At 40.3% G+C, this 72,089-nt stretch overlaps 1 long non-coding RNA gene across 1 annotated transcript; it reads left to right on the forward strand.

Moving 5' to 3' along the window:
* The first annotated feature begins 4,700 nt into the window (after positions 1-4,700).
* LOC140469987 (uncharacterized) lies at positions 4,701-28,063 on the forward strand. The gene is made up of 5 exons (XR_011956257.1): positions 4,701-4,783; positions 5,421-5,527; positions 15,308-15,414; positions 21,364-21,553; positions 25,253-28,063. It is a non-coding gene; the product is annotated as an uncharacterized lncRNA (long non-coding RNA).
* The last annotated feature ends 44,026 nt before the right edge of the window (positions 28,064-72,089 follow it).

The raw sequence follows: 72,089 nt of genomic DNA on the forward strand, positions 1-72,089 counted from the left end.
GTATGCAGCCTTGCACTTAGCTTAATTGCATTTCTTATTGACAGTCGTGTTTTGCAAAGAATAAAGAACCAGTTTGTTTTCCGTGGGTGGGGAGTTTTATCCTCGTTGATCACAGTTGCTGCCTCTCACTCCCCAAGTCAAATCATAGGATCGATAACAAAACAATAAACCGCAGGTGCTGGAGAAAAAAATGTTAAATTTCAAGTTCACTGACTCTTTGTCTGTACGGACAAAAGGTCATAAGACTTGGAACTTACAATGTTTTATTCCCCTCAGAAATGCTGCTGGACCTGCGGTTCCCCAGCACTGTGCTTTCGAAAGTGAGCTGTAGCATTTTTCCGATCTGTTTTGTAAATAATCTCCAAAAGTGAAGGTTCATTGCAAACATGAGCATAGTTTCCACACTTGAGTTACACAGCACGTCTCAGTTTTAAAACAAGATTTAACTCAAAGTAACATTCCATCTCAAAATTAGCCAAGTTACACCAGTAATAAAGCTCATCCACCCAATCAGGCACTTCAGTACAACATCCTGCAGTGTTGCACACAGCCAACTTTACCAAAGAATGATCACACGTCACAAAATTGAACGCCGAGAGCATGTCTCTTTCAAGGAACTGAAGTCAAACTCAATTTTTGGGAGGATTTTTATTTAACCTGATTGAACGTTGAAATCTCAGAGCATAATCTTCGCTTTTTTAAACAAAGTGTGTGGGAAACATCCCACATCTTGCTAAAGGTTCAGTTCGGTCGGATACATAGAGCTAAAGGTCAAGCAAACATCACACTTTCCATTCACTTCTACAAAGGGCTGACATCACATTTCTTCAGGATTTAAAGAATTTTATAAATTGTTTGTAAAATCATTTGTCACGTTAAAGAACTGGACAATAAATGTCATTGTATGCAATAAGAGTGAAGTCCGTGACAGCAGATTTAGCATTGGAGGGCAGTGCGTGCACTTTCTAAATTCTGGGAGCACTTTGGGAGATTGCTCCCAGATGGTGATAGTGAGCATATCTGGAATGCACTGTTTAGATTTGGGAATCCATGGGAGACAATCTGTGGTTTCAATAGTGCTTGGCTTGTGTTGTTGGTGTACAGTAAGCAATTCATAAAGTTACTTATGTATTATTGTTGACTACCTGAATGGTATTCAAATCTGCCAGGTTGCCTTCAATAGTGTAAATGCATCTATTGTAAATATTTGGAATATTCCAGAACTGCCCAGTGCTTGGCAAATTCAGGGGGGACAAAAAATCACATTGAGTAATTTGAAATTAAGAATCCAAGAAGACGTAACCACTGAAGTATTCAATTCAAATAGTTAAATGGAGTGCTCACATTTAAAATACCTCTTATCCATAGGAATGGATGGACGGACAGAATTGGGACCAAATTCCTAGCTGGGGCATGTGAAATGTGCTTTGATCAAGTCACCTGCATTTACCAACAATAATTTGGTAAGCTCAGAAATTTAAGAAACAATACATACTTCATTGCTACTCCAGTTGGGTCCCAAGCTCTGTGAAAAAATAACAATGTTCAGGTTTATTGCATACACTCTGAAACACGTGTTTCTTCTACAGATCTTGCAAGTTTCCCCAATGAGCATAGTCCATCCAAATGATGTTGCTAACTTTGGCCAACTCATTTCTTTCCGAGCCTCTATAGCCTGAAGAGAGATCAGAAGCAATTACTCCATTACCGACGAGGATTCTTTCCTTCAGAATTGACTTCCATATATTCAGTGTCCAGAAAAGATAAAAAGCTTGTTATCTTTTATAGAGCAATGATTCAGTGGGAGTAAACTGCTAACCTTTTCTTGCTTAACAATCAAGCTGTCTAAATTTTAAAAAATGAACACATCTTAATAGTTCACTAGATCCTAACGAAATATTTTGTGCGAAACAAATCACATGATACATAGTTATTCAGATAATAAAACAAGTTTGTTCATTGAAGAACCCAGAGGAAAAGGCCATGAAATAATGTGAGTTTGATATACCTCAATCATCATTTCAAGTGCATTCTCTGCATAAATTCTCCTTTTCTATCTCGAAGTATTCAACTTCTTGAATAATTGAGGGAATTAAGTCACAATTGTACAACACAAAATCAGACCCTTCAGTCCAACTTGCCCATGCTGACCAGATATCAAAAGTTAATCTAATCCCATTTGCCAGCATTTGTTCCATATCAATCTTAAACCTTTTCTACTGATTATCAGTTTATTTTACTTTCTCAGCACTTGAAATACTGACTTTTTTTTTCTCCCAACACTGGTTAAAGAAATCATAAGTTCATTCATCTAAGTTAATTTTGTAATCTTGCACAAAGAAACAAGTGAGAACAACATATAGCTGAGTGCAAAACAAAATACCGCAGCTGCGCGATATCTGGGAACACTCTAAAGGTGAGGCACTAATACTGCACAAGTTTGTCAGCATGGTTTCAATTACTGACAATAATTTAGTAATGTCTTAGCCTTCACATAGTTAAGGTAAATGTGAGATATCTGAATTTCATGAATTGGTTCCTATTGCACTTTGATCAACAACAATTATTCTTGGTTAAATCTAGTCAAAGGAGAAAGTGACGACCAAAGAAGCTGGACATCAGAGTCGAAAAGTGTCATGCTGGAAAAGCACAGCATGTCAGGCAGCATCCGAGAAGCAGGAGAGTTGATGGTTCGGGCATAAGCCCTTCATCAGCAATCACAGGCTTCAGAAAAATAACTGGCATAGACTTATGCCAATACATGCGGAGAAGGGTCAAAGCACGTTACTATCAGATCAGAGACTAATTTCAGATTTGGTACCATTCAGTGCAACATTTCAGTATGATATTTACATATGTACCTAAAAGAGAAGTTGTCAAAAATTACAATCTCTAGAATGATTATAGAATTAAATCTGGAAATAAAGCTGGTGAACAAGAAGGGCAAAGTGAAGTCCCATCAGTATCGACTTGGGCAGTGTCAAGTAAGAATTTGAGACCAGCGTTGCCACTTTGGTGTAACCTGCAGTCTGGCCAAATTGCAGCAATTTTATCTGCAAACTATTGAATAAAAAATCCTCCTTGCACAATAATGAGGCAGCATTTTGGGATGTTATTTTTAAAATATATTATTTTCAAAGTTACTCACAATTAAGAGTGAGCACTTGGTGCTGTCTGCATAACAGTATGAAAAGGAATTAACAGAAAGAAACATTATAACCCAAATGCAGAGTCACTAATTTTTTGATATTGCATGGGTCCATCATTGATAAGTAATCAATTTTTAAAAATAAATACAGATACATTTACTAACTACATTGGAGTACAGTCAAGTTTTTAACTGAACAGTGACAGGATTGGACAGAGTCCGCATGGATTTAAGAGAGGGGGATCATACTTAGCAAATCTATTGAAAGAATCTACAGAGTCGAATGTTAAAGTAAGAAATTGCAGGACATTTAGAAAAGCTTATCATTAAACATGGTAGACTGGGTTTTGTGAAAGAGAAACTATATTTGACAGATTTGCGACAGTTCATTGTGGAGATAACAAGCAGGGTGATAAAGGGCAATCCAATGATGTTCTGTATTTGGATTTTAAAAATGCAAATGATAAGGTGCTACATAAAAGTTAATTGCACAAGGAGTTCATTGTATCGGGGTAATGTATTAGAATGGATTGAGGATTGGTTAACCATACTGGCTGTTGCTGAGTCCTCACTTGCAGTGCTGTATACAATGTTAGCTCCCATATTTAATAAAGGATAAACCAACATCGGAGACCATTTAAAAAAGATTCACTTAGGTGCTTTGAGGCCGAAAGGGTTGACCTATCAAGAATAGATAAGCAGGGGTGATTTTATGGAAACAAGATTCTGAGGAACTTGACAAAGTAGATGTTGACTAGATCTTCTAGCACCAGTGAAGTCTCAAACCAGGGGACATGACATAAGGGAACATTCATTTTAGAAAAAGTAAAGATTTTTTTCTCTCAGTGAATGGCTAGAATTTTCTCACACAAACAATTGTGAAAGTTAAATGTGGGAGTGTAATGCCTGGGTTACTCTTCGGAGGGTTGTTCTGGCTTGTTGGGCTGAAGGGCCTGTTTCCACATAGTAGGGAATCTATAATTCTATCTCAAATTATTTTAAAAGAGGGCAGATAGATTTTTGAAATATTGAGCAGTTGAGGGCTATGCGGATGAAGCATAAAAGAGGTGTTGAGGTCTGGGTTGGCCCAGCCATGCTCTGATAGAATGGGGGAACAAGCTGAAGGCGATGAATGACCTACTCCTGCTCCGATTCCTTGAGGCTCCGTTTCATGTTTTTTTTGTTTCCAAAGAAGACCGTGATACAATGTGCTAAAGATCTCAGATGTTGTGAAAGGAATGAAAATGGGGTGTTTATGTACTGATTCAGATGGCATTGATTCATCAATCACAGCTATACAGTCATGAGTAGGAAGGCAATTCCCTCCATGAATAAAGGAAATCTACTGCAGAGCTCACACAAAGGGAATTCTTCCCCTCAGCAAACTCTCCTATCACATTACCCAACATAGCAGCTCAAGCAGAACACACTGCGCATGCTTTAGTCATCAAAGGCGACCCTGGGTGATTGATGTCAGCACCGGACCAATGAAAGGTCGGTGGGCGGAACTGGAGGACCGATCGGGAGGTTGATCCTCCAACCAATCAAAATCAAACTAAACCATGTGATCACCCTCGCGCGCGGAGCAGAGTCGCTGTAATGAATGCTCGGGAAGTTATGGAGAGAAAGGATACGGTAAGGAAAGAAATAAACTGGGAAACGGGAGAAAAACTGTGTTGCTATGAGCGGAGAGGTTTTACAAACAAATTGTGCACGTTGGAAAACACAAATTTGAACGTCCCAGTCCCGTGTTTGCAGTAAATGGGGAATAGCCTCAGTGCGGCTGCAGGTCTGAGTGAGCGCCGCCATCTTTATTCAGGACAACGATTCACTGGACACGTTCGGAGCCGCCATCTTTGTAGGGGGCAAGGTGCAGCCAGGCGCATGTGCAGCCTTTCTCTCGTAGAGTCATTGTGATCATATCAGTCAATACTGCTCTGATTCACCTCTGGGCTCCCTCATGACCACTTTGTCAATATCAAGCTTCCTCAGTCTCGAACCATGGGTGTATTTTTGGTCTGTTTACTACTGTATTATTACTTTTATAGACCCTTTGTAAATGAGTTTTTCACTGTGGCCCAGCCCCTGACCATGTACTGCTCTATTATCAGATTACTTTTTTCTTGAATATTTTTGACAGTCAAGAATTCTTTTTTTCCAACAAGCAAGTGTATTTTCCTTCCATTTCTGTTTATCAAATTCTGCACCATTTTCATTCCCTGTAATCCGTTTTGCACTCCCTGAAACATCAACTGTGTTTCTCCTTCCACAGATACCAGTGATTAATGCCAAAGCCCTGTTGCTTGTGGAGAGGATGATGTTTGACTTTCTTGTACAGCTGCAGTTTGTGTGGTGAAGGTGCTCCCACAATGTGGTTGGGTAAGAGACATTACAGATTATTCATTACAGCAACAGTGATGATTTGAAAATAATGTCTAAATCAACAACACTTTGTATTTTTATTGTCATGCTTATAATTTCACAAAAATAATGTTGAGAACTTTAGACATAAGGCCAGAGATGGAGATATTAGGTCAGGTGACCAAAAGCATTGCCAAAAAGCAGGTTTTGAGGAATGTCTTAAAGGTGGAAAGCAGACCTGTGAGGTTTTGGCTGCAAAGTTCAGACCAAGCTGCTTCAGCAACTGTAGAAACAGCCACACAGGTGAAGTAATGAATTAACAAATGGTTGGGAGTCTCGATGAAAATGGGTTTTCGAGGTCTCAAAGTGTGTGTGGTGCAGGGAGCTAGGGATTATCACAGCCAGGAATTAAATCAAGTGTGAGAATTTTAAATTGAGGGATATTGGCCAGGTGCTGGCAGGTGAGACTAGATTGGGTTGGGGTATGTGGTCGGCATGGACGGGTTGGACCGAAGGGTCTATTTCCTTGCTGTACATCTCTATGGCTGTATGCTGTTGATTATAATTAGGAGCCTTTTGATGAATCAACAAGCAGAGATTTAGACTTTCATGAGATTACAGGGAGGTTGAATGTGGGAAGCTGGCCCTGAGTGTGTTTAGAAAATGAAGTCTGGAGATAACATAAAGTGGATGAGATGACATGAGCTGAGACAAGGGTGGAATCAGCTAGAAATAGTGATCTTGTAGTGGGACTGGGCTGTCACCTCACCTCACCTCTGGGATTCAGTTAGGTGTCAGGTTGTGAATCAGGGCGGTAACACAATCGGGAGCTGAGTGGCCCTGGTGGAGCCTAAAATTAGTGTCACTGAGCTGACTGTTGCTGAGCAGCTGCTGCTTGGTAGCCCTGTTGATGACATCTTCCATCACTTTACTGCGGATCGAATGTGGACTGATAGATGGAACTTGCCTGGGTTGGATTATCCTGTGTTTTTGTGTTGAACATCCCTGGGCAATGTTCCACATTGTCGGTAGATGCCAGTGCTGGAGCGGTACTTGGCTTGGTGGGTGGCAAGTTCTGGAGCACAAGCTATCAGTGTTATTGCCAGAATATTTGCCGGGCCCGTAGCCTTTGCACTACTTAACCATTTCTTGATGTTATTCAAACTGAATCGAACTGGCTAAAAACTCACATCTGTGATGTTGGAAACCACTGGAGAAGGCTGAGATGGATCATCCACTTGACACGTGTGGCTGCAGATTGCTGCAAATGCTGTCATCTTATCTGGTGCATGGATGTGTGAGACCCCTCCATCAGTAAGGGTGGGGATATCTGTGATGTTTCCTGCAGTGAGTTGTTTAACTGTCCATCACCATTCACAACTTGGTGTGGCAGAACTGCAGAGCTCTGATCTGTTCCACTGGATATGGGATCACTTAACTCTGTTGCTTGCTGCTGATGCTGTTTGAAATGCAGATAATCCTGTTTGGTAGCTTCACCAGGTTGGCACTTCATTTTTAGTTATGCCTGGTGCTGCTCTTGGCATGCCCTCCTTTACTGTACATTGTGATGGTTGAGAGTGGAATTTACAATCCCATGAGATTATAGATTGCGCTGGAGTACAGTTCTGCTGCTGTTGATGTCCCACAGTGCCTCAGAGATACCCAGTTTGAGATCCTACATCTCTTCAAAGTCTATCCCATTTAGAACGGTGATAGTGTCACTCAACACAATGGCGGTTTTTCTCAACTTTAAGGCAAGACTTTGTCTCCAAAAGGAATTTGTGATGGTCGCTCTTACCGATACTGTCATGGAGAGATATATCTGCAGCTAGTCAATTCATAACAATGAGATCAAGTATGTTTTTCCCTCTTGTTCGTTCCCTCACCACCCACTGCAGACTCAGTTGAGCAGCTATGTCCTTTAGGACCTGACCAGCTCAGTCAGTAATTCTGTTGCAGAGCTCGTCTCGATTGTGGATATCGAAATCCTGTACCCAGAGTATGTTTGATACCATTTTACTTCCTCAGTGCTTCCTCCATATATTGTTCAACATGAAGGAGAACTGATTCATCAGCCGAGGGAGGATGGTACGTGGTTACCAGCAGGAGCCGTGAGACTTCCTGGTGTCCGGAGTCAATGCTGAGTACTCCCAGGGCAAATCCTCCCTGTCTGTACACCACTGGGCCACCACCTCTGCCTGGTCTGTCCTGCCGGTGGGACAGGACATATCCAGAGATTTTAGGAGAAAGTGAAGACTGCAGATGCTGGAGATCAGAGTCGAGAGTGTGGTGCTGGAAAAGCACAGCAGGTCAGGGTGATGAAGGGCTTAGGCTCGAAACGTTGATTCTCCTGCTCCTCGGACGCTGCCTGACCTGTTGTGCTTTTCCTGCACCACACTCTCTATCTAGGGATGGTGATGATGGTGTCTGGTCATTGTCTGTAAGGGTTGATTTTGTGAGTATGACTGTGTCAGGCTCTTCCTTGATTGGTCGGTGAGACAGCTCTGCACATTTTGGTCCCAAAATCCAGATGTTAGTCTGGAGGACGTTGCACCATCGAGAGGGCTGATTCTGTGGTTGTATTTTCTGGTGCCTTGATAGATACCAAGCGGTCTATCCAGTTTCATTCCTTTGTTGAGACTTTGCAGTGATTAATACAGAGAGTAGCTGGCTGGGTCACTGTCAGGTTGGCAGGATGTTTTCCGCCATTGACAATGATTCCATGGAGATCAGGAGATTCCTAATTCCAGTTTTTTTTTCTTGAATTCAGACTCCACCATCTGTCAAGATGGGATTCGAACCAGGACTTCAGTCGTTTGTTTTAATATTTTGGATAAACGTTAAATACATTAGGTTTGTTCACTCACTTTAAATATCACTTACCCAGGTTTTGTTTCTTTGTGAAACACTGTTCATCATCCTGTCTCCTCCAACATTCTCTCCAACAACAAGAGTTTGGAGCACATGGAGTTTCTCTGTCACTCAGACTGAGATAATCCGATCTGCTGTTTCCCTCCCTCCCACTAGCCCACGGAGCCAAACTGCGTCACGTAGTGTTCCTGGTTTTTGTCCTTAACTGACATCTTTCTCCAATCTCATGTCAAGCCTTATCAGAGCTCATCTTGACCCTTTACCCTAATCTCACTAAACTACAGACTTTCCAACTCTCTTTCCTCCTCCTCTTCATCAGTCCCCCTCACCGATTCACAGATATTGTTCCTTGTTCTGTCTTTTCTGGTTATGGTCCTTCTCTCCCAAAATCCTGCTCCATCTCCACTCTCCCTTTCCTTTCTGAATTTCTTGCATTTGGTGTCCTTGGTCTCTCCTGTATCTCACGTACAATGCCAGGAGGTGACATCGTGCAAAAGCACCATGTTGGGTTTCACATGTGCACTGACGATGCCCAACTCTTCCTCCCCATCATCCCTCTCCATTACTCCAATGTTACTCAGTTATCAAACTGCTAACCACACTCCCACTACTCGATTAGGTGCAGTTTCCTCTAATGAAACATTGTAATGGTTAAACCCATTGCCTTACAAATTCCTTTCCCTTATTGCTGAGCCCCTCCCTCTCCCTGGGAACTGTCTGAGGCAGAACTACACTCTTCACAATATTGCTGTCATATCTGACCCCAAGCTGACCTTCTGATCAGACACCTACGCAATCACAACACCAGGAATTCCAATCTCTTAAACGTTGTTTGTCTCCTCCTCACCCCAGCTCCATTGCTACTGAAACCCCTTACGCGCGTCTGTGTCGCCTTAAACTTGATGAATCTGAAATGGAACCCTTTATTGCGTGACTGACACAGAATCTGGTTTCGGACTCCCTCGTGATGGGAAACATTCTCTCACTATTTATCCTGTCAAACGCCTTAGGAATCTGGTGGTGGGGTATGATTGTAGGTGGTGGAAATGGCAGAGGATGATGTGTTGTATCTGGATGGATGGTAAGGACTTGGGGAGGGTTCTATCCTTGCAGTTGGAGGTGTGGATTTCAAAGACAGAGGTGCGGGAAGTGGAGGAGACACATTCGATGGTATTGACTATGTGGGAGGGGAAATTGCAGTCCTTGGAAAAACTGGCTTTACTGGAACACTGCAGTAAGCGTGAGACAGAGATGTTGGCCAGGGAACAGGCTCGTGTGTTAAAGTGGCAGGCAGCTGGAAGCTCGGGGTCTGTTTTTGCAGCAGAACGTAGATCATCAGTCGCCATTTCCGCCACCTCCACTGAGATGCTGCCAGACACAGGTTCCTGTCCCCTCCATTAACAGATATGCACCCTCCCAGCCAGATCATAATCCACTCCTTTGTCTTTCCAAATGTTCCAGTCTCTCTTTGGGTTCTGTCCCTGCCTATTATTTACTCTTTAACCCCTATCTCCTGCAATACAAAGATCTGCAGGTTAGTTGAATTGGCCAAGCTAAATTTCCCATAATGTTCTGGGATGTGTAGGTTAGGTGCATTAGTCAGGAGAAATGTAGAGTAATAGGGTAGGGGAATGGGTCTGGGTGGGATACTCTTCGGAGGAACGCTGTGGAACCTTTGGGCCGAATGGCTTGTTTCCACAGTGTCAGAATTCTAATTTTCCCAGCTCCCATCGGTTCTGAGGAAGGGCCACTGGACAGATTTCGGTTCCCAGATGCTGCCAGACCTGCTGAGCTTTCCCAGCACCTTCTGCTTGTTGTTCCTGATTGACACCATCCATACACCTTCTGGGTTTGATTCAGACAGGGGGAGGATCCCACCACTGACCTCACAATGGGGTCCAGCTGATTGATGGAAGCTTCGGACCAATAGGAAAGATTGGTGGGACCGGTGGACGAAGTGGAACCAGCTGGTCATCCAAACAATGGGAGTGAATGAGGGGCGTGGCCAGTGGGATGACACATCACCAGTAACTCTGCCTGTGCAGCGCCACGTGACACGGCCGTCGGTGAATGTGGGAGACGCAAACAGGGAAGGGGAGAGTGGCCTCGGAGACGGAGATGATGAATCACTTTTTTTTTCTAGTATGGCCATATGCAATCTCATGTTTATATCTTTTTTTCTTTTTTTTTATTATCACCCAATCTCCTGTTATTTTTTTTTAAACTGCGGTAGTACTTATTTTTTCCCCAGCACCCATGGTGTGTGTGTGCAGGTGTGAGACACAGTGAGAGACACAAAGTGCACGAATCTTTATTCAATTTCCACCACCAGGAAGATAGGAAAACGCCCCAGTGGCCAGTGACAAGCACTGCCCTTCACATCAAAGGGCAATGCTGTGTGATCAAAACAGTGAAGGGGAGGGTAGGGACTAAATCAAAATAGAGTTGGACGGGGAAATAATGCACTCCACTCCCTGTGGCGCCCACCTCTCCCTGAACAACTCCAGGGTGTTGGTGGACACCGCGTGCTGCTTCTTCAAGGACACCCGGACTCTAACGTAACCCTGGAAGAGGGGCAGGCAGTCGGCCCTAACGACCCCCTCCACGGCCCGCTGCCTGGACCTGTTGATGGCCAGTTTGGCCAGGCCCAGGAGCAGACCCACGAGGAGGTCTTCAGATCTGCCCTCCCTCCTCTGTACCGGGTGCCCAAAGATCAGGAGCGTGGGACTGAAGTGCAACCAATAGCAGAGGAGGAGGTTTTTAAGAAAATCAAAAATGGAGGGCAAATGCCCACACCCAATATATACATGGTCCACGGACTCCACAGCGCCACAGAACAAGCAGTTGGGCTGGGAGTCCGTGAACCACCGCAATCTGCGGTTGCAGGAGACTGCTGCGTGCAACACCCTCCACCCCAGATCCCCGAGAGAAAGGGGGAGGACTCCCGCGTAGAGAGCCCTCCACTGGGGATCCCCACCGGCCGGTGGCAAGTGGGCATGCCAAGGTGTGTCCGGACGGTGGATGAGGGAGAAGAGGTGGACGGTGTGCAGCAGCAGTCTATACAGGGCCCTTCTTTTCACATCTTTGAAAGAAACAAAATTAAAATTCCGGAGGCGGCTCAGGTTGTGGGGCACAGGCTCCCGCGGGAAGTATGGGACCTTGGGGCCAAATGAATCACTTTAGACTGGGAAGTTTCAATTACCCTCTGTGCGGGTCGTTAGTCTGAATTAGAAACTCTCGGTCCCGCGTTTGCAGCAGATGGGAAAATGGCTGCGGCCCTTAGGCGGTGATAGGTCCTGGGATATGGTCGCCATCTTTATTAGGGGCAAGGTCCAGGTGAGGCACATGTGCATGTCCTCTTCCTAGGATTGGGGGTGCGATTTGAAGAGAGGCATTTACACATCAAGCACATACCAAGCGAAAAGTGTGTCTTTATATTCTTCCTGCACTGACTGAGAGTTTTGTTTTGTAAATTCATTTCATAGGATATTAAATCAGAATAATTGAGGCTCGGATCTCAAAAGCAAGTTTTTACAGTCAATGGAGTCATCAGGATCTGAATATCATTGGCTTTTAACTGTGGAAGGAGAAAGTATTGTCTGTTCTGTTTGTGGTAAAATATCTCCAATATTTTTGTTAAGCAGAAAGATGTACAAATTCATGGTTGGGTCACACTTTGGGTTTGTGCTCTGTTCTGGGCCCTGCAGCAGAGGAAGGAGATATTGGCCTGAGAGGGAGCACAGATTTATCCAGATGGCACCTCGTCTCTTTGTAAGAACTGTCAGATTTAGACCCAATCACCCACTTCATGATGTTAACCTGTAAACTTCATATTTTCAGTTACCTGCAAACTTCCCATTAAAAGTCCTTTTGGACTCAAATTCCAGCACCTTTCCAGGTGGAATGTTCCAGCTTCTGACAACGGTCTGTTCATTCAGAAACTGCTGAGGTCCATGTTGACTCTGGGGTTACAAAGGGCTGAGCTGAAAGGTGAGGTGCTGTCCCTGAGCTCCCATTGAGATGCATTGGAACAGTACAGGAGGCTGAGGGCAGTGTAGGTGTGAGCAGACAATGAAAATGATGGCTGCACTGTGAGGGCTGCTTGGCTCAATGAGAGTGTTTTGGAGTTGGGTGTAAATAGTGAGGTGAGACAGGGAGAAGGTGAAGCTGAAACTCCGTTTTAGTTCAGGCCGTTCAGAAATTCACATGGTCCCAATGGGAACAGTCAGTTTTTAAGTGATACCTGTGGAATATTTGTTAACAGTTTTTAAATTATTTTTCCTGAGGGCACTTGAGAGTTAACCATATTGCTGTGGGTCTGGAGTCGCATGTAGGCCAGACCAGGTGAGGATGACCGTTTCCTTCTCTACAGGACATTAGTGAACCAGATGGGTTTTCTAACAATCAACAATAGTTTCATGGTCATCATTCTCCTTTCCATTCTAGTTTGTATTGAATTCCGATGCTGCCATCAGCCATGTTGGGACTCTAACCCTAATCCTCGGAACACTGTACATGTCACTCATCTGGCAGGAATGCCATTAAGCCATTGCCTCCCTCTTTAACAATGTTTAAAAGAAAGTTCCATCATTCTACGTGTACAATTTGAGATAAAACACTGCAATGTCCATGTGTCAGGTCAGCCTCTCCAAAAGGTCAATCAACAGAAATTTGTTTGGGGGTGAAATATTTCTCTTTTTTTGGGCCAGTTTATGAAACACAAATGAATCTAAATAAAAATCTTATGCCACGGCCATGTAATTTCTGAAGCTGGAGGGGGATTACAGAGACAGGGAGGGTTGTGGGGCCAGAGGGGGATTGTTGTCCAAACATCACTGTGGTGTACATGGACTGCAGCATTTCAGGGAGGCGGTTAACCACCACTTTCTCCAAGACAAGTAAAGGTGGCCAATAAATACTGGTCTGGGCAGCAAAGGCAACCCCCAGGGAATAAAACCAAGCAGTGACCTCTCTGAGCTGACTGGCTGTGAAGTTACAAACCTCTCTGGAAATGGAGTGGGCAGAGAAGAGAAACACTGATATTTCACAGCTGGCCTCAGAGAGACCTCACCCTTGGAAGTCCTCAGAGCCGGGGATCAGCTCAGTGAGGTTCAGTCTCTTCAAATATCAATCTTAGTCGGTTTTATTTTATTAAATCTACAATAGTGAGTAAGGTGAGGATTTCTTTTTAATGTCTTAGGGTCTCTTGATGAAATGTTTAAGGTATAAAACGTAAGCATTAAGTTATTCTCGGGCAGTATTTTCCGAGCAGTAAGACTGTGCCTTTGTCTTGGTCTGTAGATTGTTAAGGCGGAGAGATGGCCTGTTGTAGAGTGGCGTGCTGTTCCTGTCGGATGTGGGAGATTAGGGAGAGTTTCGATGACCCTGATGATTATGTCTGCAGCAAGTGTGTTTGCAAGTCCTATTGGAACGCATGGATTGGTGGAGGAGTGATGAAAGGCAGTGAGGAATTGAGAGGAGCTGGGGGGTGTGATAGGTCGCAGTCTCAGGATTGCAGGATACTGCAAATACAGATGGGTTACCTCCAGGAAAGGTAGGAGGGGTAGGTCAGTACTGCAGGAGTCTCCTGTGGCTATCCCCATCTCGGACAAGTATACTGTTTTGGAAAATGTAGGTGGTAATAGACTTTCAGGGGAATGTAGCACTGACTGCCAAGTTACTGTGACTGAGACTGGCTTCGAACATAATGTGAGATATATCCAGTTCCACACGATCGATGGTGAGAGGGGACTCTCTAGTCAGAGGCACAGTCTGCCGTTTCTGCAGCCGACAGTGAGAGATCAGAATGGGGTGGTGCTGCCCTGGTGCCAGTGTCAAGGATGTCTCACAGAGGGAGAATAATATTCTCAAAAGGGAAAATAACTAGTGGGAGGACATTATACATTGGTACCAATGGCATAGGAAGGGGAAAGCATGGGGTCCTGACGAGCAGGGAGATTTTCTCGTGCCACTCGGGAGGCATTAAACCTGTGAGGGATTCAGGGTAAACCGAAAGAGATAGTGAGAAAAGAGGGGAGTAAAGGACAGGTGGGGATAGAGTGAGAAGAACAGTTGGATAAAGCATAATGACCTGGCTGGGGGAGGGTGATCCGCTGTTAATGGAGATTGTTAGTGGCTAACCATAGGTAGTGTGTAAGGGCAGGCTATGAGAACGAGGCCTGGTGTGTGGGGTAGTGGGGCTAGGACATGAGGTTGTTAACTTATGGTTAGCCACTAACTGTCTCCATTGTAAGCTGTTGCCCACCTATATCACTCCATGATTGGAGCTGCCGAGGACACAAACCTTTGGAATATCCTCCTGAACCCCCTCTGTCTGCCTTAAAGATGTTTCTAAAAATCGTTCTCTTTAATCATCGTTTCCATCATTCCTGAAGCATTTTAGGAGATTTGTCAATGTGAAAGGCTCCATACAATGCAGGTAGTTGTTGTTATTGTCTGACATCAGGAGAAACAGGAATGAGCCCCCTCTCTCTTACACCTGATGAACAGCAGCAAAATCAGGAAGCACTGAGCATGCTCCAGCCCACAATGGGTCTCGGATTATTGATGTCAGCGCAGGACCAATAAGAGTGGGGGAACGGGGACTTAGAGGTGCTAGTTGGTCCTTCAACCAATCGGAGTGAATGAGGGGCGGGACAATACTCAACCACGTGATAAAATTCACTGACAGCACAGTGTTGTTGTGACCAAGGCATTGGAAATGTGTGAAGGTGAAGGGCAGGGGAAAGGAAAGACATATTGACCAGGAAGAGGAGGAAATTTTCATGGTATGGGATGAGAGATTTTACAGAACTTAGTGCACATTGTAAAACACAAAATTGAAAATCCAAATTCTTCACCATTTTCCCTCCCTATAATGCATTTTGCACTCCCTGAAATATCAACTGTGTGGTTCTCTCTCCACAGATACCAGTGATCAGTGCCAAAGCCCGATTGCCTGTGGAGAGGGTGATGTTTGACTTCCTTGTGCAGCTGCAATTTGTGTGGTGAAGGTGTTCCCACAATGTGGTTGGGTAAGAGCTGTTATAGCTTATTCACTCAGCAACATTGAAGAGTTGACAATGTATGTGCAAATCAACAACAGTTTTTTTTTATCATGTTTATAATTCCATAGAAATACTATTGAGACCTTCTGACATAAGGCCACAGATGGGGATATTAGGTCAGGTGATCAAAAGAATTGCCAAATAAGCAGGTTTTCAGGAGTACCTTAAAGGAGGAAAGCAGGTCTGAGGGCGTTAGGGTGGGAATTCCAGACCGTGTTGCCTTGGCAACAGTAGAAACAGCTAGACAGGTGAAGCAATGAATAATACTGGATTAGTGGTGCTGGAAGAGCACAGCAGTTCAGGCAGCATCCCAACGAGCAGCGAAATCGACGTTTCGGGCAAAAGCCCTTCATCAGGAAAAAAGCTTTATTCCTAATGAAAGGCTTTTGCCCGAAACGTCGATTTCGCTGCTCGTTGGATGCTGCCTGAACTGCTGTGCGCTTCCAGCACCACTAATCCAGTATTTGGTTTTCAGCATCTGCAGTCATTGTTTTTTACCCCGAAGCAATGAATAAACACATCGTTGGGAGTCTGAAAGAAAATGAGTTGTCGGGGTCTCACAGGTTGTGTGGTGCAGGGAGACAGGGATGTTCACAGCCAGGAATTACATCAAGGGTAAGAATTTTAAATTGTTGCTTGTTAATGGGAGCCTTTTGATGGATCAACAAGTTTTGGTACAAGTGAGCATTTAGGCAGTAGGGTTTTAGATACTCTTGAGATTACATGGAAATTGAATGTGGGAGGCTGGCCCGGAGTGTGTTTGGATAATGAAGTCTGGAGATAAAACAGGGATGGACGAGTATTTCAGTAAATGAGCTGAGACTAGGGTGGAGTTGGGTGATGTCACTATTGTAGGAATAGTGCTTTTGGAGTTGGGCTGCTCCTCCTCCTCCTCACTCCCCCTCCCCAATTCACAGATATTGTTCCTTGTTCTACCTGTCTGTCTTTTCTGGTTATGTCCTTCTCTCCCATTCTGCTACAAACTAATATTTGACCCCACTGTTGTTGGAAAAACCTACTCCATCCTGACTCTCCCTTTCCTTTCTGAATTCCTTGTATTTGGTGTCCCTTAAGGATCTATCCTTGGTCCCTCCTGTTTCTCACCTACATACTGCCAGGAGGTGACATCGTCCAAAAGCACCGTGTTAGGTTTCACATGTACACTGACAATGCCCATCATCCCTCTCCATTACTCAGTTATCAAACTGCTCATCACACTCCCACTACGCGATTGGCTGCAATTTCCTGCAATGGAACATTGCAATGGTTAAACCCATTGCCTTCAGTTGCTATTACAAATCACTTTCCCTTACTGCTGAGCCCTTCCCTCTCCCTGGGAACTGTCTGAGACAGGAACCACACTCTTGACAATATTGCTCTCATATCTGACCCCAAGGTGACCTTCTGATCAGACATCTACACAATCACAAACACCAGGAATTACAATCTCTTAAAATGTTGCTTGTCTCCACCTCACCCCAGCTCCATTGCTACTGAAACCCCTGACCCGTGTCGGTGTTGCCTTAAACTTGACGAATCAAAAACAGAACCCGTGATTCCGTGACTGACCCAGAATCTGGTTCCAGACTCCCTCATGATGGGAAACATCCTCTCAGTATTTACCCTGCCAAACTCCTTAAGAATCCTACATGTTACAATGAGATCCCCTCTCATTCTTCCCAAATCCAGTGAGTAGAGTCCCAACTTCTTCAGTCTTTTAAAAGATAATCCCTGCAAACCAGGGTTCATCCCAGTCAATCTTCTGTGAAATGCCTCTGATGAAATGACGTATTTCCTTAAATAAAGGGACCAAACCTTCTGTCATTACTCCAGATGTGGTCTCACTCGCATTTTATAAAGTTACTCTCAGGTATATACTCCAAACAACTCCCTTTAAACTTGCACAGATGTTGTTGGAAATGCTCAGCAGGTCATGCAGCATCTGTGAAGAAAAATCAGTTAAAGTTTCAGGTCTGGTCACCCTTCCTCAGATACGTTAACTCTAATTTCTTTTCACAGATGCTGCTAGACCTGCTGAGCTTTACCAGAAACTTCTGTTTCTCTTCCTGGTTTACAGCATCTTCAGTTGGTTTGGTTTTCATATCCTTTAAACTTGCCATCTCTCTTCTAGAATTTGTCATTTCCACCTTGGAAAAAAGATTCACATTTGTTTGGACTCCCCAACCCTGGGGAAAAAAGAAACCATGACTAGTCACACTATCATTGAACTTTATAAAATTGCGAGAAGCAATAAAGCCACCTAAAGTGTCCAGTGCAGCAAGGAAACAGCCGCAGCCTATTCAGCCCCTCCCTATAGTTCAAATGTTCCAATACTGGCAACACCCTACTAAAACTTTTCTGAACTCTTGCAAGTTTCCCAACATCTTTCCAATAGCAGGGAGACTGGAATTGAAAGCAGTCTGGGGATTCCAAAAGTGGCCGAGCCAATAAACTGTACACATGATCCCCCAACTCTTATCATCAATGCACTGCCCAATAAGCCAGCATACCGCACACCACCTTCACCGACCTGTCTACCTTCAACCACACTTTCAATGACCTATCAACCCACACTGCACGGTCTGTTTGTCTGTCAACACTTCCCAGGAACTTGTCATTAAGAGGTTGAGTCCTATTCTGGTAACATCTTTCTGAAATCAGGGAGACCACAATTGAATACAGTATTCTAAAACTGTCCTCCCCAATGCCCTACTCAACCACAACGTGCCCTCCTAATCCCTATACTCAGTGACAGAATCCCTACAGTGTGGAAGCAGGCCTTTTGGCTCATGAGACCATACCAACCATCGGAACAGTATTCCACCCTAACTCTGTAACCTGCCATTACCCAAAGCTCATCCAGCTAACCTGCATGGCTTTGGATTTGTGGGAGGAAATTGAGAGCACCCAGAGGAAGCCCCCGCAGACACACAGGGAGAATGTGCAAATACCACACGGACAGTGGAATCGAATCGAATCAGCGCATTCTATTCAATGTTAGTGTCCGAAATGCCACGTTCAGCAGCTGATCTCCCTGAAACTCTACTTTCCAAGAACTATGCAGTTGTTCTGAGCCCTTCAGAGGGGATAAAGGTGAGGAGGAGAAAACAGGAACAGGATGGAGTTGTAAATCTATAAAATAACTGTCCGTCTCCCCCACACTGTCTGCTCCCCCCAGTCTCCCCCTACTCTGTCTGTCCCCCCTCCCTCTGTCAGCCTGTTTTCCCCCCGTCGGTCTGTTCCACCTCTTCCCCACCCCCACCCCCATCGGCCTGTTCCCCTCCCCCCTCCGCCAGCCTGTTTCCCCCACTCCCCCCGTCTCCCGTCTCTTCCCCCCATTTGTTGGTTGCCTGCCCCCCCCCCAGGTCTTTTCCCCCTTTCTGTCAGTAGCACCCCACTGTTCCCCTCCTCTCTAATCCAACTTTTTGTCCCCACCCGTCTCTGTGACAACCCTCGCTATCCCCCCTCTCTTTCCCCACCCATTTCTGTCCCACCCCCCTCGATCTACCCACGCCCTGTCTGCCTACCCTCCCTCCCAGTCCCCCAGTTCTGTACTCCCCCACTGCAGGGCAAATATCTTGTCTATTTATCCTATCCATGCCCAGCCTGAATTTAAAAATCTGTTTCAGGTCACCATTCAGCCTCTGACGCTCCAGGGAAAACAGCCTATCCAGCCCTGGCAACATGCTATAATTCTTTTCTGATCTATTTAAAGTTTAAGAACATCCATCTGATCGGAAGGAGAACAGAATTCTATGGAATATTGATTCGGCAACTTTTGCAATGTCCTGTACAGCCGCACTATGACCTCCCAACCCCTATACTCAATACTCTGACCAGTAAAGACAAGCAGGCCAACTGCCGCCTTCACTATCCTATCTACTTGCTACTCTACTTTCAAGGAACTATGAACCTGCACTTCAAGGACTCTTTGTTTAGCAGCACTCCCCAGGAACTTACTATTAACTGTATAAGTCCTGCTAAAGTTTGCTTTTCCAAAATGCAGCTGCTTGCATTTTTCTAAACTGAACTCCTCAGCTCATTCACCCATCTGATCCAGATCCTCTTGTACTCTGAGGTAATCTTTTTCACTGTCTACTACACCTCCCATTTTGGTGTCATCTGCAAACTTACTTACAATACCTCTTATGTTCACATCCAAATCATGGATATAAATGACGAAAAGTAGTGGATCCAGCACCGATCCTTGTGAGACTCCACTGGTCACAGGCCTCCAGCCTGAAAAGCACCCTCTTCCTTCTACCTTCGGGCCAGTTCTGTACTCCATGCGATCTAACCTTGCTGAGCAGTCTCCCATGAGGAACCTTGTCAAACACGTTACTGAAGTCCATGTATATCATGTCCATGCTCTGACCTCAGCAATCCTCTTTGTTACTTCTTCAGAAAAACTGAGTCAAATTCATGAGATATGATTTCCCATGCACAAAGCTGTTATTAGTATCCAGGATTTAACTCTGTACATTGGGGTCTGCGTTGCCCAGTTATAGATGTTAATATTCTGGATGAAGTTCAAGTACCCCAGCATTTTGTCAGTGACTCTGTATTGAGTCTTGTTTATGTAACCAACACAGGTGAGTTCCTTTTGAAAGGTAGTCCCTGTATCCCTTGCCCACCAGGAAATAGTGTAAATGTCCTTACCTCTGGATGAGGAGGATCAGGCTCAGAGTTGAGTAACAGCATCTTTGAAGAGGCTGATTAGTAAACCTGCCCAAGCCACCAGTCCATACTGTCTCCCAGCTGTCCCTGCCTGATTCTCCAAACAGAACCATCCTGTAGTTTCTCTCCTGTCAGACTCTCCCATTGCTCAGTTTGTCCAGGATCCCCTCCTGCTGCTGCACTGCTCCTGTCCCTCACTGACCTGTCCATCCCCCAGTGTCCTCGACATTCATTCATTGTTTACAATCCCATTGTCCCAGTCCTCCAGCCCCGCCCCCTCCACTCTATAGAGACGGCTGAGTGGTTGGCACTGCTGCCTCACAGCACCAGGTACCCAGGTTCGACTCCGGCCACGGGCGACTGTGTGGGGTTTGCGCATTCTCCCAGTGTCTGAGGGGGTTTCCTACGTGTGCTCTGGTTTCCTCCCACAATCCAAAGATGTGCAGGGCAAGTGAATTGGCCATGCTAAATTGCCCATAGTATTAGTTACATTAGTTAGGGGGAATGGGTCTGTGTAAGTTACTGTTTGGAGGGTCAGTAAGGACTTGTTTGGCCGAAGGGCCTGTTTCCATACTGGAGGGATTCTGATATATTGGGCAGCAGCTGCTGTCAATCACCTGGACTCCTGTATGATCGGGAGCACGTGCTGTAGGAGGGGAGACCAGTGCACGGGCGCAGTGCTGGCCAATTGTGGGAGTATGCGCAGTATCGGTCAGTGCCTGGGAAGGAGGCTGTGGGTGTGAGGGATTAATCTATCATTAGCAGCTTCATCCCTCTGGGAGCAGGACCCTGGGGAATGGCCCTTCTCTTGCTACCCTGACATGTGATCAGACTGTCAGTGGTGCAGCGTTTTGCAGAAAGTTATCAGAACACTTTTGTGAAGATTCAGGGTTGTTATGGAAAGGGACAAGGATGGGCCTGCAGTTAGAATTCTAATTTGGCTCATTTTAGTAAGATGGGTCTTGGCCAGAGTGTGCAGGAAGCAGTGTATGCAGGATGGTTCTCATCAGGAGCTAGGAAACTGAATTCAAAGAGAGAGTGTGTGTGAGAACTGGGTGTGGAGGAAAGGAGTGGGGGGATTGGTTTGGATTTCAGTTCACAGAAGAGAGAAATTGTGAGACTGAGGTTTAAAACTTTGGGGGAACAAGGAAACTACAGTTTAATACTACAATTGTCTTATGAATTTCCATCCTGTATTAACAGTGCTAACTTGTGTGCTCTGTTGTATGGTACTGAAAGGGTGGATTTGCGGATGAGAAATACAAATGGAACTTCATGTTCCGATCTGATGGTTACTTGATCCGTGCCGATCTGAATATTATTGGACTTTTCATCTGGAAGGAAAGGTGTGCATTCTGTCCGTGGGCGAATATTTCAAATCTGTGTGACTGCAAAAGCCCTGAGACACAGCCAAGTCCATGTCAGCATGGTGAGTATGGAGAGAGGTTTTATTTGTTTTTGAAAGTCTGAAAAGTCATGGCACATTTCCCAGGAACAATTAGGCCACAACTTTGCTTTGTAGAAGGACAAGTCTTTAATTAACCATGCAACCAGCAAGACACAAGGATACCTGCACCATGGGAAAGACTATGAAAACGGGATTGTTGTAAAGGAGTTCATTCTCGATCATGGATTGTAATCCATTGACATTGTCACATCGGTTCCAGCGCTGTGGGGAAATACTGGAAATATGATGAATGTAATGTAGGTTTCAGTTATTAAACTGTAAAAAGTGCAGAACAATTTACAAGGATGTTGCCAGGGCTCAGGGGTCTGAGTTACAGGGAGAGGTTGAACAAGTGAGGATTTTATGTTTAGAGCAGAGGAAACTGAGGGGGTTCTTTTCTAGAAGTGTATAAGACCATGAGAGGCATGGATAAGGTGAATGCACTCAGTCTTTTTCCCAGGAACTCAAGGATTGGACGGATTGATTGGATCAGTTTAGGGTTAGAGGAGAAAGAATAAAAGGGAAGCTGAGGGGCAACTGTTTTACACAGAGGGTGGTATGTATATGGAATGAGCTGCCAGTGGAAGTGGTTCAGGCAGGAACACACAACAGGTAAAAGACATTTGGACAAATACATGGACAGGAAAGGGTCAGAAGCAAATAGGCCAAGTGCAGGGAAATGGGGTTAGCGTGGATGGACATTCTGGTCGGCATGGGCCAGTTTGGGCCAAAGGGCCTGTCTCTGCTCTAGGATTCTATGACTCTCAGTGCATTTGCTATTTCTCCCCCTAACTCTGTTGGTATCCTGGGATGTATTCCATCAGGGCAAGGAGACTTGTCTACCTTTAGCTCCATTAGCATATCCAGCTCTAACTCTTTCACGATCATGGTTATTATCTAGGTCCTCACCTTCCTCAGTCTCCTTCTCAATTACTGGCATGTTCTTCGTATCCTCCACTGTGAAGACTGACTGCTGTGTACTCATATTCCTGAACCCTGCTGGATAGGAATAACTAGGCACAGAACTCTGAGAGATCTTCTTTGAGTCTTTATTGATGAGACACAGCAGTTACCTGGATAGTGTACATGCAAAACACCTCCAGGCAGCATCAGGTAACTCCCCACCTGTCCGATGTAAAGCTCCCATTCTTATACCTTTGTGGTTTAGGACTTTGAATAGAGACTGTTTCTCAGTATTATCTCCATGGCAACGGCAGTTAGAAAGTCTAGTTCAGTTCAGCACTTTGTGGTTAAACCACACACCCCTCCCTCACACCCCCGTGGCTCCCTCAAGTATCTGACAGGCACTTCAGTTTCAGTGGGGTATCTCTCAGGATTCTGATGTGGGGGAGCCGGTGGTGGGGTCGATAAAGTTTAAAAACCACACAACACCAGGTTATAGTCCAACAGGTTTATTTGGAAGTACAAGCTTTTGGAGTGTGCTGTGATTTTTAACTTGATCAGGATTATCTCTATGGTAACAGATAAGTGCTTCAACAATTAGAGGCCATATGTTCCCCGAACAATAGGTTCCCCTCCAGCAGTATAAACTGTTATTCCAGCCCTGGGGATAGTTACTCATCACTTTTCTCCCCCAATCCCATCTCGCTTTCTGTTGATCTTTAAAGTTTTTCTGATCTCCTTGGTCATTGCCAATCTGTATGCCTTCTATTTCAGTTTGATAGACTCCCTTATTTCCTGAGCCACCCGCGGCAGATTATTCCTTTTCCTACAGTCCTTCCTTTTCACTGATATATACTTTTGCTGAGCACTTCGAAAAATTGCTTTGATATTCCTGCACTGTCCGTCAACTTTCCCACCATAAAGTCTTTGTTTCCAGTCTACATTAGCCAACTCCTGCCTCATCCTATTTAGTCTTCTTTTGTTTAAGCACTGGATCTTGGGATTGGATTTAATCTTCCAACTTTCCATCGTTGTTCTGAGTTCAACCAGATTTATCAGAAGCCTTTTATCAGATTACAAGGTGAGACGATGTTTCCTGGGAGTTTTGGTTTTCATTGTCAGTGACCTTGGCTTTGTAATAAAGTACAGGATGGATATTCACAACAGAGTATGCTGGACGCTGCGAATGTACGACACAATCTAAAACCATAAATCACTGTCTCCCCTCAGTTTAAAATTGCAAAATCATTACCCCCTACACACTTCCTCACTCTCTAAGATTGGAATGCTAATCCACCTGACTATCTGTCATTTTCCGAAAATCTCCTTTGGTGAAGGCGGTGATTTTTGGATTCAGCTTTCCAGTTATTACCGTAAGAAGATAAGCACTGGGCACTGGAGAACCAGCCCCACCATTTAATACGGTGATGATTGAGCTCACATCAGTCTCAGCTGGATTTTCCTGCCAGCTCTCTCTCACCCTTCAACCCATTGCAAATTCAACATCTGTATCTCTTCATTAAGTTGGCACATTGTCCTGGCATCCACCGCATTTTGAAAAGGGAATTCCACAGATTCACAACACATCGAGATAAGTACATTCTTCCACATGAGAATATAATAGAGTCCCTATAGTGCAGAAACAGGATATTCATCCATCGAGTCCACACCAACCCTATGATAAGCATCCCATTCAGACCCACCCATTCCCTGTAACATTGCATTTCCCGTGGCTAATTGTCTAACCGGCACGGGCATGGACACTATCAGCAATTTAACATGGGCAATCCACCTAACCTGCACATCTTTGGACTGTGTGAGGAAACTGGAGAACTGCACAAAACCATGCAGATATGGGGAGAATGTGTAAACTCCACACAGTCGCCTAAGGTCCCTGACGCTGTGAGGCAGCAGTGCTCGCCACTGAGCCACCTCTGCTTTACACCTACTGCCCCTTATTAACCTCCCTATCCCCCATTTGGCTGAATCTATGTTCCTTACGTCAGAAATCAGGTTGTCTAAGCAGATGTCTCAGTAAATCCCAGTGACAGCCCACATGTCCCGTGTGTCTGAATGGGGATCCGATACACAACATCCTCCATCCCACACTTTTCATTCACATTCCAGAATCAGGGCTCCAGTGGCTGCATGAGAACTGCAAATCCCAAATTCCAAGGCAGGGACCACGCGTCTGTGGGGAAACCTGGCACAAGTACAGAATGTGGGTGGGTTTGGGAGCATGTGCTTTGGGGTAACTAGTGGAAAGTATTTCACACTGATTGTCTGGACGAGGAACGTATTTGTTTGTAGTATTGATCTGTTGGAGGGTCAAAGTGTCACCACACCCACATGGGACCAAGTTCCATTCCCAACTTGTCATACACTGGGAATTGACCAATGAGAAACAAAAAAGGATGTGACCCATTTTCCCAGACTGAAGATTCCTGTTCTGTCCAGGATCTGCCACCTCCCTTTCTGTTTCCTTTTGTTTCATTCTGCTGTTACATTGTTGACTTGCAGCAACTGAAGGGAAAGGAAGTGAACCCAGAAAGGGTGCAGAGTCTAACCAGGGATGGGAAGTGGTGCCATGGATCTGTTTATCAACAACTCTATGAGAATGGGGAGGGTGTACATTTGGGGTAGTAGAGTCAGAATGGTGGGAGAGTGTAAGTGGGCTGGAGGGTTACAGCTTTGGGGGAAGAAAGGGGAAAAAGATATTCCAGAGAATCTAGAATTGTCTGTTCTGAATTTCTAATCTGTACATATTCCTTTATGCAGGGTGCTAGATGGTGAAGATTTGCAGATTGAAATCTCAACATCAATTGCCGATCGTGATAAAGTTAACCAGCATTTGAAGAACCAAAGATGGAGATTCACTCGGCCAGAATCCTAAAACACTCTCTCTCCCAGCATTGTCGGTCTCTCTGCACCAAATGGACTGTGAATGGTTCAAGACAGCAGCTACCTACCATCTTCTCAAGGGTAACGAGAGATGGGGAATAAATGCTGGCTGAGCCAGTGATGCCCATATCCTGGAAATGGGTTCTATCTCTAGTTGGTGAAACCCGGTTGATGTTACTGCAGGATGATGAGGGAGGCTGAGTGCATCCTCCAGGAGGCAGCACCATCACATTACCCCTGCCTACACCCACACAATAACACACCAAAGCAACTGGAACAAAAGGCAGTGAAGCCAAAGGAGGATTTATATATAGTTCTTTGAAATAAAGTCATCAAAGGGGATTGGAACACAGCAGGAACAGGAGATTGAGTTGCATTGTTAGCTGTTTCCCCTTGAATGGTGGAGCAGGATTGAAAGGCCGAATGGCCTCCTGCTATCTCCCAGGTATGTATATAGCCATGGAGCCCGGGTAGGAAGAAGTGGGCAGGGATTCTCCAGGAGATTGCACTTCCACATCAGTTTTCAGTGAGGTATGGTTTGATGGATTTTATTTCACATTTGTCTTTAACACAAGGTTTGTGAATTTGGTTTTAAAATATTGTAGCTATTTATTCCACAATAAATAAAACTAAAAGAAAAGAAATGAAACTATCTGAATATGACAGTTTTGAAAAATTTCAAATGCCTTGTAAAACAAAATCCTGTCTATTCCCGGACACCATCACTTTCCAGTTACTCAAACTCCAGGGAAATATTCCCTCCCTGTCTGAACCTTTGGTTTGATTTAACTGCTTTTCAGTTCTCCTTCTATGAGCTGTGAAGTGTTCTTTTTCCCCCCATTTCTCCGACCCAGACATGTTATCACACACAGCTGAGCAACCTTCCCACGTTCATCATTACACCATTTTGGGTTTTTGTTAATATATAATCACCAGCAATAAACCACCCGTGTAACCAATTGAATATTTACAAACAAAGCCCATTATGGGCAAAGCAAACCATTACAAATGACAGAGTGGGAAGGGACCAAATCAAAGTAGAGTTAGGGGTGTATCCCCTGCGATGCCCACCTCTACCTAAAGACATCGAGAACATTGATACATACCACATGCTCCTTCTCCAAGGACACCCTGCTTTATCCTCAATCATAGAATAGAATCCCAACAGTGTGGCAGGAGAGCATTGGCCCATCAAACCCCACCAACCATCCAAAGAGGATCCCACCTGGAGCACTCCATCCCTGTAACACTGCATTTCCCATGGCTGATCCACCGAGTCTGCATAATCCTGGGCACTGTGGACAATTTCGCACAACTGATCCACCTAACCCACAAATATTTGAACAGTGGGAGGAAACCAGAGCACCTGGAGGGGGTCCAAACAATCATAGGGGAATGTGCAAACTCCACACAGGCTGTTGACCAAGGCTGGACTCCAACCGTGTACCTGGTGCTGTGAAGCAGCAGTGCTCTAATCCCAATTTAAATCAAAACAAACGATCCCTGCTCATTGTCACGTTGCTGTTTGTGGAGACTTACTGCCCAGAGAGACATCCTGAGATTCAGAAAGAGACAATATAAATTCAGTCAACTCCAGCCGAGTTAATGTGATTAACAACCACATCAATACTCCAACAGTGCCATCAGACCTCGTACCTACTCTATCATTTACGATTTTTAACCCATGGGAAGTTTGTTACCACCTTCGATGACAGCCATAATGCTCTGACCACTTTGACGGAGCCAGTGCAAGTCAGTTCTAATAGTTATCAATAGATTGAATCTAAACAGGATGCCCCACAACAGGAAGTGCTCTGACACTCAATGCCTGTAAGTCAAGGTCATTTTCCTAAAACCACTCACGTCTGGTAATACCATTGAAGATATTTTAAACAGGAACCTTTCAGTCTCAATTTCCAGTTCCAGTCCATGAAGCAGCCAGTAACATGCACCAGTGAATTGAATTCTAACAGCAGCATTGCCCTGGCAGGAGAGATTGAGGAGCCTGAAGCTGTCTTCTCTGGAGTATCTAAACATGAAACACTTCAAAGGAACAAAAATCTACAAGAGCTCGAGAGGATAGATACAGGAAGGATGTGCTCCCTGGCTGGTGTGCCTGGAATAAAATAAACACTAACTACAGTATCTTTACCCAGAATCCCCTTTAGCTTCAAAAATGTTTAAGATTTATTTGCTGCTTTAATTACACTCCCATTTTTAACTGCCGAAATGTTGCTAACTATGCAAATGTATAAAATATAATTTAATCCATCCCAAAACCTCTCTGTACCTGTGTCTCACTTGTGTTCACCGAGACACTCATTCAATCTGACCTCTTTACAAACCCTGCCCTGATATTTCGTAGAGGGCTCAGAATGAAATATTCACAGAATTGTTACTGCACAAAAGGAGGCTCTCCAAAGGATCACCTCACTGAATGCCATTCTTCTCCTTTTACCCCATAAACCTTCCCATTCATCCTCTTCCAATAACACCAGCGAGTTTACAACTAACCACAGCGATTGGATTGGTTTTGTTTGTTCATGGGATCATGGCATCACTTGCTGGGGCAGCATTTGTCATCCATTCTAATTGCCCAAGAGGTGGTTCAGACTCAACTACGTTATTCAATCTCTGGATTCACTTGTAGGCTGGACCAGGTCAGACCCAATGACATGAAGAGTTGATTTCTGGCCTATTATCTTATTTCTGAAATGATAATGAATAATGTTTACAGTTGAATTAAAGGTGAAAGACCAAACTGGGTTTTATTCTGATTGAGCACATCCTCCTGTTGTCTCAGTTGTTATTGACAGTCTCATTCCCATCGCACCAGAACCTGTTCCAAAGAGTGTTACAGAAAAGGCAGAATGGTCAGCTGCAGCTGGTCACCTGACTGGTCACTGGACCCCAAGGTTCACTCTCCACAGATGCTGCCAGATCTGCTGATTTTTTTTTCCAGCAATTTCTGTTTTTATTCCTGATTTCCCAGCATTTGCAGATGTTTTGTTTTTGAATATTGATCTTGTCTGTTGCAGAGGAGTTTATTGATGAGTTTGGAGAGTTTTGAACATTGCAACTTAGGGCACAAATCAGCCATGAAATATTGAATGGCAGAGCTAAATGGCCTCCTCCTGTTCCAATGAAAGTTATCCATCTGCAGCTTGTGGTAACATTTCCCCTCACTGCTCACTTCACCTCCATGTCTAACACACTGTTACTGACTGAACAAACCTCCTGTGTTTGAACTAAACCTGCTCATGTTCAGTGGCTCCCTCCACTGCCACTCGGATTTAACTCTCATCATGGAATGCTGTCTCATATTACTGCAGGAATGCCCACAAGGACTAATCCTGGAGTCTGTTTCCCGTGGGATCCAAAAATCACATTTATTTCCTTCTTCCTATTTCATTCTGGCATTGAACTCTCGGTTTCAATCCATTCTCCTGTCATGCTCTTCAACGTGCCCATGTGGGTGGGCTGGAGGCAGCTGGCACCTGAGATTGTGGGGGGAGGCAGATTCAATCAGGGATTTGGGAAAACACTCAGACAATGACATATCCATCTGATCGTTGACTCAGACAGATAGGCAGAAAGAAAGATGCACATTTAGATAGCACCTTTGATGACCTGGGGCAATGAAACATGCTTCCAGCTCAATGATTTCAACCTCAAATCTCTGAAAACACAGACACAAAGCTTCCTACTTGTACCAGGTTGTCTCTCAGCCTCCTCTTTTCGTTAGAAAAGAGTTTTAAGCTGTTAAGCCTTTCCTGGTGATTATAACCAGTGTTTCTGTCAGATTTGTGACTGAACCTTTATTTTCCTGTTGTGAGTGATGCTTGTAGCAGAAACAGTTGCTGACTTGTGAGGGGTTTCGGTTGGAGTATTTATATTTACACATTCAATCCCACCCTCACATACAGTGTGAAATTGATGTAAAACAGAAGGAAAGGATTGCGTGAGCACCCACAGAAACACAAAGGCAGCATGTGTACCTGAGTTGAATGAACCTGGACTTAGGAAAATGTGACAATAATCACAACTAGTTAGAATTACAGAATCCCTTAGGCGCACAAAGAGAGTATTCGGTCCATCGAGTCTGCAATGACCTGCTCTCCCACCCTACCTCCATAATCCCACAGTTAGCATGGCTAACACAATGCACCTAACCTACACACTACAGGCCATGTTAGCACATCTGTGGGAGGGTCACATATTATGTCTAAGTGCTCAGGATTGTGGATGAAGGCTCAGAAATACTTGACTCTGACGCAAATCCCCTTTTTCTTTCAAAATAAAATCTGTGGAAAACTGCAGCCAGAAAGATTTCTGATTATTTCATGAGGAAGAGAATTCAAAACTCGTGCCACTGACCCAGGGAGCGCAGTGAAGTCAGAGGTCTGGGAACCATCAGAACTGTAACAAGTTGTGAGCAAGGTGGAAGGGAGACAAGGATAAAAAGACAGTCTGTCACACGGGGGAAGGCAGGAGAGATTAAATTGCAGAAATGGTAGTCCCTCAAGGCCATGGGGAATGGAGTTAGGGCTGGGAAAGAAACCAGGAAACAAGGTGAGCAGCTGTCTAAGAAATACATTGAAAAAACAGATTATAACAACATAGAGGGCAGAGTACACAGTCTGAAATTGTTGCTCTCATTGGTGAGTACAGAATGCTGTAAAGCCTGGGTCATTCTATTACAGCCAACACATGCAGGATAGGCCAAGTGGCCTCGATCTGTGCTGTAACTTTCTGATAAATTTATTCTGACATTTGGAATTCAGGTCGGGTGATGTTTATAAATTCTCAAATTGGACTTGAGTTTAATATTCTGGAGAAATGTTAAATAAATCACAATGATCCCATTCTGCAGACTTTAGTCCGCAGCCCTGCAGGTTCCAGCATCTCAGTTACATCCATGTCCTTTTATTCTAATGTGATGCTGGTTACTGCCTCTGTCACCCCATCAATGAGTTCCTGCTCCCCACCATCTCTGAGTGAAATGAATTCTCCCCCCCCCCCCCCCCCCCCACTTCTTTCTGGGAATTAGTTTCAATCTAAATCCTCCAGTTTCTGACCTCTCAGTTAATGAATAGCTCCTTCCTATCCACTCGACCTGGATTCCTCAGCATTTTATCACTTCAATTAAATCTCAGCTCATCCTCCTCGGAAATCATCCCCAGCCTATCCAACCTTTCCTCAGAGCAGAAATTTTCCAATTGTAGAAATATTCTGATCAATCTCCTGTGTACCCTCTCTGGTGTGATCACATTAACCCTGGAATAAGGGGATCAGAAATGTGTGCAGTACTTTAACCGCAGTCAAACAAGTGTTCCTGTCATTTCCCATGTCACCTCCGTGTTCCTGTGGTTGTCCCTCACACAAAAAGTGTCCTGGTTTTCCCACATGGAACTGGATGTGCACTCAATGGCCCTGGGATTCCCTCCCATGTGTTTATTTGTTAACTAATCCTAAATTAACTTCAGATTAAAACAACATTATCAGCTACCCAACAATCAACTTCTTCCTTTATACTCAAGTCACCTTACTTTTTAAAATCTCTTTAAAAATATTACTATCTAAACACAACAGGCTTTAATTTGCTGATCAAGTCTTAAGATGTCTCCACTGTTACAATCACTTGAAGATTATCTTTACCTTCAGCTACATTTGGTGAATTGAACACTGATTGTAAATATATGAATATCAAAAGGACTTGAGGTTTATGATAATTAATCCAGTCTGACATTCTTGTTGGTTAATATCTTGAAGAGAACTGTCCTCAGAACTCCAGTTGTGCTCTGACTTCATTCACAACTGGATTTAGTTGGACTGCAGATCTTAGATCTGTTCTGTTGTTTCCTGGATTGCTTCACTCTGTCGATCACTTGCTGCTTATGCTGTTAGGCACACAAGTCATCCTCTTTGGGAACTTCATCAGGTTAACACCTCATTTTTAGGTCTTCATGCTGCTGTCACTGACATGCCCTCCTGAATTCTCTCAGTTGAAAGAGGATTGAAACACTGGTTTGATGGTAAGAGGTAAGTTGGGGGATATGCTTGGCCGTGATTCTGTAAGTTTTGTTGGAGTACAATTCTACTGCTGTTGTTGGAAGGAAAGAGCTAAACTCTTACACTGTTGGCCCCATATACTACATGCAGTTTCATGAACACTGATAGGCCAAGACATGAAATACGAGTAACACTGTACAATGATGCAGGATCACAACTGCAGTAAGGGGAGATTAAGATCCAACTTGACATAGGAGTAGGGAAAGAAGCAGCTGATCAGATTGTCTCATTCATAATCATAAAGAGACTCTATGAGATTATTGTACTGTTGGGGGTGAGGATGGAGGAGGTTGGGGAGATGGAGAACCCTTCAAAAGAAACTAATCTGCCTGAGAGTTGTGAGATAGAATTGATTGCCATGCATTTAACAGAAAGCTAATTGAAACTGTTTTTATCCCCAAAAGATAACAAGACTGATGGTGCTTCCAATCATCAGCAGAAACAAACCCCCGAATACATGGTTCAGAGATGGATTTCAATTGCCAATCAACATCCAACTTCTGCAATCATTGAGCAAACGTATGTGTGATTACCCAGTTCTGATGAACCAGAAAATCACTGTTCACTCTGTACAGATGGACAGCGATGTGGGGAAGGATTGGCCGAGCGGTATTGTCGCGAGACAGTTAATCTAAAACCCCAGATAGTGTTCTGGAGACCTGGGTTCAAAGCCTCCTGCTGCAGCAGATTGGGGGGGGGGGGGCGGATTTGAATTCAATAAAAAAAACTTGTGAATTTAGAGTCTAATGATGACCATTAATCAATTGTCAGAAAAACCCATCTGGATCACTAATGCCCTTTCAGGAAAGAAGCTGCCATCCTTCCCTGGTCTGGCCTACATTGTGACCTCAGACCACAGTAATGTGGTCGACTCTTACCTGCCCTCTGGGCAATTAGGGATGGGCAGTAAATGCTGCCGGGCCAGCGACACCCTCATCCTGTGAATGAATAAAGGAAAATAAAAATCTGTACCCAGTCTGAATCTGTACATGGTCAGCAATGTTGTGAACATTTCCAAAGCTAAGATCTCTATGTGCACAGCGTTATGAGCTGCCAAAACCATTGTTCATTATTTGGCGTGAAAAAAAGAGAAAAAAGATCCTTCAACTGTGGCTATCAGTAAATTGACTTTTGTCTCAGCAGGATGGATGCCTGAGTGAATCCCCCCCCACACACATTGCAAGTGAACAGCTCCCCAGTCTGACTGGTTTGGCCAGTTTCCAGGTGGGATGGGGAAAGAATTCCCTTCTGGCATTCCCCACATTTCCAGAGTCAATCCCTAGTCTGGCTGCACTGGGGTTTTGCCATTTCAGATAAATGCTGGCAGACTGTTATACACACCGTTAGCACCCCCCCCCCCCCCAAAGAACCCAGTATAAAGCAGTAACCATTATCTCCTGCTGTGGAGGGACAGCCTGTATTGGTCTGAGTAGGAACACTGAGCAGATTTACCTAAATGACAACTTAATCAGTGACCAGAACAAGTTAAGCAAGTCCAAATAAAATGCATTATAGCACAGAAAGAGGCCCATCAAATCCAAGCTGTCTCTCTGTAGCAGAATCCCATATTCTCATTCCCCATACGTACCCCAAACTCTGCAAGTTTATTTCCCTCAGAACTGATCTAATTGTTTTTATCAATCATTGACCTTCTCTACTTGCACCACCATAATAGGCAGCATGTTCTGCATTTTTCCATCCAATACAGTCAACAGAAACACTTACTCATCTCCCACTGTCTCAGACCCTCACATCTGATCTTAATTCTTGTGCCATCACCTATCAAATACAGATATTTTTGTCTGCTATATCTAGGTCTGTTATAATCTATTCAGCTTTATCAAAATTTCAAAGAAAATAGCAATCTCTTCAAATCAATCTAGTGACTGTTTTTTCTTCATCAGTGAACCACTCCAGTAAGTCTGTACTCCACACCCTGAATATCACTCATATCCTTCCTTGTTAATGTCTGTTTTGTTCCACAAATCCAGGCGACACAAGTTTTCTGCACAACAGCAGTAGCTTATCGGACAGCTGGCAAGAATTTCAAAGCATCTCTACAGTAGCCGAGTGTCTACTTGTACAGACTCATCTTCACGAATCTCTGCCTTACCCACAGAGATAGTATATTTAATAAGAATTAGACAAAGGCATATCAGTCACATGGACGATTGTCATTACATAGTTTAAAGCTGGTAATTATGAATTTACAAAGCTTGATGAATGCCAATGTCCTGTGATAATGTGTGATGGATTACAGAAACTGATTATCGTATTGTTCATGATTATGTGTTGATGGGAAGAGATTAAGACAGAAGGGTTCTTCTTTCATTAAATGGGGGATTCACTTACCTATGCTCATATGGAGGGGAGGTAAGACAATGGGAGCGGGAGGCAGTTTAACAGGGTTGTGCCCAGGGCTCTCCGTCTTGTCTAGAAAGGGCAAATTGCTCCATCTGGGGTTATGGTGGAATCCACATGTGTGGCTCCAAGAGGTTCTGTTTTGAAGATTCGGTCTGCCTCACCCCTACTGAGGTGTTCAGTCTGTATTGGAAGAGTACAGGCCTTGTATTCTTACAATACGGCAGGAAGACCTTTGGCAGGAGAATGTTTAACCCTTCAGTCGCCAATGCATCCTGAAAGAGAAGCAAAGTATGGAACTGGCCCCTCTGTGGTATTTTAACTTCCTCATCCTGACCAGGAATCTGTTGACCACAATTGGATGCAATGATTGACTGTGACCTAACTAGAACTTTGTCAATGGTCAGCATCTTTTCCATGAGTATGTTATCATTCCCTCTATTAATGAAGCCCAGCATCCTATACGTTTACTCAATACACTTTATGTTCTCTCTCCTTTAAGGATTTGTACACATTGTCCCGCATTCCTGCTGTCCTGCTCTCTATGTCTGTGCCATTCAAATATATATTGCCTTTCGACATTGCTTCTCTCAAAATGCATCAACTTACTGTGTGTTCTAAAGAAGAGACACATTATACTCAGAATATTATCTCTCGCTCCACACATTCTCCCCCCTGGAAAACAGAACAGTACAGCACTGGAATAATCGACGTTTCGGGCAAAAGCCCTTCATCAGGAATAAAAGCTTTCAGCGCAGAGGAAACGACTTGGGAGTTGCAGTGGGAATGGGACTCCCTGAGATTCTTGTAGAGAGAGGAGGAAAACTTCTTCAAGGTAGGCATCCTTGCAAGAGGATTCACAGTAGGGTTAAAATCAATGAGGTTAAAACAATGACTGTAGATGCTGGAAACCAGATTCTGGATTAGTGGTGCTGGAAGAGCACAGCAGTTCAGGCAGCATCCAAGGAGCTTCGAAATCGACGTTTCGGGCAAAAGCACTTCTTTTATTCCTGAGTGATCTGAGAGGCACAGACAAAGTGAATAACCTGAATCCTTTTCCATTTGGAAATTAGTGCCTTGAAGAAGTTTTCCTCCTCTCTCTACAGGAATCTCAGGGAGTCCCTCTCCCACGGCAACTCCCAAGTCGTTTCCTCTGCCCTGAAAGCTTTTATTCCTGATGAAGGGCTTTTGCCCAAAACGTCGATTTCGAAGCTCCTTGGATTCTGCCTGAACTGCTGTGCTCTTCCAGCACCACTAATCCAGAATCTGTGTTTCCAGCATCTGCAGTCATTGTTTTTACCACTGGAATAATCGGCCCACCATGTCTGTGTGGATCATGATGCCATTCCAAACTGATTCCATCTGCCTGTATATGATCCATATCCCTGCCAACCCATACCTGCTTATCTGTCTGTCCAAAACCTCTTAAACATTGTGATTGTTTCTGCTTTTCCCATCTCTCAGGCAAGTACATTCTAGTCACTGACCACCTTCTGCATAAGAAACTTGTCTGACACAACTCCCTTTTAACTTGCACAGATGTTGTTGGAAATGCTCAGCAGGTCATGCAGCATCTGTGAAGAAAAATCAGTTCATGTTTCGGGTCCAGTCCCCCTTCCTCAGAAATGTTAACTAATTTCTCTTCACAGATGCTGCGAGAATTGCTGAGCTTTTTCAGAAACTTCTGTTTTTCTTTCTGGTTTACAGCATCTGCTGTTCTTTCGGTTTTCATTTCCTTTAAACTTGCCCCCTCTCTCCTTAAATCTATGGCCTGTGGAACTGATACTTTCCACTTGGAAAACGATTCAGATTATTCACTCTGTGCCTCTCGGATCACTCCACAGCCACTGACTTTCCAAAGACAACAATCCAAGATTTTCCAACCTCTCCCAATCCAGGCAACATCCTGGTAAACCCATTCCCACCCTCTCCAAAGCCTCCACATCCTCCTTATAATGCGGTGCCCAACACAGCCCACAATCCCCCAAAGGTGGCCTAATGACAGTTTTATATTCACTCCCCTGACAGAAGAAGGCAAGCCTGCCATCCACCTCCTTCACCACATTCAGGGAGCTGTGAACTTGCACCTGAAGATCCCTCTGTATATCAATGCTACTCAGGGCACTTCCTTTTAGTGTATACATTCCTCTTACAATGAGCCGCCCAAAACGCATCACGTCACACTTGTCTGAATTAAAATCTATCTGCAATTTCTCCGCATAACCTTCCAACTGATCTCGTCCTTGATGTTTCCTTTGATAACATTCTTCACGATTCACAACTTCTTCACTTTGTGCCATCTACAAACTTGCTAATTAAATCTTTTACATTTTCAGGCTAATCATTTATATTTATTACAAACAACAGATGTCCCAGCTCTGACCCTTGTGGAACAGAGGCACTGGTCACAGACCTCCAGCCACCAACATACCCCTGCACAACTGTTACTGGGAGAAATATCAAAGAGGAGCCTTGAGTTCTGTGTTGAGCAGCACGACCAATGTTTATTCAGAGCTCCTTACTAATGCCTGATGAAAGAGTTCCCTCTCTGGAATTCTGTGACTCCCCCAGCCAAGTCCAGCATTTTAATGTGTTTCTTTCATACGTTCCACTAATATTTCCCCCTGACCCGATCTCCTGGGTTCGGGATGTCAGCTCGGATGTTTATGAGCTCCCTTTCCCAGTCTCTGATTCTCTGTCCGTCTGCAACTTCCTCTCTCAGCTCATGCAGTTGCTTTGTCAGTTCTTTCACAAATTGTTTCACCCTATCCTTGCCATTGTACATCTCCTGCCCTCCCACTACCATACCCTCTGGCAGCTGCATAGTCCAAATTCAAAGGGGGATTGCTCAGTTCCCTTTGCTGGGGTTGACGTCAGTTTCATTAGGATTGTGGGGAGTACCCTAACCCATCCCGGCCTGTCTGTGTCAGGGCCTTAGTCAGACTAGCTTTCAGTGTCTGCTTCATTCCTTCTCCTGTCCCTGAGCTCTGGGGGTGGGATGTGAGATGGGATTTCTGCTCAGTACCAAACAGGCCACAGAGCTGCTTAACTTCATTTCCTGGAACATGTGTCCCTTGGTCAGAATCTGCAGGGGAATGCTTCCACCCACTGAGTAAACCTGTTTATTAAGACCCAGCAGGATTTCCTTCCCTGGGATTGGGATGGGATGTATGTAAAATCCATCTGTAATTGTTCCCGTGAGTCCCAGGGTCCCTGCTGCTGCCTCCATTCTATCCTGATTGTTTTCCCTGGCTCACATCGTGTACAGACTACACCCCTTCGGCAAAACCTTCTTGTTCCAGAACACCCCTGTAGTTGATCATTCGATATTGCATTTTATCCTGCTCACTATTGGCCAGCCCATGATATGTTTTTCATAATGTTTGTCTTATACAGTGGCACTGCTGGATCATCCTATGTCCTATTACTGCCCCATACTTTTCCCATTCCTGTTTCTCCTGCTATGGGACTGTTTCTGGAAATGTCTTTAAACTTTCCTTTCTCGCTTCTGTAGCTCCTGCCACTGCATCCTCCTCAAATGTCTGCACTGTTTCAATAAGTATGCTCACCCATGCTCACCAACTACCCCGTTGGTATGGGGTTTCTACTTTCCTGTGAGCTCTAATCTTCATTATTGCTGCTTCAATGGGAAAGTTAGCTGCTTCCACTAACTCTCTGACCTGTTCTTCATACTCAATGTGGCCCCCAGATGGGGTGATATACCTTCACCCAGCCCAGTCATGAACTATACCAAAGGCATGCTGACTGTGTGCATTTTGCCTCCCTCACCCCTGGTTAATGTCCGCGCTTCTGCCAGGGCTCGTGATGGTTCTCTATTTATGGATAATTCCTCACAAAATTCCCACAATAATTAAACAATCCTAAAGTTTGCCTGATCCCTTTATGGTGTGTGGGTAGATAATTTTATAATCATAGTTTTTGTTCCTGCTGGGACTGTTCCCTCTCCCTTCCTGATTTGATCTCCCCAATATGATGTCCCAGTTCCGTCTCTCCCTACCTTTCCAGTTGCACTCTGTGTGTTAATTTTCAGCCTGGCCTGGCTAACCTGATCCAATCTGTATAATATCTGGATATGGTCTTTCTCACTGCTTGAGGTGATGAGGTGTTGGTAAGATCAGTGTGACGAAATCCATCAAACACACATCGGTGTGTAATACTGGAATATTGTGGGATCCCTGAGGTAATAGTATCCTGGTGGACTGTTCTTCTCGGTCAGTAAACACCACTCTCTTCTGCCATTCAATGTCCACAGGTATGGACCCAGACTATTTCCAGCTTCTGTCAATCTATCACTGTCACAATTACTGCCTCTTCAGCCCCAGCTTTGATGAGATCCCGTTTGTGTGGGGAGTGAGAGGGCCCTCGATCTCTACAGAGTCGATAGATAACAACCCACTTTCCTGTTTGAGTTACGCACACCGCTGAGATGGTCTGAGCTATCACCCACCAGATTCTCTGACTGTCCCATTCTCCCTACAATGTAGTTACTCCGATGAGGTTGCCTCTCCTTTTCTTTCTGTCCCAGTCCTGGCCGGAGCATCCCCATGTTTAAATTCGGGTGTTGATGTCAATAGTTGCCATTTTAGAATAAATAGGAGCAACTCCCAGAATGGTCCCTCTTGAGTGTCACACCTCCATATCTGAATACGTTTTGTTGTACTCCCGGTCTACATCGGGGCAGGTTTGCTTCATCCAGCTTCCTAGGTTCCCTCTCCGACTGCTCTCATTTTAGTAATTGAGGGGGTGAGGGGTAAATCCTTATCGGTAACTGACAAAGATGCTCCGGTGTTAGAATCATGCAAGTGTTGGCCCCTTAACAGCACGTCAATGAATATTCATGGGCTATGCATATACCTACATGAACACAGGCCACTCACAATATGAACACCTATCTCCCACTCTGTGCCTACATTCCTTGTCTATGTGCCCTTTCCTGCTTCCCTTGTAACATTGTGGGTCTGATTACCCTCCCTGTACTGCAGCTATTCCCCTGTGTTTCTGTGTTTGCCTCAGCTCTCATGGCCCAATTCAGAATGTGGTTAGAATTATCTCCCACTGAGAGTCCCATGTTTATAATTACAGTTAAATAGTGTCCCATGTCATCTTTTAAATACATCAAACCGGTTTCATCATCACAGGTTGGGGTTTGGTAATCCCCCGTGGTCCTTACACACCTCAGGCTTCCTCTCTGTGTGATCCTCGATATTACCCTTGGTTCCCTGAGTCACCAAGGTTATTTTAGCCCATTCAGTCTGTCCCCTCCCCAGTGTGTCCCTGCAATATCTGTAAATGCCTGGTGCCATGGATCAGCTGTACTCTCGGGGGAACCGGCTCGCACCCCATCCTCTCATTGCACGTACAGTTTCTGCTGTACATTTCAGGGCATCTTGGGCTGAGGGAGGGTCCGTACGTCACCTTCGGTGAGACTGTGTACCTCTACTAATTCATCCATATTGTCACAATAAGGCCTATTATTACCATTTCTCTATCAGGTTGGGTGTTCATTCACCAACATCTGTTATTCAGCGGGTAAACGGTTCAGGTTTGGTTTCTTTCAGTTCCCTTTGTTGCTCCCTACTGTCTAAGTTGAGCTTGAATGCCCAGCGATGCCATAGACACGGCCTTATAGGGCGTTGGGTCATCTCACCCATTGTCGTCCCTCTGTCCATACGTGGGCGCTTTGTCATCTAACCCGTTCCAGTCAGTGTCACCATCCTCACTGCCTTCTGAGGAGAGCGAGTCACTAGGTACCTCCCCCACTGTAACTACCACCTGCCCCTTTGGCTTTAAGGCCTCACGTCTGAGAGCCACCACCTTCACTTGTTCCTGTTTCCCATAATAATGTAACACATCCTGTCATTCCTGGAATAAAACAGAGCAAAATGTAAATTTGGTTTTACTTGAAATATTAATAATTTGACATTCACTTTACATATCTATAGAGGTGAAAATTCTACTTTGGTTATTTAAGTGAATTTAACGTGATCATACAATGAAAATAACAGATAATCAACGACAATGAATGACCTGAATAATATGTGATATTTTGTACAAGTTCTTGCAATGAAAATTCAATTTTATTTAATGTTTGTCACCCATTACACCAAAGGCATTCTTATTAGGGAATAAAGTAATAGAAGGATATCAGAGAAAATAAATAGACTTTAATTTTAGCTTCACTGCAATAATGAACCAAAACAATATTTGGAAATATGGTTGAACTACATAACAAAGTTTCCAGTGTCATAATTGACATGAAAACTATTTTAGTTTGAAAGTTGTTTTGCTCTAAGAATAATTGGAAATGAATTGTGATTTGGAATACACCATTTAAAATATATTTTGAAGAGAATAATCAGATACATTTTTTCGAGGAAATTAGGAATGGAAATAAATATATATTCATTGATATTAATAGTTTTAAAATGTTGAGAAGTTGACTGGGATTATTTTAATTGAGAAAGGCTACATGATTATAAAGACTAATTTGCCATTTTCATTGCAGTGTTGGTTTCACTAGAATCTGTTGTGTCTAAGCTCTTGTTGTGTGCAATGGTCTGTCACTAATAGCTTAATTAACCTGCGAGTTCCTAATCAGGTTTCCTTTGTCTGTAAGTCAGTCTGTAAGTGAGCAACACACCTCCTTTTGTGAGGGGAAATAAGTGGCAGTTCACTCTGAGAATGGTTTCTAGCACACACCATCAGCAGAGAAGGGTTCTTTCTAAAGATTTCCAATCTCTATCTACAAATCTGATTTGTCAGTTTGTGGAGGATTCAGCCCCTTTGTTCTGAGCTGTTTTTATACAAGCAGTTGGTTCATTCTGGCTTTGCCAAGAATGTTGTTTACTCTTCCCTTTTACTGTGATTCTGCAGGTTCGCATATTCTGTGAGTCAATAATGTTCAGGAACTGAACATTGATTGATTTTGTCTCTAACAAAGCAGTGGCCTTGTTTTCAGCTAAGTATTCACTTTCCATTTCCTGGTTGTATTGAATGTTCCAGAACCAGACTCTGAGCAATGTTTCCATTCACTTGTGTTGGATTCACTGCCAGCCACATGGTCAGTCAGTTTCAGCAGTTTGAATTCAATAATCATCTAGAATTATGAGTCTATTGATGAAATAATTCTCGATTGTCAGGAAACATCCAACTCGCTCACTGATGTCCTTTAGGGAATGAAGCTGCCATCCTTAACTGATCTAGTCTACATGTGACCCCTGACCCACAGACAATGTGGTTGACTCTTACCTGCCCTCTGGGTAATAAATGCTGCCCATATCCAGTGGCACCCACATCCAGTGAATGAATTTCCAACAAAGCTCTTAGTCCTGTGTCATGTGAGAAAGAAGCAGAAGGTGAAGTTTCAGCCCCTCAAGTCCATCCATCATTCAATAAGGCCAGGCCTGATCTGTTAGTGATTTGTGTTCCATCATCCCCCAACGTCCCTTGACAAGAACCTATCAACCTGTATCTTAAAATACTCAGTGATCCCACCTTCTGGGGCAGAGAGTTCCAAAGTTGCACAGCCCTCTGAGAGGAATTAAATCTTCTCATCTCTGCCCTGAAAGGGTGAATCTAATTTTAAAGCAGTTCTCTCGAGTTCACGTATGACCCACAAGAGGAAACTTCCTTTCCACATCCTCCTTAACAAACCATTCAGGATCTTAGACACTTCAGTCATGTCACCCCTCACTCTCCCAAACTCCAGCTGTAACAAATCCAGCCTGTCCAACCGATCCACATTTTATTCCTGTCACACCGGGTTGAAATGTTGTGCTGTGTTTATTACGCAGTGAATGTGTTGTTCCACTGTGTGGGGTCTAAGAGTCAACGTGAGCCATACTAGCTTTCCTGTCTCACTGTGTTACAAATATCTTACATTACTGTGGTGATCCCATCCCTCCCTACCTCATATAACCAAAGAGAATGGCAGAGAGAGATCAAGAAAAGTTGTTAGAAAATTTGTTGTTGCCGAAAAGGTACTTGTTCTGTTTGTAGAGATTGCATTGTAATTGAAGTAACCCGTTAATGAAAAGTTACTGACAAAATATTTGAAGCGGAGTTGCTGCTGGTGATGGAAATGCTGCTGGTTGGTATAAGAGAGGGCTGGGGGGAATACTGTACTGAGGAGAAAGTTGAGCAAGGTAACCTTTTATCATTGTCAATAAGAAGAGGCAGAGATTGCAGCTAGGACAGCGTTGAAGCTGTTTTGATCTTGCAGACATTATTTTAATATTTATTTGATGTGATTTGGTTGTCACTGTCTGGGCCCAGCATTTATTGCCCGTCCCTAGTTACCCTTCAGAAATTGGTACTGAGCTGTCTTCTTGAACCGCTGCAGTCAACCTGCTGTGGGTTGACCCACAATAACATTGGGGTGGGGATTTCCTGGACATTCACCTACCGACAGTGAAGGAATGGCAATATATTCCAAAGTCAGGGTGGGTTAGTACCTTGGATGGAAACTTGAAGGTAGTTGTATTTCCATCTAGCTGCTGCCTTTGTCCTTCGAGATGGAAGTGGCCATCAGTTCCTTGAGTGTTGTTAGGGCGGCACCAATCCAGGCAAGTGGGGAGTATTCCATCACACTCCGGACTTGTGCCTGGTAGCTGTTGGGCAGGCTTTCAGGAGCCAGGAGTTGAATTACTCTTGTAGCCACTGTGTTTGTTTGGTGAGACCAATTCAGTTTCTGAACAATGATTATCCCCAGGATAATGTTGATAGTGGGTGTTCAGTGATGGTAACAGCATTGAATGTCAAGTGATGGTAGTTAGGTCATTTCTTATACGTGATGGTCACAGCCTGCATTTGTGTGGCATGCATGTTACTTGCCCCTTGTCAGCCCAAACCTGGATATTGTCCAGATCCTGTTGTTCTTGGGGTTGGACTGCTTCAGTACCTGAGGAGTTAATTGTTTATCAACGTTCAATAATTACAAAGTTATGCAAATTCCTTTTTCTATCAAATGTCATGGACTGTATCTTGTGGTCACTTTGATATTCACTTTCGTTATCTCCTTATTTTCTTCCTAATTCAGACACAAATGTTTGAACATTGATCAGAATAAAATTAAATAATTTAAAAACATACATTTCTACATGTAAACTAATTGAATGAAATCCATTCCTTCTGTATTGTCTGCATTTTGAGCAAAAGTCATTTCTTTTCAATCATTACTGAATGGCTCATTTATTGTCCTCAATCCATCAATCCAGCTGTTAGATTTTAGTCTTCAGTTTACCGATCTTAATGATGTCGAATCAACATCAGAGCAAAGGGCTTTTAAAATGTTGAGTCAACTTATTTGTTCTGATTACAACATTTATTATGAATTCATTATCCTTATAATAATTACAGAATAATTTGTTTGTCTTTCTAACATGTATAGTCAGATCCATATTTTAATTTAATCCATTGTTTCATTTAATCCATTGTAACAATACTATTGTTTTCAGGTCAAGTATCCCACAATGGAATCAATGATTTTGCATCCAACATGCTTCAAAAACTGACTTTTGCTCTTTGAATAATCACAGTAATCTCAGCCTTATAAGTTCAGAGAACTGTAATTACTTTTCACTGCAATGATTTCTGTTCATGTCTACACATTGCACAGTCACATAGCAACATTAAATATCTCCTTCTTTGAAGTGCACTGATATATTTTCAAAAATCTATGTGTTGCTAATATGTAACTATTGTTCAGTTCTGTAAGGGGTATAAATGTGCAATAATAGTTCAGTACGTGAACTGATGTGAATATATTGCAGTGTACAAACTCACAATCATTGTGAAAATCAATTTTTATTTTAACCATGGAAACACAGTTGAATTAATTCAATTATATTTCACTTTAGTGCTCGCATTCATTGTATTTCTAATCACAATAAGAGTGAACTATTTCATGTGACACAATTATTTAAAATTCATGTCACTTTTTTATGGACACAAACTAGAATTAATACCCGTTTTTGCTTTCCTTTACCTATCACAGTCAAGTTTGAATTGTAGAAAGTTAGACTGATACAGCACGGAAACAGGCCATTCAGCCCAATTTGGCATTCCGGCCAGGTTTCCGAAACTAAACTAGTCCCATTTTCCTGTGTTTGTCCCATATCCCTCTGGATGTTTTCTATCCATGTAACTGTCCGAAAGTCTTTTAGATGTTGTAATTGTACCAGCCACTGCCTTTCCTCTCACATCTCATCTCAATATGCCAAACACGCGTTGTGAAAAGAGTTGCCCCTCAGATCCCTTTTAAAACTTTCTCCCTCACCTTAATAACATTCACACTTTAATCAGTGACCTGAAACAAATAAATTCAAGATATTGTGATCATTATAATCAACAACAGATACAAGTTGAGAAAATGTTGGATTGAAAAGTAATTCAATTGACACTTAGATATTTTCGAATCAACTCTGAGGTGCTTTGACACATCTCTGTTTAAGGTAGGAATTGAATGCCTGCCTCATGGTCTATTAGTACAGACATTACCAGAGCCCTCCATAATGTGCCCATGCAGGAAGGGCAGGACGATAATCACATCGTAATCACAATTACGATGCTGTAAGACAGGATTTGAGGAGCATACGTTGGGAGCATAGGCTGTCAGGGAAGGATGTGGTGGAAATGTGGGACTTTTTCAAGGAGCAGATACGACGTGTCCTTGATATGTATGTACCGATCAGGCAGGAAAGAAATGGTCGTGTGAGGGAGCCTTGGTTGACGAGGGAGGTTGAATGTCTAGTAAAGAGGAAGAAGGAGGCTTACATAAGGTTGAGGAAACAAGGTTCAGACAGAGCAGTGGAGGGATACAGGATAGCCAGAAGGGACCTGAAGAAAGGGATTAGGAGAGCTAAGAGAGGGCATGAAAAATCCCTGGCGGATAGGATCAAGGATAACCCCAAGGCATTCTATGCGTATGTGAGAAACCTGAGAATGACGAGAACGAGGGTAGGTCCGATCAAGGACAGTGGTGGGAGACTGTGTATTGAGTCGGAAGAGATAGGAGAGGTCTTGAACAAGTACTTCTCTTCAGTATTTACGAACGAGAGGGACTGTATTGTTGAAGAGGAGAGTGTGAAACGGACTGATAAGCTAGAAGAGATATCTGTTAGGAAGGAAGATGTGTTGGACATTTTGAACAACTTGAGGATAGACAAGTCCCCCGGGCCTGACGGGATATATCCTAGGATTATGTGGGAAGCAAGAGAGGAAATTGCAGTACCGTTGGCAATGATCTTCTCGTCTTCACTGGCAACGGGGGTGGTACCAGGGGACTGGAGAGTAGCGAATGTTGTGCCCCTGTTCAAAAAAGGGAATAGGGATAACCCCGGGAATTACAGGCCAGTTAGTCTTACTTCTGTGGCAGGCAAAGTAATGGAAAGGGTACTGAGGGATAGGATTTACGAGTATCTGGAACGGCACTGCTTGATTAGGGACAGCCCGCACGGATTTGTGAAGGGTAGGTCTTGCCTTACAAGTCTTATTGAATTCTTCGAGGAGGTGACCAAGCATGTGGATGAGGGTAGAGCAGTGGATGTAGTGTACATGGATTTTAGTAAGGCATTTGATAAGGTTCCCCATGGTAGGCTTATGCGGAAAGTCAGGAGGCATGGGATAGAGGGAAATTTGGCCAATTGGATAGAAAACTGGCTAACCGGTCGAAGTCAGAGAGTGGTAGTAGATGGTAAATATTCAGCATGGAGTCCAGTTACAAGTGGAGTTCCGCAGGGATCAGTTCTGGGTCCTCTGCTGTTTGTAATTTTTATTAATGACTTAGATGAGGGAGTCGAAGGGTGGGTCAGTAAATTTGCAGATGATACAAAGATAGGTGGAGTTGTGGACAGTGAGGAGGGCTGTTGTCGGCTGCAGAGGGACTTAGATATGATGCAGAGCTGGGCTGAGGAGTGGCAGATGGAGTTCAACCCTGCCAAGTGTGAAGTTGTCCATTTTGGAAGAACAAATAAGAATGCGGAATACAGGGTTAATGGTAGGGTTCTTGGTCAGGTGGAGGAACAGAGGGATCTTGGGGTCTATGTACATAGATCTTTGAAGGTTGCCACTCAGGTGGATAGAGTTTGTAAGAAGGCCTATGGAGTATTATCGTTCATTAGCAGAGGGATTGAATTCAAGAGTCGTGAGGTGATGTTGCAGCTGTACAGGACTTTGGTTAGGCCACATTTGGAGTACTGTGTGCAGTTCTGGTCGCCTCACTTTAGGAAAGATGTGGAAGCTTTGGAGAGGGTGCAGAGAAGATTTACCAGGATGTTGCCTGGAATGGAGAGTAGGTCGTACGAGGATAGGTTGAGAGTTCTCGGCCTTTTCTCGTTGGAACGGCGAAGGATGAGGGGTGACTTGATAGAGGTTTATAAGATGATCAGAGGAATAGATAGAGTAGACAGTCAGAAACTTTTTCCCCGGGTACAACAGAGTGTTACAAGGGGACATAAATTTAAGGTGAAGGGTGGAAGGTATAGGGGAGATGTCAGGGGTGGGTTCTTCACCCAGAGAGTGGTGGGGGCATGGAATGCGCTGCCCGTGGGAGTGGTAGAGTCAGATTCATTGGCGACCTTTAAGCGGCATTTGGATAGGTACATGGATGGGTGCTTAATCTAGGATAGAAGTTCGGCACAACATCGTGGGCCGAAGGGCCTGTTCTGTGCTGTATTGTTCTATGTTCTATGTTCTATGTTCTATACTTACTGTGGTTACTCACAGGGAAAACTGCTCAGATATTTATTGTGATAATTGGACTAGGATTGTATTAGACAGTTCCAGTGTGTAATGGACCGATAAAAAGAATTAGTAATTTCTAATAATGATGGAACGAAGTGACAATGATCTTAAATAAATATAAGTCTCATGATAATCAAGTAATTCAATATGTTTGAAGCAGTTATTCATGTACATAAATTAACATTGACCTGCTTTGTAACGCACATGAATTGGAAATAAAGCATTGGTCATTCAACGTGACTACTCAGCGAAAGACAACTTTCCTCAGTTTCACAAAATTGTGATTTCTATTAATTCAAGGTTTATTGTAAAAGAATAGATCAAACATTTGTTAATTCAGGTTTGTGTACACAAGAAAAACATGAAATTTACATAATGTTTAATGTGAAAAAGAGTTAGCTCTTTTGTAATAATCAGAAACATAGAAATGTTAGCATTGAAGTGAAATACAATCAGTACAAGAACGCAAAAAACTGTGGATGCTGGAACTCAGTAACAAAATCAGTAATTGCTGGAAAACAACACAGCAGGTCGAGCAGCATCTGTGGGAAACATTCAGTGCTAATACTTTGGATCCAGTGACCCTTCCTCTGAATGTATTTTTGCTCACAGCCAATTCAATCCAACTAAACTTCCACACTGAAAATTATTTTGCTAAGATTAAGAGATTGTAGAGTGCAGTATTGTTTGTCAGTTGATGTATTGAGCCAGTGTTCCACATCGACAGCTGGATATATTGCATTCAAACAATGATTACCAGTTAGACATTAGCAATAATTAGTTTTAAAATAGCTGAAACTAAATTTAAGGTTGATAAGAAAATCCTTATTGCAATGTAATTGTGCAGTATATCTGAAAAAACTGAAATATTGAAGTGAAAAATAATTAGCCATCTCTTAATTGATAAGGCTGATTAATAATCCTTCCATTAATACGAGAATTCAAATAAAAGAGAATGAGATAGTTACTATGAGTGTTGGGTGAGAAAACTCTGGTTGATTGCAGGTGTGTTGACCTCAAAAGAATGTTAATATTTCATTGTGATACTGGCACTAAGAAATAATGGATTCAACTAAAATGTGAATCTCATGATGGTGTGAGAATTGAAATGACAATCAAATAATAATTAATGTTAGAACTCAACACTTAAAATGATTCAATATATTCAAAGCAGTTTGTACTGGATATTCATTAAGATCAGTAAACTGAGAATTAAAATATTGGGTTAATTTAAAACAAAAATCACAACTTCAGAGATTATTCATCAGAATTGTTTTGTCATTGAAAAAAACACATTTATTCAAGAAAATCCCCTCATTTTCTGTCTTTTTTCCACAGGGATCTGTACTGGAACCCTTCTGGTTACGACAAAAATATATAGAAGTGACATGAATTAAAACCTAATTGGGTGAGTTAATAAGCTTGCAGATGATACAAAGTTCGGTGCAGTTGTGAATAATGTAGAAGGTTGTCAAAGAATGCAACAGGAAAAAGATAAACTGCAGCTATGGGCAGAGAAATTAAAGGTAAAGCTTAATCCATACAAGTGTGAGGTGTCATACTTTGGGAGCACAAATATTAAGGAAAAGTAGATAGTTAATGGCAGGACCCTGACCAGCTTTGTTGTTCAAAGGGATTTTGGCGTTCAAGACCATGGCTCCCTGAAAGTGTCCATGCAAGTAGATAGGGTGGTAACGGGGTTGGTACCAGGGGACTGGAGAGTAGCGAATGTTGTGCCCCTGTTCAAAAAAGGGAATAGGGATAACCCCGGGAATTACAGGCCAGTTAGTCTAATTTCTGTGGTCGGCAAAGTAATGGAAAGGGTACTGAGGGATAGGATTTATGAGTATCTGGAAAGACACTGCTTGATTAGAGACAGCCAGCATGGATTTGTGAAGGGTCGGTCTTGCCTTACAAGTCTTATTGAATTCTTTGAGGAGGTGACCAAGCATGTGGATGAGGGTAGAGCAGTGGATGTAGTGTACATGGATTTTAGTAAGGCATTTGATAAGGTTCCCCATAGTAGGCTTATGCAGAAAGTCAGGAGGCATGGGATAGAGGGAAATTTGGCCAATTGGATAGAAAACTGGCTAACCGGTCGAAGTCAGAGTGTGGTGGTAGATGGTAAATATTCAGCCTGGAGCCCAGTTACAAGTGGAGTTCCGCAGGGATCAGTTCTGGGTCCTCTGCTGTTTGTAATTTTTATTAATGACTTAGATGAGGGAGTCGAAGGGTGGGTCAGTAAATTTGCAGATGATACAAAGATAGGTGGAGTTGTGGACAGTGAGGAGGGCTGTTGTCGTTTGCAAAGGGACTTAGATATGTTGCAGAGCTGGGCTGAGGAGTGGCAGATGGAGTTCAACCCTGCCAAGTGTGAGGTTGTCCATTTTGGAAGAACAAATAAGAATGCGGAATATAGGGTTAATGGTAGGGTTCTTAGTCAGGTGGAGGAACAGAGGGATCTTGGGGTCTATGTACATAGATCTTTGAAAGTTGCCACTCAGGTGGATAGAGTTTGTACGAAGGCCTATGGAGTATTATCGTTCATTAGCAGAGGGATTGAATTCAAGAGTCGTGAAGTGATGTTGCAGCTGTACAGGACATTGGATAGGCCACATTTGGAGTACTGGAGTACTTTTTCCCCGGGTACAACAGAGTGTGACAAGGGGACATAAATTTAAGGTGTAGGGTGGAAGGTATAGGGGAGATGTCAGGGGTGGGTTCTTTACCCAGAGCGTGGTGGGGGCATGGAATGCGCTGCCTGTGGGAGTGGTAGAGTCAGAATCATTGGCGACCTTTAAGCGGCATTTGGATGGGTACATGGATGGGTGCTTTATCTAGGTTAGAAGTTCGGCACAACATCGTGGGCCGAAGGGCCTGTTCTGAGCTGTATTGTTCTATGTTCTATGTTCTATGTTCTATGGAAGGCAAATGGCATGCTTGCCTTTATTGGTCAGGGAACTGGTTACAAGAGTCAGGATATCATTTTGCAACTTTGTAAGACTTTGGTTAAGGCATACTTAAAGTATTGTATTCACTTCTGTTCGCCACATTTCAGGAAGGGTATGGAGGCCTTGGAGGGCATTTACCAGGATGCTGCCTGGATTTGGAGAGGATGCTTTTTTGTGGTGTGGCGGTGGCTGAGGGGAATAATTGATTGACGTCTATACAATCATGAGATACATAGGTAGGGTTGTCAGTCAGGAAGTTTCTTCCCAGAGTTGAAACGTCAAAACTGTGAGGCATGCATTTAAGGTTGTGGGGGGAAGTTCAAGGGGCATGTGAGGGGCAATTACTTTTTACACAGGGAGTGGTAGGTGTCTGGAATGAACTTCAAGGGTTGGTGGTGGAGGCAGATACATTAAGGCAATTCAATGTTCAGTTAGATAATTTGGACGGATATGGACGAAGGATAGGCAGAAGGGATGAGTTTCATTTGCATTATATTCAGCACAACGTTACGGGCCAAAGGACCCATTCCTGTGCTGCACAGATCTTTCAGAGAAATCTAATACCTCACTCATATGACATTTAATCTAATCAATATTTAGCCACTGGTGTCAGAAATAGGAAGAAAATAAGTAGAGAACAAACTTGACTATAATCTAAAGATAGAGTCAATGACATTTACAGAGGTAATTTTTGGATCTTTTTTAAATGAAAAGATTAATAACTTTGGAGATGTGTTGAAAATGTTTGCAGTTACTGATGTGCTGAGCCAAAATTACCCTTTTTAAATTGAAGATTGGACTAGAAACCTGTTAGAAAACTTGAAAATATTCAGTAAGGTGTGATGCACATCATAATTTAATCCATTGATTATTACTGCCAATACTACAATTAAAACAAATTTCATTTCTACACCAAAAAGCATCAATTTTCCATCCAATGCTCATTGGAAATATTGGAATACTACTCATTTCAACAATCAAAGTAATCACAGCCTCATCTATTAAGAGATATCTAATGACATTTCACCAATAATTACTGTTTATTTCGACACATTGCTCGTTCAAACGGCAATGTGAAGTTTCTCATTAATATTCAGTTCACTGACAGCATATTAATAATTTAGTTATTGCTAATAACTAACCATTGATCACTCCAGTCAGGGATAGAAAAGTGGAAATATGGCTCAGTACATCAACTGATGGAAAGATATTGCAGTGTTCACTCTGCCAATTATTGTGAATATCGATGTATATTTTGATTTGATTTGATTATATTTTTCTTCAACACAAAGATTTATTGTAATTCTGATCACAGTAAGATTATTTAAATTTGTGACTTTTTGTAAACAAAAAAATAGAATTTACAGGTGTTAGCTCTTTCCTTTATCAATCAGAATACGTTTGGAATTGTTGCAAGTTATATATTTGTGGAAGGAAGAGAAGATGTCTGCAGCTGAATAGTTACAGTGAATGACCTTTTCTTCTGATTCGGTCCGACTGCTAAACATTCTCATTATCTTTTTCTTTATAAGAAAAACTGCTTTAAACGTATGTAGCAGTTGTATTTTTATGAATTTACAATAAACTCATGATATGTCGATTTATCTTTCTTCCAATTATTCTGATATTAATTTGTAAGTAAGAACATATGTGCTTAGTACCATTATTATAGTGAATTACTATTTCATTCTCAGTCCATTACACAGAAACAGTCGAATTAATTCCCAGCCCAATTATTGGAATGAACACTGGTTAGTTTTCATTTGAGTAATCCCAATTTATTATAATCCCACCCTTCCTTGTTGGGACGATAATGAAAGGCACTTGTGTATCTCAAGTAGTGTCTCTCCTAAGAGACCAGATCACCTGATGCAGAGCCATAGCCTTGAAAGCTAGTGCTTATAAATAAACCTGTTGGACTATAACCTGGTGTCATGTGATTTTTAACTTTGTCCACCCTAGTCAAATACCGAGATCTCCAAATTATTGTTGCACAAAGGAATTCTCGTAATTTTTCAAAGAAAATATGAATTTAATTAAGATCTTTAACACACGATTATTAATCCCTTCCTATATTCTTAAAATATAGTTATAATTGAAAAGAAATGCTCACTGAACACAGGACACAGAGCTACACAAATATCTTCCTGGTCATCTAATTACTGCTCAAGAGAAAAACCTGAGTAAGTATTTTATTGTTTCTGAGAACAAGAACCACAATAAACATTTGGTGAGCAGTTCCATCCAATAAATGCACTTGATTTCTTACATTTCACCTCAGTAATTGCACACAAAATATTTCGCTAAAACCAATAACAATGCTTTATTACAAATAAGCGAGGATGCTAACGTCAGCATACATAGCAGATTTCCAATCCAGTTGAAGTATCGCAAAATAAAATGATGTATTTTGGCTTAGTACAACTGTAGGTGAAAACATTTTGAGCTTGCACCTTAAAAATCTTTGCAAGAACGACATGAAGATGTTCAAGGTCCTCGAATTCCTGTTGAGTAGAATACCCTTCATAAGGGTCTTATTGTCTTGCGCTAGTGTTTTTTGTGACTGGTGACTGATGCGTTTTCAAATCATGTGCACTGCAGAAGGATTTTTTAATTTTCAATTTGTTATGAGCAAAAAAACTGCTTTGGACATGTTGATTTGCTTTTTTTACTCCAAAGTTATTTATCAATGTACAATCATCACAAAATTATGGAAGTTCCCTGTATCTTACGTTCACTGTCATACGCACTTTCACTATCTACTTATTAACTTCCTACTTCTGACAGGAATGTTGAAACATTGGTCATGATCAAAAGTATATAAATTAAAAGTACGTCTCAAGAAGCAAACCAATGGATGGTAACATGTCATTCTTGTAATCCTGCATGTTTGACCCAAAAACAATTCTGCTGAATAATAACTGGCTCATTTTTGTGAATCCATAAAGCTAGCCATTATATTGTATTTCTCAGTTTATCGACCTTAATGAATATCCAATAATCATCACAGCAAAGTGCTTTTAGAATATTAAATCAATTTATTTTTTCAGATTATAATGTTATTTTTCCAGTCACTGCCATTACGATAATTGCACAATTATTGGAGTTAATCTTTCTAACAAATATAGTGAGAATCGCATTTTAATTGCATCAATTGTTTCTGAGTACGAACCCTACAATATAAAAATCAATTTACTGTTCAGCTGAACGATTCCATAATGGAACCAATGACTTCCCATTCAATGCCTCATTGTAAATATTTGATGATTGCTCATTTGAATGATCACGCTAATCTCAGCCTGAAGTGTTCAGAGAACTGTAATTACTTTTCATTTGAATAATTCCTGGGCATTTCTCAAAATTGTTCAGTGAAATAATCAACTAAGATTTCTCCGTATTCTTAAATTAACTGATAGAATTTTGACAATCCAATTGCTGCTATTATCTAATCATTGTTCAATATAGTTCAGGGTATATCTGTGGAATTATGGCTCATGCATGAAATATTGTAATGATTTGCTGTGTGCGTTGTAAATATCAATTTTTATTTTAACCCTAGCAAAAGTTGAATTGATTTAATTATGTTTCGCTTACATGCTAACATTTACTGTATTTATAAACATGATACAAGTTAATAATTTTTCATGGAACAAAATCATTTAAAATTCTTGTGACGTTTTGAAGTACAACAAAAGGAACTAACATCTCTATTGTTACATGAAATAGTCACAGTACATTTTGAACTTTGGGAATTTGAACATTTTGGGTAAGAAGGGAAGATGTCTTCAGATGAATAGTCATATTGTGTGACTAATTCATTTATTTTCCTATTCATTTATGTTGCAAAAGCATTTTAATTTTCTTTTTATTCTGTGAAAACTTGCTTTGAACATATGGAACTATTTTATTGATTTTTGTTCATCAGTGTACAATGATCAAATGATTAGGCTTTTTTTCCTATCATGGATTATCATGAGATTCATATTTAATTAAAGTCATTATTGCTTTGTTACAACTTTACTGTAAATTACTAATTCATTTTGTCAGTTCATTACACACAGAAAATATGTAATTAATTCCCATACAAATTATTACAATAAGCATCTGATTCATTTTCATTTGTGTTGCCACAGTTAGCATGTGACTATGGTCCTACCCTTTTGGGGTGGAGACATTATGAAGGGTCCGTGTGGAGCTCTGACAGTGTCTCTACGACAAGATCAGGAGGAATAATTTCAATTCCCACCTTCAGCAGAGATGTGTCAGAGCAGCTCAAAATATTCATGACAAAATACCTGGCATAGATTGAACTGCTTTTCAAAACAACATGAAATATACTTCAATCTGCTGTGCATTTCAATCATCACCATATCTACTACTTATTTTCTTCAGGTCACTAATAAAACGTATCATATCTGCTAGTTCAACATTCCTTGAAAAAGTAATTGAGAATGTTGCATTCTTAAAGTTGGAAGAGTCTAAGAAATGATACTCACTGTTTTTTTTTCTCTGTTTGAAAGAACCTAGTTCAGACATTTCAAGCACATAAATCCTTATCCTCCAGTATTATAAAGACGAAAAACTAAACAGTCAAAATTCCTCTTCAGCAAAATAACCAAATGCAACTTCATATTATTCATTGGTCAGTTGATCACCTACAATTGTAACTAAATATTGCAATTCATCTAAATATTGTTATGTGCTTTGAACAAATTAAATTCCTTATTACTATTCATTCTTGAATTGTCAGGAATTTGTTTTTATTTTCCATCCACCAATACATAATTCATAAGATTGATATGCTTTCAAAATATCGACGTGTTCATTTGAACATTTAATTTGTCTCTCTCTCTCACTTATCTCACTTCATGCATGACAGCTTCAATGCATTTTTCTCATTAACTCTATGAAACTTAAAAATGTTGTTGACTTTACTTCTTTTGTATGCAAGAAAACAATGTAGGTACACCCATCTGTTCTTTAGCTCAAATAACACTAAATTTTAAATTATTGAAAAGACTACACTGGGGGAAAAAGAACGATTCTTCATCTCAAATATCATATTAAATGACACTTTTTCAAATCAATACAAAATTATTTGTATTTTAATTTCATTATAAGAAAAAAAAACCTGCCTTGGAAATGTTAAAATCTGCTTCTTTTACTTCCAGCATTAGTTGTCAATGAACAATAATCACATAATTATCAGTCATTTTGTGCAAAATAATTTTCTGTACCAAATGTCATTTATTTGACCTTTTGTTCACAATAGTACTCACTTTCCTGGTCTAATTATTTTCTTCCTTATTCTGACATAGATGTCTAAACATTTATCACAATAAAAATTTAAAAAATAAACATGACTCAACAAAAAAACCCGATGTTGAACTGTGTCAATTGTTTCTGAGTATTTTTTATAATTATTGAAGCGACTTTTTATGTATTAATTTTCTGTTTATCAATCTTAATTATGACGCAATCGATGTCAGAGCAAAGTGCTTTCAAAATATTAAGTTAATTTATCTATCAATATTCTAGAAACAATTAACAATTACAATAATTGCACAGCACTTTGTGCTTGTTACGAAGTCTAAGTTAATGTGTTATTAATATTTTCCATATTTCTTATTGTGAATGCTACAATATAAAAACCTGTTTGGTCGGGCCAATACACCCAGAAAAGACCAATAACTGCCCTTGCGATATCCTTTGTAAATATCTGACTTTTGCTCATTTAAAAGATCACAGTCATTGATATTCAGAGAACACCAGTTACTTTACACTGCAATATTTCTCTTTATTTCTGCACATTACTCAGTGGAATAGTAAGATGAAATACCTCATTATTCTTAAATTCATTAATTGTTTTAAAATCAATTTGTTGCTAATATAAAATAATTGTTCAATTTGGCAAAGATTGTAAGTGTGGAATTATGGTTCCATGTAATAACTATTGCAAGGACTTAGCAATGTAGAATCTCTCAATCATTGTGAATATTGCTTTTCATTTTAAACTTGGAAACACTTCAGAAATGATTTGATTGAAATTCACTTCAATGTTAACATTTATTGTGCTTCTAATCACAATAATAGTTGAATATTTTTCTTGTGCACAATTATTTAAATTCCGATGAATTTTTTTGAAGTACACAACAAAAAGGATTGACATCTTTCTTGCTTCATTAAACACTCACGGGAAATGGTGACTTCTTAGAAACCAGACATTTTCAGAATCAATGAAAGTTGTCTTAAGCTGAATAGTCCCATTGACTGACCAATTCATCATTTTGTTCCAATTTACGTGTAGAACAAACAAAATTTACGTTGCATTTCATAAAATGAGAAACTATTATGAATATGAAGAATGATTGTATTCATTTTTATTTAACAATTTACAGTAATCACACAAAACTGTCAAGTTGTCATTCCACAAATTATCATAAAATCATATTTAATTAAGACATCTGTTAACTCCCATCATTATTGTAAATTATTGTTTAATTTTAAGTACATTACACACAGGATTCATCCATTTAATTCCAATCCAATTATCACAATAAACATCTGATTAATTTTCACTTGAGTAATCACAGTGAGCATGTGATTGTAGATCTGCCCAGCCTGGTTGGGAACATTATGAAGGAATGTTGTGCAGCTCTGATAGTGTCTCTGTTACCAGACCAGGAGGTACAGTTTCGATTCCCACCTTGCACAGAGTTGTGTCAGAGCAGCTCTGAATGTTGATTAGAAAATATCTAAGAATCAAATGAATTGCCTTTCAATTCAATATTAGATATGCTTTCATCTGTTGTTCATAGCAATAATCACAGTATTTGCTATTTATTTTCTTCAGGTCACTAATAACAGATGTATCTAATTCCACTCAATCAATATTAGTTGAAAAATATTTGAGAATGTTGCAGTCATACAGATGAAATATACAAAGTAATGATATTAATTTATTTTCTTTTGTTCTGAAGAGCTGAGTTCAAACAGCACATAGAACTTGATGCTCCAGGGCTATAAAAATGAGGAGAAAAAATACATTTCTTTTTCAGTCAAATAAACAAATGCCAAATCCTTTTATTTATCAATTTTTAAGTATTGATGTTTATGAATTGTGTGAAATTTGTTTTTCGTTTTCCACTCACCTATTTATATTGAATGTGAGATTGAACTGCTGTGAAAATATCCAAGTGCATTCATTTGAAATTTGACTTTGCATATTTATCCCTGTGGGATATATGTAAAGCACTGTTACTTCTGCAATCATATTTGTTTATTCAAGGTAAATGAACTCGCACCAGTGTATAATTGTTTCAGCCAAGAGCTGAGTTAACAAGAATGAAAACTATGTGAAGGAATTATATTATTGCTTTTGTATTAGCTAAAATGTGCATACAAGAATGAAATGTGTCTGCAAATAACGGGAGATGTTATAGACAAATAGTTAAGGTGCTGTGAGGGGAGGGGTGCAGGTTAAGCTAGATATTCCTGTACAAACATTTACAAGCATCTGTTTCCCGCGTCAGCAGGAACAAAATAACACCATAAAAAGGTCATAAGGCTCGGTGTAAATAAAGAATAAAAAGAAATTATGCTTTGATTAGCACGGAAATAGATGGCAGTGAAGAAGGATAAATAACAATAAGACCACAGAGGGAGGTGGTCAAACGGCCTTGTGAGGCCAGAGATAAGCATTTTGTTACGGACAAGGCTGGATGAGTTCAGAGATAAACAGCCGGTTTAGATCAGAAATAGATGTAAACAGTGAAGGAGCAATGGGAGGAGGGAAGAGAAACGAATGACATAAATATTGTGTACTCGTTAAATTCAGTGTGTGTGTGTGTGCCTTGTGGACAGTGGAAACCACACCCCTCTTGCAACAGCGTAATAAACGATACTACTGATTCAGGTCTTGTTCCGGACTGAAGTTATTGAAGTGACTGAACTTCATTTCTCACAATCACTTATCTCATTTATTGTATGTTGTCTGAAGTGTGTTTTGCTCAGCAATTCTATCAACTATTTAAAAAGTCCAATCTTAAATAAGATCCTTAACACCCAATTACCAATCTATTCCTAATTCATGTAAATATCTCAATTTTCTTGAAGTCAATGTTCACACAAAACAGTGCACATAAAGTGACAAAAAGATATTCATCATCAGCTAATTACTGTTCAGTGGAATAACCTGAGTATCTTATTGTTCCTGAGACTAATGACAACAGTAAGCATTTGTTTACTCGTCCATGCAGTAAGTGCATTTGATATCTTATATTTCAGTTCAATCGTTAATGACAATTTATGTTGTTTAAACCAATAATTCTAATTTATCATGGATATTGACTGTAATACAATAACACTGGAAACATTTTTTAAAAATATTCTACCAATCTTTAAGCTCCTCTTCTGTTGTGTGTGTGCAAAAGATAATTCAAATTATAACCATTTTTGTTGCAAATTCAACAAACGCTACATTTTGAATTTATGAACTTCTTACAGTTTTGCAAAAAAGTTAGTCCACTGTATGTCATATTAAAAGACTGCTTTTTCCAATCATGCATGCTCCAAAATGATTATTGCTTTCATTGCATTGTAAGAAAAGAAGTGTTGAATTTTTTGTTGTTTCAATTCCAACATTATTCATCATTGTACAATAATGACACAATTATTACAATCGCTTCATATACCACCCAGCAGTGACTTCATTGTTTGTTTAGTTTCATGCTCATTTTCATGATCTATTAATTCTCTTACTAATTCTGACACTTTGATTATAATATTAATCAACGTACCATCTCTACAAGGAATCCGAGTGGAAAGAAATTCGCAATTTGTATATTGCATATATTTTTGAGTTCAGAAAAGAATTTTGTTCAATAATCACTGAATGTCTCATTTTTTCTTTAATACGTAAAGCTAGCTACTATGTTTTATTCCTTAGTTCACTGATCTTAATAAATATTCAATCGACATCACAGTAAAGTGCTTTTGAAATATTGAATCATGTTAATTCTTCATATGTATTGCAGTGTACAATCTCTCATTCATTGTAACAATCAATATTTATTTTACCTGTTGAAACATAGTTGTATTAATGTAAATATATTTCACTTCAATGCTAACACTTAAGACTTAAGCATTTTTCATGCAACAAAATCCAATGAAAAAGCATCAGCATCTCTTTATTGTTTCAATAAACAATGACAATAAATTTAGAATTTTTGAAAGTTGAACATTTTTAGAAAGAAGGAATGTTGTCTTCAGTTGAATGTTCGCATTGAATGACTTCTTCACAGTATCTGCTGTTTATTCTCTTCTTCGGGTTCCCAAGAAAAGAAATTAACTAGTTCTGCTGGTTCTAAATTCCTGAAAAATATTTGAGAATGTTGCGGTCTTAAAGGTAAAAAGCTAAGTGATCATAAGTGATTCGTTTTTTGTTCGAAAGAGCTCGATTCAAACATTTCGGACATTCACATTTTTATTCTGCTGTGTTACAAGGGTGGAAAACAAGTCGCTTTCTTCGTCTGTAAAGTAAACATATGCCACTTCCAATTATTCATTAGTCAGCTAATTACCTACATTTGTTATTAAAAATTGCAATTCATCTAAATATTGGAATGACCTTTGATCAAATTAAATTTCTAATTATTTTTCATTCGTGAATTCTTGGAATTTTTTTTCTTTTCCATTCATCTATTCGTATTGAATGTAAACTTTACATGCTTTGACAATAGCGGAGGGTGTTTATTTGAAATTTGTCTTTGCATACCTTTCACTGATTTTACTTATTGCATGTAGTTGCACAGTGGCTCAGTCATTAACAATGCTGCCTCACAGTGCCAGGGATCTCGGTTTGATCCCATCCTCGGTGACTGTCTTTGCGTACTTCACCCATTCTCCCCAAGTCTATGTGACTTTGCTGTGGTTTCCTCCAACAATCCAAAGATGTGTAAGGTTAGGTGAGCAGACCATAATAAATTGCACATTGTGTTCAGGGATGTGTATGTTAGTCAGCAGTAAATGTAGAGGAATATGGTTGGGAAAGTGTTTGGCTGGGTTACTCTTTGGAGGGTCATTTTTTTAAACGAAATGACCTGTTACCACACTGTGCTAACAGGATTTCTACAATAGTTTAATTGCGTTTCTCTAAGCAATTCTAACTTTTTAAAAGTTGACTTTAGTTAATACCTTTAACACTTGATTATCAGTGTTCCTAAATCTTGTAAAATATCTCAATATTTTTTAAATCATTGCTCACACAAAACAGTAAACATGAGGCCACACAAAGGTCTTCATGACCATCTAATTACTGTTCAGTGGAATAATCAGAGTAACTATCTGATTGTTCCTGAGATCAATCCCCACTGCCACAGTAAGGATCTGGTTATCATTCCCTCCAATAAATGCAGAAGTTGTCCTCTGGTATTTCAGTTCAGTAATTACACACGATACTGGTTGTTCAAAGCAGTGGTTATTCTTTATTATGAATGGCAAAGGATTCTAACGGAAGAGGTGTTCATATGTCCTAATGTGTTGTATGATCACAAACAATTTTCAATCCAAATATTGCACAAAAAAGTGTAAATTTGGTTTTGTTCAACTGCCGAGGCTAACATTTTCAGTTCATGTCCATTACAAATATTTGGAAAGTGAGGAAAGTAGATGCTGGAGATCAGAGTAAATAATGTGGTGCTGGAATAGCACAGAATGTCAGGCAGCATCTGAGGAGCAGGAGAAACCATGTTTCAGGCATAAGCCTTCATCGGGAATCTCCGGCTCTATGGATGCTGCCTGGTCTACTGTGTTTTTCCACCACCACACTTTCGACATTAAAAAAATTTGCTTATTTGGAGCAAATACTCTCTGTTTCCTCTGTAATTTAAATCTACTGTGCTTTCTATTCACTCAAGTTCTCATTTTAATAGCTCCTCGTTTTCTTCTTAATCTGATACAAATCTCAAAACTCTGGGCACAATAAAAGCAATATGAATTATAAAGTAGCATCTGGACAAGAGAACCAATGAACACCTACATAGACCTCTTGAACAACAAAGATATTAGAATGAAAAAGCAATGCCTTCCAAAAAAATCTCTGTACGTCTGTATCCTTTTTCAATTCATTAATCATGCAAATAGCTTATCATTGTCAGTTGATCTCTCTTAATGACTATCTAATCAATGTCATTGTAAACCACTGATAAAATTGAAACATTTTATTTGTTAAAATGCAAAGATTCATTCTCAATTCGTTATTACAACAATAAGTGAACCATATTTTATCTGTCTGCTAAGGTCAAGTGACCTGTGGCCCATAATTGAGCATTCTAAATATTCCCACAGCTGGGGAAAGCAGAGCTAAAAAGGTCAAATGAAAGGAAACAGAAGACAAAGTAACCAGCTCCAGAAAACAGTGGAAAGCCCAGTCAAAGAGCTCAGAAAGGTTCGGTAGATCCTGTTACAACCAGCCCAAGAGCTGTGTTTTGGAGAGGTTGAAGCAGACTTCCTGGCACCTTGACTTCCAGCCAGTGCCTGAGTCATTAGACACCTCACTTGAGAATGACGACAAGTGAAGGGTGTTTACACAATACTCATTGAATGCTTACAATCCAGAATTTTGGTAAAATGTTGTGAAACATTTCCCAGATCATGGAAATCAGCTCAACATTATTGAAATCAAAGTACTTGTAATGGTCTTCAAGACCACCTAATTACTGTTCGGTGAAAAACACTTTGTACGTGTCTTATTGTTTTCAGGATGAATAATCATAGCAAACATCACAGTCTCACCAGATCCAGACATATGTAAGAGACACCTTATTATAATTTACACACTACGTCTTTCCCAGATTATTGATAACACCTTATTACTTATGCCTGAGGATACCACGTGTAACATGTATCGAGATGAAGCAAGTCCTGAATGTAAGATTTTTTTTCTGATAAATTTCCAATCCAAAAATTATGATAAAAATGATATTGTGGTTCATTACATTGTCAACAGATCCCCATTAAACATATTTAACCGTTTATTCAGAGACAATATTGAAACAAATACGTTGATAAATGCTGTTGACTGTATGCTTCTGTGAAAATAAATCTTCCTTATTGACTTATTTTCATTATAATTCTGACTCAAATGTCTAAATATTGATGATATGAAAAATTGTATGAATTAAACACAATGCAGAATTTGTTCTTATTATATATTATATTTCTCCAGAAGAAAAGTAGAGAAACCAAATATAGAAATCTTGAAGATCTGAGAATGTTGAATGACAAACCATTTCTGATTAACGTTCACTGAATGTCTAATGTCTTTCCATGTCATCATGGCAGAATTTGCATTCTCAGCTGACAGATGAAGAAATATCTAGTCATCATCAGAGCAAATCCATTTGAAAATATTGAATCATTTATTTTGCCAAAGTTCTAAAATTAATTATCAATTCATTGCCATTCCAAAAATCACATAGTAATTCAGTTTAGGTTTTGTAACAAACATCATCAAATTCACATTTTAATTTAATCCATTATTTCTTAGTGTCAATATTAAAAGAAGAATAATAGTTCTCTTATTCCAGGATAACACAAACACAAACTAATTAATGATTCCCTATCCAACACTCACAGATAATATCTGTTCCCTTCTCATCTGAATGTTCCCAGAATTCATTGGATTAATATTCGGCCTTACATATTAAGAGACTTTATAATTAATGAGCAGTCAACATCATTCCGTGAAGTTAATTCCTAAAACTAGCTAACTTCAAATCCCAGTCTAAATGCTTTTTCCATAATGTTTTTAGTAGGCATTGGTTACATATATCAAACTTATGTTGCAAATTTCCCCTATTATACTCAAGAATCTGTACTTAGAACCTATATTTAATATTCTGAGTAACTGTAAAATAATAACTATTTCTGACAAATGAACTTTTCTGTTGTCATGATACCTGCTTAGTGAGTTAACTGGGCTGTACCCTGCAGCTGCTGTTTTACACTCCAATAAATGCTGCTCATTTTTACACATGACGGGCAGCTATATGAGATTTCTAATCATTTTTAAGTTTGCTATGAAATGTTTTTAAGATTAATTGTTGCTTGTATCTAATATTTAAGAATTGATCAAATCCAGTCTATCCAGCTTTAAGTGTGAAATTAAGGCTCAGAAACGTAAACGTCTTGCATTGTACAGAAACCAATGGTAGTGAATGGTGATTTTTATTTTAATACTTGAATCTTAGTTGATTTACTGTTCTGGGCATGGCCTGCCCCCACCTGGAATAGAATGGTCCATATTGGCTCATACAAAATGCCTGACATTTAAATACAGGCAGCCTACCTTCGAACTAAAATACAAGGTGTCAGGGGGGTGATAAACTCGACTAACATTCTGTTCCAGCCTTAAATTAAAAGAGAGCACACTACCAATGGACCTACTCCAACGCCAGGACGACAGCATTCCTGACATTTCTTGATAAGAGCATGCCGACATACAGACAAATGACCAATCCTGATCTTCATAATTGAAAGGATAATTGTCCCAGTAAATGAATAAACAGAATCTGCAGGGTGCAGCACAGTTAACTCACTAAACAGCTATTGTCAGATATAGGTATTATTTTACAGTTACTCAGAATATTAAATATAGGTTCTAATTACAGATTCTTGAGTATAATAGGGGAAATTTGCAACATAGGTTTGATATATGTAACCAATGCCTACTAAAAACATTATGGAAAAAGCATTTAGACTGGGAGTTGAAGTTAGCTAGTTTTAGGAATTAACTTCACGGTATGATGTTGACTGCTCATTAATTATAAAGTCCTGACAGAAAGAGTAGCTGTATAATTTTACACAATATAACAAACTTTATAACACAAGTCATATTACTAATCTTATAGCAAGTAAGCGAAAATCAACTGTCTTTTCTATTTCTTTGTACATATATAATTAAGACAGTGAACGATATGAGGAGTAATTGGCTTTGATAAAATAAAATTAAATGAATGGCAGAACTCAAAATGTCCCAGCTGGTAAGGTATCCTGAGAGGCCCGAGGGAGTTCAGGAATAACTTTGGAATCTAAGTCAGTAAGATACATGGAAAGATCCCAATATGAATCTGGGGATGTCCATTAGAATGCTCATCTGCGATTATGTGTTTCAATTGGGTGGCTGGATGAGGAGGGAAGGGCTGTAATCACATTGCATGTGGCCATTGTGATGCAGAAAGTCCATAAAAATGCTGCTTTTTACTGTACATGTTACAGTGTGTTATGGATCTCCCTTCCGAGATGGGCCTCGGGGGACGATCCCTTCATTAACTGGTTGCTGCATGAGTAAACATCTTCCACATTCCTGAGCTCAGATTGCCTCCTGTGTCCTCATTCCCTGCCAGTGAAAACAATTCTACAGCTATGATGACATTTCAATTCAACACATACATTTATTGTGTGTGAAATGATTACATTCAGAGCGATATAATTTTCATGATAAAATTGCTTTACACTTACTTTTTTTTGGTGTACAAGAAAACATTTCGATTATATCAATTTGTTCTTTTGTTCAACCAACACTAAGTTTTAAATTATTGTAAAGACTACGATGGGGGAAACGGGGACGAGTCTTCAGCTCAAATGTCATATGAAATGACAGTTTCCTTTTTTCAAACAAATTGCCCTCCAAAATTATTTTTACTTTCATTCCATTATAAGAAAAAAATTGCTTGGAAATGTTGACAATTCTCCTTTTCCTCCCTTATTAGATGTCAGTGAACAATAATCACACAATTATGAGAATTCCTTTCCGTATCAAATGTCAGTGACCCTGTGTTTTGTTCACAATAATAGTCACTTTTATGGCCTAATTCTTTTCCTCCTAATTCTGAAATAAATATCAGAACATTTATTGTGGTAAAAATTACATCAACAAAATTGACATGTCTCTTCAAGAAAACTATTCAAACCATATAAATCTTGCATTGCCTGCATTTTTAAACAAAATCATTTTTTTCAATTGCTGCTGAATGATTTTTTCACACCATCCAGCTAAGTTTTATGCTTTAATTTTCAGTTTCTTAATCTTAATGAACATCCAATCAACATCAGAGCAAAGTGTTTTCAAAATATTAAGTCAATTTATCTGTCAGGATTCTGAAAGCAATGATCAATTACAATAATTGCACAGCAATTTAACATAGACTTTGTAAAAATGCAGTGTTTTTTGAAAATTTCATTCATTATTTCTTATTGTCAATGCTACTATATTAATACCTATTTGTTCAGGCCCATGCACATACCAAACGACCAATAATATCCCTTGCAAAATTCTTTGTAAATGTCTGATTTTTGCTCAGGTGAAATATAACAATTATCTCAGCCTTTGAAATTCAGAGAACTCCAATTACTTTTCCCTGCGATATTACTCTTCATTTCTACATATTAATCAGTCTAATATCAAGATGAGATATCTCACTATTCTCAAATTCACGAATATATATTTTTAAAATCCATTTGTTGCTAATATATCTTATATCTAATAATTGTGCAATCTAGTTTGGGGTACAAATGTGGAATTATGCTTCTGTACAATAAATACTGCAAGGACATTACAATGTACAATCTCTCAATCATTGTGAATATTGTATTTATTTTAAACTTGGAAACATCCTTGAATTGATTTGATTATAATTTGCTTTGATTTTGACACTTACTGTATATCCAATCACAATATCAGTAGATTATTTGGAGGTAGCATCGTCCATTCCAATAATCACAGTACCTGCGATATACTTTCTTCTAGTCACTCATAGCAAAATGTATCTAATTCCACTCAATCAATATTCCTGAGAAAATATTTGAGAATGTTGCAGTCATAAAGCTGAAATATGCAGTCATGATAGTCATTAATTTTCTCTTGTTCTGTAGACCTTAGTTAAAACAACACAGAATTTTATGTTCCACTGCTATAAATATGAGAAAAGATCAATTACTTGTTCAGTAAAATTAACAAATGTCACTTGCTATTATTTATCAATTTTTGGTTATTGGTCAGTTTATGAATTGCGAGATTTGTTTTTAGCTTTCCAGTCATCTATTTATATTGAATGTGACATTGAAATGGTGTGAAAATATCAGGGTGTGTTCATTTGAAAGTTCAATTTGCATATCTCTCACTTATCCCATTGATTGCATGATGGTTTAAGAACGTTTCGTTCAGCAATCCTCGTAAATATCAAAAACTGTCTGATTTTAAATCAGATCATTCGCACCCAATTATCACTCTGTTCCTAATTCATGTAAATATCTCAATTTTATCGAACCAATGTTCATACTAAACAATACACATAAAACAACACAAAGACTTTCATCACCATCTGATTATTGTTCAGTAGATTAACCTGAGTAAGTACCTCATTGCTCCTGAAACCAATGACAACAGTAATAATTTGTTTTCTATTCCATGCAACAAGTGCAACTGATATCTTCTATTTCAGTTCAGTAGTTAAAGATGATTTATGTTGCTTAAAACAATGCTTCTACTTTATCACGATATTGAATGTAATACAATCATGAAAACAACAAACGTTTTGTGATTCTAAAAATCTTTAAGATTACTTATTTTAAATTTGTGTGCAAGAGATATTTCAAATTACAACCGTTTTTGTTGTATAATTCAGCAAACCTAAGTTTTGAATTTGGGAAAGTCTCCATTTTTGCAAAATGGAAGTAGTTTTCAGTTTATATAACACAGTAAATGACTGTTTTTTTTCCAAATCACGTGCTTTGCAAAATGATTATTGGTTTCATTTAATTGTAAGAAAATAACTGTTTTGAACATGTTAATTCTTTTTGTCTTTTCTATTCCAACATCACTGTACAATAATGAACAATTATTATAATTCCTTTATGTACCAAATGTCATTGACTGTATCATTTGTTCACTTTCATGCTCACTTTCATTATGTATTAACTTTCTTCCAAATTCTGACACAAATGTCTGAACTCTGACCATAATATTAATCATCTAAATTAAAATAACAGGTCTCTATGATGAAACCATTTGATAGAAATTCATATTTCTTGTGTTACCTTCATTTTTTAGTAAATAAAGAAATAAATTTTCTATAATCAATGAATGGCTCATTTTTTCTTCAATTCATAAAGGGAGTTACTACATTTTATTCCACAATTTACCAATTTTAATAAATATCCAATCAACATAACAGCAATTATTTTGAAATATTGAATCATTTTCATTGCTCGTATAACAACATTATCAAGTCATTGTCATGATAATGATTGTGCAATTATTTAAGAAAGTCTTTTGAACAAGTAAAGTGAGATTCACATTTTAATTTAACCAATTGTTTCTGAGTACCAAAACTGCAATATGAAACTTTATTTTCAGGTCACGTTTCCCACAATGGACCTAAGGACTTCCCATCCAACATTAATTGCGAATGTCTGATGTTTGCTTATTTAAATGATCTCTGTAATCACGGACTTTAAATTCACAGACCTGCAATTACTTTTCATTGCAATAATTCCTGTTTGTTTGCACATATTCCTCAGTCACATAGCAAAACGAGATTTCTCATTATTTCTAAATTCATTGATCGAATTTTATAATTCAGTTGTTGCTCATACCTAATAATTATTCAATCCAGTACGTGCTGTGAATGTGGAATTACGGGTCTTTACATGAATAACTAATATAGTGTGCAATCTCTCATTCATTGTTTATATTAATTCTTATTTTACCCGCAGAAACATAATTGAATTCATTTAAATATATTTCACTTTGATGCGAACATTTACTGTATTTCTCATCATCATAAGATTGAAGTATTTTTCATGACACAAACTTATGTAAAATTCCTGCGTTTTTTTAAGTCAAATGAAAAAGAGTTAACATTTCTGTATTATTTCATTAAACAATGAGAATGCATTTTGAATTTTTCGAAGTTGAGCATTTTTGCAAAGAAGGGATGTTGTCTTTAGCTGAATAATCACATTGAATGACTAATTTACTCTTCGAGTTCCCAAGCAACCAAATTAACTAATTCTGCTGGTTCTAAATTCCTGGAAAGTATTTGATATTGTTGCAGTCTTAAAGATGAAGAAGTCAATGTGATTTTACTGATTTTTTTTTATTGGGAAGAGCTTAATTCAAACATTTCAGGCACATAAATTGCTATTCTGCAGTGTTACGAAGATGAAAAGCAAGTCAATTTCTTCATCAGTGAAGTAAACAAATGTCACTTCCCGTTATTCATTAGTTAGCCCTTTCCCAAATTTGTAATTAAACAATGCAATTCATCTGAATATTGTTGTGCCCTTTGATCATATTAATTTTCTAATTATTGTTCATTCATGATTTGTCAGGGATTTCTATTTTTTGTTTTCGATTCACCTATTCATATTGAATGTAAGATTGATACGCTTTGGCAACATCAGAGAGTGTTCATTTGAAATTTGACTTTGCACATCTCTCACTTATCTCACTTCTTGCATGGGGTTAGACATTGAGAACGGAGGATCAGTGGTTAGCACTCGTGTCTTACAGTGTTATGCACTTGGGTTTGATTCCATCCTCGGCCACATGTTTGCGTGGAGTTTGCATGTTCTGGTTTTCTCCCATAATCCAAAGATATGCAGGTTAGATAAATTGACCATGCTAAGCTGCACGTTCTGTTCAGGGATGTGTAGGTTATGTGCATTAGTCAGGGGTAAATGTCCAGTAATCTGAGAGCAGAATGGTGCTGAGTGGATTATTCTTTGGAACGTCAGTGTAGACCTGTTGGATCAAATGGCCTGTTTCCACACAGTAGGGATTGTATAAATTTAGAATTGTGTTTTGCTAAACAAAACTGACAATTTTTTAAAATGTTGCATTTAAAACTTATCTTTAACTGTTAATTGTCAATCTTGTAAAATATCTCAATGTTACTGAAATCAATGTTCACACAAAACACTGCACATTAAGCCACACAAATATCTTCATGACCATCTAATTACTGTTCAGTGGAATAATCACAGTAAAATTTATTGTTTCTGAGATCAATCACCATTTTCACATAAAGGATCTGGTTATCATTCCCTCCAATAAATGCAATCGTTGTCCCCTGGCATTTCAGTTCAGTAGTAATACACCATACTGGTTGTTCAAAGCATGGTTATACTTTATTATGAATGGCCAAGGGTTCTAATGGCAAGAGATGTTTGATCTGATTTGTTGCATGTTCTCAAACAGGTTTTCACTATAAATATTGCAAAAGAATGTGTTAATTTGGTCTTGTTCAACTGCTGATGCGAACATATTCAGTGGTGTTCATTAAACATATTTGGAGAAAGTGAGGAAAGCTGTAGCATTGGAAAAGGGCAGGCACATCCAAAGAGCAGGTGTATCAACCTGTCGGGCATTAGGCCATCATCAGAAAAGATTCCTGATGAAGGGCTCATGCACAAAATGTTGATTCTGCTTCTCCTCGAATGCTGTCTGACCTGCTGTGCTTTTCCAGCACCACTCTCTTTTGACATTAGAAATATTTGACTGAATGTTCAGAGATAATATGAAAGGTTGCCTCTGTCAATTTAATTTACTGTGCTTTCTATTCACTGAAGTTTCCATGTTAATTCTTCCTCTTTTTCTTCTTAAATCTGATGCAAATTTCAAAATACGAACACATTAGAATTCACATGAATTATAAATTTGATTTCTCGACAAGAAAACCAGTGAAAGGCGATATAAAATTCTTGAAAAGCCTACACATTTGAATGAAAAAGCAATTCCTTCCAAAAAATGTTTGCACGTCTGTATCTTTCTTTCAATTCAATAATCCTGCAAATAGTTTATAATTGTCAGTTGATCTCTCTGAATGAGTACCTAATCAATGTCAATGTAACCAGCTGAAACATTAACATCAGATTGATAACTGGGTGTTAAAGACCTTATTTGAAGTGAACAAATGTTTGGAATTTACTTGAATTCCACCAAAAAACATTCTTGAATCATAATACAAGAAATGAGATATGTGAGAGATGTGCAAACCTTATTTTTAAATGAACGAACTCCAATATTTTCAAAGCATTTCAATCTTATGGTCAAAATGAACAGGTGAATGGAAAAATAAAAACAAGTATCTGACAATTCATAAACTGAACAACAATTACAAATTCACTTTGATCAAAGGACAGAGTAATATTTAGATGAATCAACAACATTTAGTTACAAAGTAAGCAATCAGCTGACTGACAAGTAATAGATGGTAGAGTTTGTTAGTTTACTGAAGAAGGTATCAACTTTATTTCAAATTTATAGCATGAGAGAATAATGTTTAATGTGTTTCAATTGTTTGGACTTGCCCCTTTGCAACAAAAAAAAATCAATCTAATTACTTAGACATCGTAATCTTGAATTCTGCAACATTTTCAAATATTCTCCAGGAACTTATAAGCGACAGAATTAGATACAGGTATCCCCACTATCCGAAAGTAAAGTGTTATTATGAAACCTTACATAATCTGAAAAGGCCTTAGTCGAAGAAGCATTAATTTATATGGGAAACATGTCCTCTTTTTTCGTAAAAGTGAAAATCCTCTTCATATTTCTTTCAGTTAGAGAAAACAGGGACAGATGAAAGTCTTTTGTAAAAGCAAAGTGGCTGAAGCGAATTTTCCAACACATATTTCTTGGTAACCTGGTAATCTGATAAGTATCAGATTTTGTGATGATTGATATAATAGATAAAAGCAGATCTAATGTTGTATTGAATAGCAATTCAGTCTGTGCTTAGGTACTCTCTAATCAACATTCAGATAGCTCTTGCTATATTTCTGTTGAAGGTGTGATTTGAAACCTTCCCTCGGGTCTAGTAATAGAGACACTGCCACAGCTCCACAGGCTCCTTTCATAATGTTCCCACTCAGGACGGCAGGACTGCAATATTGTGTTTCATGTGGTTTCTCAAATGAAAACTAATCAGCCGTTTATTGTTGTAATTTGAATGGGAATTAATTAGGTAGTTTCTGTGTGTAATGGACTGGAAATTGAACAATATTTTACAATAACAATAGAATAAATGAATGATACTCTTAAATAAACAGGAATCTCATGACAATTCTTTGAAAGACAAATTGACAAAACTGCGTGATCATTGTACTTTGATTTAAAAATGCATCATTCAATGTGAATATTCAGTTGAAGACAATTTCCCTTCCATTCAACAACGTACAACTTCCACAAATTCAAAATGAACAGTCATTGAAAAAGGAAGGAACAAGCAGATGGTAATTCTATTTTCTGTATATAAACGTGCGATGAATTTTAAGTTTTATATATGTAAAAATGAAACTCTTATTGTGGTTTGAAATACAATAAACATTAGCATGATGTGAAATATAATCAAATCAATTCAACTGTGTTTTCTCAGTTAAAATACAGTTCAATATTCAAAGTAATCGAGTGATTACACTGCAATATCTTTACATTAATTCAGTACTGAGGCGTAATTCCACATTTATATCCCTTATAGTGAAGCAAGCTTGTGCCAGGAGTCTGAGAGGGTAGGGGAGGTCCTTAATGAGTACTTTGCTTCAGTATTTACGAGTGAGTGGGACGTTGTTCTTTGTGAGGACAGCGTGAAACAGGCTGATATGGTCGAACAGGTCGATGTTAAGTCTGAGAATGTGCTGAAAATATTGAAAAGTCATGGGGATAGATCAGTCCCCTGGTCCAGAAAGGATATAACTTAGGTTGTTATGGGAAGGGAGGCAAGAGATTACTGTACTTTGGCAATGATCTTTGCATCCTCACTGTCCACCGGAGTCAGACCAGATGATTGGAGGGTGGCAAACGTTATTCCCTTATTCAAGAAAGGCAATTGAGATAATCCTGGGAATCATCGATGAGTCAGTCTTACATCAATTGTGGGCAAATTATTGGAGAGGATTCTTAGAGATAGGATTCATGATTATTTGAAAAAGCATTGATTGATTAGAGATGGTCAGCATGGCTTTGTGAGCGGCAGGTTATGCCTCACAAGCCTCATTGAAATATATGAGGATGTGACAAGCACATTGGTGAGGACAGAGTAGTGGATGTGGTGTATATGGATTTTAGCAAGGTGTTTGATAAGGTTCCCCATGGTAGGCTCATTTAGAAAGTAATGAGGCATGGGATACAGGGAAACCTGCCTGGTTAGATAATAAATTTGCTGGCCCATAGAAGACAGGGTGAGATTACATCGATAGTTTTCAGCTTGGAGCACGGTGACCAATGGTGTTCTGAAGGGATTATTTCTGGGATCTCTGCTCTTTGTGATTTTTACAAATGACTTGGATGATGAAGTGGAAGGGTGAGCTAGGAGGTTTGCCAATGACATGAGGGTTGGTGGAGTTGTGGGTCGTGTGGAGGGCATTGGTAGGTTGCTAGAGGACATTGACAGTATGCAGAGCTGGGCTGAGAAGTGGCAGATGGAGTTCAACCGGGGAAAAAGTGAAGTTATTCATTTTTGAATTTCAAATTTGAATGCATATTTTCAGATTAAATGCAGGATTCT

This window comes from Chiloscyllium punctatum, chromosome 50 (genome assembly GCF_047496795.1).
Source record: "Chiloscyllium punctatum isolate Juve2018m chromosome 50, sChiPun1.3, whole genome shotgun sequence".
Classification (NCBI taxonomy): domain Eukaryota; kingdom Metazoa; phylum Chordata; class Chondrichthyes; order Orectolobiformes; family Hemiscylliidae; genus Chiloscyllium; species Chiloscyllium punctatum.